Source organism: Nuphar pumila, chromosome 4 (genome assembly GCF_984573655.1).
Source record: "Nuphar pumila chromosome 4, dmNupPumi1.hap1.1, whole genome shotgun sequence".
Taxonomy (NCBI): Eukaryota; Viridiplantae; Streptophyta; class Magnoliopsida; order Nymphaeales; family Nymphaeaceae; genus Nuphar; species Nuphar pumila.
In genome coordinates this window covers 76,898,772-76,970,860 of record NC_143252.1, presented here as the reverse complement: position 1 = coordinate 76,970,860, position 72,089 = coordinate 76,898,772, and positions in this window count along the sequence as shown.

Genomic DNA, 72,089 nt, shown 5'->3' with positions numbered 1-72,089 from the left:
GAGCTATTCTTAGCTTCTTCAGAAATTTTAGCAGCACTTCCTCTCTTTTACGGAGAAAGAGTGTGTTTCTTTTATCCATTTCAGCGGCATCTCCCCTCTTTGGTAGGAAATCGCCACGCTTAATTCGGGAAATGGATGCGCACCGTTGTGTGTACTTTGCATCCATCAAGGTTGCAGGAACCCTGGGCCGTAGCCAGGGCATACGTAATTAATTTAGTCTTTGCGTAAAGAGCATTTTGCCCAAAAGCGAAGCCTTTCCAATAGGGGCTTCATTCGTCAAGCAGAATCTTGAACGAGGAGCGGTCAAGGAATCGCATGGGCGATTTGGAGTTGATCTCCATTTGAACGCTCATTTATGCGCTATATATGTAGTATAAGCAGAAGCCTGTGCTTTATACAGCGGCGGCGTAAAGAAATGCATATACTATTGTTCAGGGTGTGTAACTGAACGAAATATTCTACATATATAACAAAGCAAAAGCCTTGGCATCGTTCGACGCGACGGCGTAAGTAAAGACATTGCAGAAAGCAGGAGCCTTGGCATCGTTCGACGCGACGGCGTAAGTAAATGCATAATCGGAAGTGCAGAAATCGGAAGTGCAGAAAACAGGGAGCCTTGGCATCATACGACGCGACGGCAAAGGTAAATTACATAGCCTGTGCGATATAAGACGCGTCGGCAGAATCAGCAGATATACACCTAGATCCGCATCCAACGATAGTTACGAGGCGAGCGGGTGAACACCGAAGTGTCCTAAAGGGCTCAACCAAGAACTAAAGCGAGATACCATTTTGAAGAACGCAAATACTGCGTGTTTGAACTTAGATATATCCGACGATAGTTACGAGACGAGCGGGTGAACACCGAAGTGTCCAAAAAGGGCTCAATCAAGAACTAAAGCAAGATACTACTTCAGTAAGTATATTCTATATACAAACAGTCAAATACTTGAGAGAGATGGATCAACGAAGCGAACTTACTTCAAATCGTGGAAGAAACGGCTCTGGGTTGCTTCTTTGGCTTCGAGCCTTCCTTCGAGAGGTCAGACTAAGTCAGATGAAGCTGACTTAGTTGAGAAAGAGGTAGAGTAGGTCAAGCTACTCAACCTAAGTGGTTTGAACCAAACAGGGTTCGATCCAAGTCAACTGGGTTCAGCAGGTTCGAACTCAGCTCAAGTAGGCTAAGTCTGGGTTCAGAAATCCAAACCGGAATCTGGACCAAAACGGACTTTGACTTTGACTTTAAACCCAACTAGGTTCAAGTCAAGTCAACTAGGTTTGGACTAGGTCAAGTGGGTTCAAACCCAGGTCAGGTGAGCTAGGACCAGGTCAGGCAGGCTCAGACCAGGTCAGGTGGGTTCAAGCCAGGTCAGGTGGGCTCAGACTCACTTGGGCTCACTAGGGGAGGTTTAGGAGAGAGAGAGGAGGCAAGAGAGAGAGGGGTGTCGAAATTATGAGAAGAGAGAGAGTGGGGAGGGCTATTTATAGCCCAAGCCCACCTTCTCTTGGGAATTTTTATCCCCCTTTTGCCCCTGAGCTTTATTTTAATTCCAGGAGGTTCCTTTTGAGGTGGGGCCCACTAGATATTTTCATAGGATATTTTGTGGGTCCCACAAGATATTTTCTGAGGAATATTTCTGTGGGTCCCACCAATATTTCCGTGGGTCCCGCAAGAATTTCGGGTTTCCGGCGATTTTTTTTTTTTCGAAAAATTCTTAGTACGCCATTCCCTTCGTATTGACGTAACTAAGAAAGTTGGCTCGCAGGAATCCTTTGATTTCATTCAGGTAGGAAGTTATGGCTTCCAGAGTGTTTGAGCATATATTCGCGATTCGACGAATATCCTAAGTATATCTGGCTCGTACAAATCGATCTGATTCGTATTTCGGGTTCAGATGCTATTTTTACTTGAAAATGCCTCGTGAATTTCTTCAGAAAGATACTGAAAAATTATGGGTCTTACATCATTACCCCCTTAAAGGAATTTCGTCCGCGAAATTCAGTTAAGAGTACTAAGTGCGTAACTCAGGATATTTCTCCCATATGTTAGATTCATAATGTTGTTCACTTAGTTCAACATCGTATTTATTCCTATCATAACCTCATATCATGATTCCTGATCAATGAGGTATGTTTCTCATATCTGAGTTCAAATTATGCTACAACCAGGATAATTTGTTGAATCAATGTTCTTCCAACCGGCTATTATCATAGCCATCCTGTGTAACTATTTTGTACACACAGATCATTCTTCTAGAGATTAACCATATTGGAATAAGTCCCCTGTCAGACTACCTGGTATTGGAAACGTACCTCCTCACAGGTTCGCCTTCGTCAGACTTACCTGATATTGGATCAGTACACCCTCACAGAATCATACTAGCCAAGCTACTGGTTTTAGAACATATACACTCGCACGGAGCTGTATACCCTCACAGGCTCACTTTGGCTAGACGATCTGATCTTGAATATGTAAAACCTCACAGGACTCTCTTCTTGGGAACAATTCCTCGATGGTTTATTTTATTAAGTAACTTTTAACGTTCTAATTACGCAAACTTAATTTCTCAATCATGTGGTCTATAGCCATAAATTTTGGGCATAAGCACTTAAGATTTAATTTAACAAATCCAACATTACTTTATTGAGCAAGGATACATATCGATCCAGATGACCATACACAAGGTCATAAGCCTCTTGTCTCGAGCGATTATTGGATCTTGTCCTTTGATAGCTTTTTACCCATTAGAACTCTATCTATCAAGGTATTCAGATTCCTTGATACGATCATTATCCGTGAGTTGTTCGGCTGTCACCGCATAAACACGACCTGCCACAGGTTTCTGCTCTATCCTGGGTAGTGGCAGTCGTTGTTGTTGTATTTGTTGAGAGGGTCCTCCAGATCCCATATTTCTTCGTTGAAGATCTGAGGCCTTCTTGCGGCATTCGCTTACACGATGCCCTGGTTTGCCGCAATACAGGCAACCTCCCGTATCGCGAGGACAAACCCCTCCGGGATGATCTGAGCTACACCTTGGGCATCGAAAATTAGACTGTTGGTAGAGCTGATTGGCTTCTACCATCTGTAATGGCTGCTCGGTCGGTGGAGTAAAGTTGTTCTCTCGAAAATCCCTCTTATAAAAAGCGGGTCGTGATTCCTGGCCACCGGGAAACGTACTCTTATTGTTTCGACCATCAACTATGGGCCTCTTTGCTATAATCACCTTAGATCGCGCCCAATCCTCGCTAATCTTTGAAGATGCTGCCACAGCAGCTTGAAAAGTCGAGGGCATACTTGTTATCACACGAGATCGCAACCCTTCTTGCAATCCATTTATATATTTATCGGCCCTTTCTTGGTCAGTATCGAATAACCGAGAGCAGTACCGCTCAAGGTTCTGAAACTTGGTAGTATAGTCGATAAGACTCATACCACCCTGCTCTAGTTCCAGAAACTCCATCTTTTTCTTATTTCTGGAGTGTATCGGAAAGTAGTTATCCAAAAATTCCCTCCGAAAATCATTCCAAGGGATGACTTCGTGAAGTGAGAACTGGATAATCCTAGTGGTATCCCACCACTTTCGTGCATTATCCTTCAGCCTATATGTGCCGAAGTTAGTCTTTCTATCCTCTGGTACTCCCAATACCAGGAATGCACGCTCTGTTTCCTCGATCCAGCTTTCTGCGAGCTCTGGATCGGCACTGCCAACGAAAACAGGTGGGTCGAGTTTGAGGAACCTTTCATATGTTATTCCTCCAAGGTTCTCATTGCGAGGTGGGGTTGGTGCTTGCCTTGATTCACGAATGGCAGACGCAAGCCTGTTGAGTGTCTCTAGCAGGAAGCCCTGTGTATGGGACTCCTCGCTCGGCATGGTTCTCCTCGTCCTAGGTGCCATTTATCTATTCACGCAATATACCAAAATCAGAGAAAGTATAAGATTTATACTTACAGTGCGATACCGCAAACATGACGGATCTTGAACCAGGTTTCTCAGACTCAGGCTCTGATACCAATTCTGTAACGCCCCGGATTTCCAAAACAAAGCTAAGTTAAAATTTTCATGAATTTCTTTTTTTTTCTTTGCAGCGGAACTTAGAAAAGCTTTTAGCAGCGGAATAAGACGATAATGAGTCGTCGGTTTTAGAAAACTCCGAGCACGTTGCAGGTATGTGGCCAAGCAAATCATTGACCACCAAGGTGTTCCATTTTATCGAAAACTCATGTTTATTACAACACTACTGCTTAGAAAAGCAGTGTAGGTTCAATAAAAGGAAGCAGTACAAAATCTGTCTAGAGAAACCCTGGAACTCGATGCCGCCTTGCTCCGCATATCGCCACGCAGGTCCAACACCTGAAATCCCCATTAAACGGGGTCAGAACCACTGATGGTCTGGTAAGCATGCAGTCATACATCCATTCAACTCAAATACAATAATGACCACTCAGGGTCGCAATGCGCAATAACGACGCTCAAGCCTCCAAGACTTAACGTATATCGCAAGAGCCTCCGTAGGGCTATGAGTTGAACATCCGCTCGAGTCTTCATGACTTAGAGCAAGCCTTTTCAGGGCTGTGATTTGAATAGCCGCTTAAGTCTCCACGACTTAGCCATGACCTCTTCCGGGTCTCAAAGTGATGTCTAGCTCAAGTCTTCATACTTGGCACATCCGTATCCCACGCATCTAAGGACAACTCCTCGAGCTTCGCTTAGTCGTGCGGATAAAACACGGGTCTTTGCCCAGTCGGTCCAGTAGTATACCGAACATGACACCTTCACAAAGGTTATGCAGGACTGACTCAACACGTCATCCACTCATACATTCAAAGCATCGCTGTACCTAGAACTAATGCATTGTTTGATAATTAACCGCTCCCGCCTTTGGTACGCAGGTAGAGCTATTGTCCGGGCATCAACGCGACGTTCTGGGGGTTGATTATTCTATGTATTTTAGATACCCCAGAGGCCTGTTGACCCTATCCATAGTAGGGCAGTGTGTTTCAACTGGGAGAACCCTACTAGGCCCATATTCGGATGCATCCTCTACTTGCAGTAGTTGGGTTCAATACTTAGATCTTAAGGATAACCACGACCCCAAAACCCATGAGTGACTGAGGCCATCGTGGACTCTATCAGGTCCAAAGTAAAATACATGTCACTCAAGGCTGTACCATCACTGTCATTCCACAGTGAGCATAATTCCTGAAGGGGTCTGCCAGTCTTACAATTACTTGGACAGAATCTGCATGCCATTTAGGCAGCCCGTGCTTTCAGCACTACGGGAGTATGTACCCGACCCCATTCAGTCTGCCCCAACACAGTTATTACTGAGGGGGTACCCCTAACACGATTTTCAACCGCGGGGTATGTGCGACCTTAAGTCTTATTCATATGCATGCAGAACACCGCTCTTTGGCACTTCGGCCACCACGAGCATCACACCTCTTTGGGTGGAAACAACACACTCTGGCTCTTCGGCCCTTACGAGTCTGGTTGTGTAACCGTTCTCAATGAGCATGCATATGACTCGATCTAAATAGATCGGCTACTCGGCGTATTTTTACGCAACGAGTCCAAACCTAGCCAAGGCGCAACCTCTACTCCGGCTCAGCGGCCCTTACGAGCAAGGTGCCCTTGCAGGCACAAGGATACGAGCCGATCTGGCATCGTTCCATCAACGGATATCATTATGCCGTTCCATTGGTTCCGGCAGCTCTTCTGCCAACCATTTCGTCAGCACCTTCCCTGCTCTACCGCCAGTGGTGCGACGAACCCTTCTACGTTGTAGAGGGCAAACCATGAACTGTGTAGCACTCTGCTATATGTCAGAGTATCCTGCTACGTTCTTTCTGAGCTATTCTTAGCTTCTTCAGAAATTTTAGCAGCACTTCCTCTCTTTTACGGAGAAAGAGTGTGTTTCTTTTATCCATTTCAGCGGCATCTCCCCTCTTTGGTAGGAAATCGCCATGCTTAATTCGGGAAATGGATGCGCACCGTTGTGTGTACTTTGCATCCATCAAGGTTGCAGGAACCCTGGGCCGTAGCCAGGCCATACGTAATTAATTTAGTCTTTGCGTAAAGAGCATTTTGCCAAAAAGCGAAGCCTTTCCAATAGGGGCTTCATTCGTCAAGCAGAATCTTGAACGAGGAGCGGTCAAGGAATCGCATGGGCGATTTGGAGTTGATCTCCATTTGAACGCTCATTTATGCGCTATATATGTAGTATAAGCAGAAGCCTGTGCTTTATACAGCGGCGGCGTAAAGAAATGCATATACTATTGTTCAGGGTGTGTAACTGAACGAAATATTCTACATATATAACAAAGCAGAAGCCTTGGCATCATTCGACGCGACGGCGTAAGTAAAGACATTGCAGAAAGCAGGAGCCTTGGCATCGTTCGACGCGACGGCGTAAGTAAATGCATAATCGGAAGTGCAGAAAACAGGGAGCCTTGGCATCATACGACGCGACGGCAAAGGTAAATTACATAGCCTGTGCGATATAAGACGCATCAGCAGAATCAACAGATATACACCTAGATCCGCATCCAACGATAGTTACGAGGCGAGCGGGTGAACACCGAAGTGTCCTAAAGGGCTCAACCAAGAACTAAAGCGAGATACCATTTTGAAGAACGCAAATACTGCGTGTTTGAACTTAGATATATCCGACGATAGTTACGAGACGAGCGGGTGAACACCGAAGTGTCCAAAAAGGGCTCAATCAAGAACTAAAGCAAGATACTACTTCAGTAAGTATATTCTATATACAAACAGTCAAATACTTGAGAGAGATGGATCAACGAAGCGAACTTACTTCAAATCGTGGAAGAAACGGCTCTGGGTTGCTTCTTTGGCTTCGAGCCTTCCTTCGAGAGGTCAGACTAAGTCAGATGAAGCTGACTTAGTTGAGAAAGAGGTAGAGTAGGTCAAGCTACTCAACCTAAGTGGTTTGAACCAAACAGGGTTCGATCCAAGTCAACTAGGTTCAGCAGGTTCGAACTCAGCTCAAGTAGGCTAAGTCTGGGTTCAGAAATCCAAACCGGAATCTGGACCAAAACGGACTTTGACTTTGACTTTAAACCTAACTAGGTTCAAGTCAAGTCAACTAGGTTTGGACTAGGTCAAGTGGGTTCAGACCCAGGTCAGGTGAGCTAGGACCAGGTCAGGCAGGCTCAGACCAGGTCAGGTGGGTTCAGGCCAGGTCAGGTGGGCTCAGACTCACTTGGGCTCACTAGGGGAGGTTTAGGAGAGAGAGAGGAGGCAAGAGAGAGAGGGGGGTCGAAATTATGAGAAGAGAGAGAGTGGGGAGGGCTATTTATAGCACAAGCCCACCTCCTCTTGGGAATTTTTATCCCCGTTTTGCCCCTGAGCTTTATTTTAATTCCAGGAGGTTCCTTTTGAGGTGGGGCCCACTAGATATTTTCATAGGATATTTTGTGGGTCCCACAAGATATTTTCTGAGGAATATTTTTGTGGGTCCCACCAATATTTCCGTGGGTCCCGCAAGAATTTCGAGTTTCCGGCGATTTTTTTTTTCCGAAAAATTCTGAGTACGCCATTCCCTTCGTATTGACGTAACTAAGAAAGTTGGCTCGCAGGAATCCTTTGATTTCATTCAGGTAGGAAGTTATGGCTTCCAGAGTGTTTGAGCATATATTCGCGATTCGACGAATATCCTAAGTATATCTGGCTCGTACAAATCGATCTGATTCGTATTTCGGGTTCAGATGCTATTTTTACTTGAAAATGCCTCGTGAATTTCTTCAGAAAGATACTGAAAAATTATGGGTCTTACATCATTACCCCCTTAAAGGAATTTCGTCCGCGAAATTCAGTTAAGAGTACTAAGTGCGTAACTCAGGATATTTCTCCCATATGTTAGATTCATAATGTTGTTCACTTAGTTCAACATCGTATTTATTCCTATCATAACCTCATATCATGATTCCTGATCAATGAGGTATGTTTCTCATATCTGAGTTCAAATTATGCTACAACCACGATAATTTGTTGAATCAATGTTCTTCCAACCGGCTATTATCATAGCCATCCTGTGTAACTATTTTGTACACACAGATCATTCTTCTAGAGATTAACCATATTGGAATAAGTCCCCTGTCAGACTACCTGGTATTGGAAACGTACCTCCTCACAGGTTCGCCTTCGTCAGACTTACCTGATATTGGATCAGTACACCCTCATAGAATCATACTAGCCAAGCTACTGGTTTTAGAACATATACACTCGCACGGAGCTGTATACCCTCACAGGCTCACTTTGGCTAGACGATCTGATCTTGAATATGTAAAACCTCACAGGACTCTCTTCTTGGGAACAATTCCTCGATGGTTTATTTTATTAAGTAACTTTTAACGTTCTAATTACGCAAACTTAATTTCTCAATCATGTGGTCTATAGCCATAAATTTTGGGCATAAGCACTTAAGATTTAATTTAACAAATCCAACATTACTTTAGATAGCAAGGATACATATCGATCCAGATGACCATACACAAGGTCATAAGCCTCTTGTCTCGAGCGATTATTGGATCTTGTCCTTTGATAGCTTTTTACCCATTAGAACTCTATCTATCAAGGTATTCAGATTCCTTGATACGATCATTATCCGTGAGTTGTTCGGCTGTCACCGCATAAACACGACCTGCCACAGGTTTCTGCTCTATCCTGGGTAGTGGCAGTCGTTGTTGTTGTATTTGTTGAGAGGGTCCTCCAGATCCCATATTTCTTCGTTGAAGATCTGAGGCCTTCTTGCGGCATTCGCTTACACGATGCCCTGGTTTGCCGCAATACAGGCAACCTCCCGTATCGCGAGGACAAACCCCTCCGGGATGATCTGAGCTACACCTTGGGCATCGAAAATTAGACTGTTGGTAGAGCTGATTGGCTTCTACCATCTGTAATGGATGCTCGGTCGGTGGAGTAAAGTTGTTCTCTCGAAAATCCCTCTTATAAAAAGCGGGTCGTGATTCCTGGCCACCGGGAAACGTACTCTTATTGTTTCGACCATCAACTATGGGCCTCTTTGCTATAATCACCTTAGATCGCGCCCAATCCTCGCTAATCTTTGAAGATGCTGCCACAGCAGCTTGAAAAGTCGAGGGCATACTTGTTATCACACGAGATCGCAACCCTTCTTGCAATCCATTTATATATTTATCGGCCCTTTCTTGGTCAGTATCGAATAACCGAGAGCAGTACCGCTCAAGGTTCTGAAACTTGGTAGTATAGTCGATAAGACTCATACCACCCTGCTCTAGTTCCAGAAACTCCATCTTTTTCTTATTTCTGGAGTGTATCGGAAAGTAGTTATCCAAAAATTCCCTCCGAAAATCATTCCAAGGGATGACTTCGTGAAGTGAGAACTGGATAATCCTAGTGGTATCCCACCACTTTCGTGCATTATCCTTCAGCCTATATGTGCCGAAGTTAGTCTTTCTATCCTCTGGTACTCCCAATACCAGGAATGCACGCTCTGTTTCCTCGATCCAGCTTTCTGCGAGCTCTGGATCGGCACTGCCAACGAAAACAGGTGGGTCGAGTTTGAGGAACCTTTCATATGTTATTCCTCCAAGGTTCTCATTGCGAGGTGGGGTTGGTGCTTGCCTTGATTCACGAATGGCAGACGCAAGCCTGTTGAGTGTCTCTAGCAGGAAGCCCTGTGTATGGGACTCCTCGCTCGGCATGGTTCTCCTCGTCCTAGGTGCCATTTATCTATTCACGCAATATACCAAAATCAGAGAAAGTATAAGATTTATACTTACAGTGCGATACCGCAAACATGACGGATCTTGAACCAGGTTTCTCAGACTCAGGCTCTGATACCAATTCTGTAACGCCCCGGATTTCCAAAACAAAGCTAAGTTAAAATTTTCATGAATTTCTTTTTTTTTCTTTGCAGCGGAACTTAGAAAAGCTTTTAGCAGCGGAATAAGACGATAATGAGTCGTCGGTTTTAGAAAACTCCGAGCACGTTGCAGGTATGTGGCCAAGCAATTCATTGACCACCAAGGTGTTCCATTTTATCGAAAACTCATGTTTATTACAACACTACTGCTTAGAAAAGCAGTGTAGGTTCAATAAAAGGAAGCAGTACAAAATCTGTCTAGAGAAACCCTGGAACTCGATGCCGCCTTGCTCCGCATATCGCCACGCAGGTCCAACACCTGAAATCCCCATTAAACGGGGTCAGAACCACTGATGGTCTGGTAAGCATGCAGTCATACATCCATTCAACTCAAATTAAATAATGACCACTCAGGGTCGCAATGCGCAATAACGACGCTCAAGCCTCCAAGACTTAGCGTATATCGCAAGAGCCTCCGTAGGGCTATGAGTTGAACATCCGCTCGAGTCTTCATGACTTAGAGCAAGCCTTTTCAGGGCTGTGATTTGAATAGCCGCTTAAGTCTCCACGACTTAGCCATGACCTCTTCCGGGTCTCAAAGTGATGTCTAGCTCAAGTCTTCATACTTGGCACATCCGTATCCCACGCATCTAAGGACAACTCCTCGAGCTTCGCTTAGTCGTGCGGATACAACACGGGTCTTTGCCCAGTCGGTCCAGTAGTATACCGAACATGACACCTTCACAAAGGTTATGCAGGACTGACTCAACACGTCATCCACTCATACATTCAAAGCATCGCTGTACCTAGAACTAATGCATTGTTTGATAATTAACCGGTCCCGCCTTTGGTACGCAGGTAGAGCTATTGTCCGGGCATCAACGCGACGTTCTGGGGGTTGATTATTCTATGTATTTTAGATACCCCAGAGGCCTGTTGACCCTATCCATAGTAGGGCAGTGTGTTTCAACTGGGAGAACCCTACTAGGCCCATATTCGGATGCATCCTCTACTTGCAGTAGTTGGGTTCAATCCTTAGATCTTAAGGATAACAACGACCCCAAAACCCATGAGTGACTGAGGCCATCGTGGACTCTATCAGGTCCAAAGTAAAATACATGTCACTCAAGGCTGTACCATCACTGTCATTCCACAGTGAGCATAATTCCTGAAGGGGTCTGCCAGTCTTACAATTACTTGGACAGAATCTGCATGCCATTTAGGCAGCCCGTGCTTTCAGCACTACGGGAGTATGTACCCGACCCCATTCAGTCTGCCCCAACACAGTTATTACTGAGGGGGTACCCCTAACACGATTTTCAACCGCGGGGTATGTGCGACCTTAAGTCTTATTCATATGCATGCAGAACACCGCTCTTTGGCACTTCGGCCACCACGAGCATCACACCTCTTTGGGTGGAAACAACACACTCTGGCTCTTCGGCCCTTACGAGTCTGGTTGTGTAACCGTTCTCAATGAGCATGCATATGACTCGATCTAAATAGATCGGCTACTCGGCGTATTTTTACGCAACGAGTCCAAACCTAGCCAAGGCGCAACCTCTACTCCGGCTCAGCGGCCCTTACGAGCAAGGTGCCCTTGCAGGCACAAGGATACGAGCCGATCTGGCATCGTTCCATCAACGGACATCATTATGCCGTTCCATTGGTTCCGGCAGCTCTTCTGCCAACCATTTCGTCAGCACCTCCTCTACTCTACCGGCAGTGGTGCGACGAACCCTTCTACGTTGTAGAGGGCAAACCATGAACTGGGTAGCACTCTGCTATATGTCAGAGTATCCTGCTACGTTCTTTCTGAGCTATTCTTAGCTTCTTCAGAAATTTTAGCAGCACTTCCTCTCTTTTACGGAGAAAGAGTGTGTTTCTTTTATCCATTTCAGCGGCATCTCCCCTCTTTGGTAGGAAATCGCCACGCTTAATTCGGGAAATGGATGCGCACCGTTGTGTGTACTTTGCATCCATCAAGGTTGCAGGAACCCTGGGCCGTAGCCAGGCCATACATAATTAATTTAGTCTTTGCGTAAAGAGCATTTTGCCCAAAAGCGAAGCCTTTCCAATAGGGGCTTCATTCGTCAAGCAGAATCTTGAACGAGGAGCGGTCAAGGAATCGCATGGGCGATTTGGAGTTGATCTCCATTTGAACGCTCATTTATGCGCTATATATAGTATAAGCAGAAGCCTGTGCTTTATACAGCGGCGGCGTAAAGAAATGCATATACTATTGTTCAGGGTGTGTAACTGAACGAAATATTCTACATATATAACAAAGCAGAAGCCTTGGCATCGTTCGACGCGACGGCGTAAGTAAAGACATTGCAGAAAGCAGGAGCCTTGGCATCGTTCGACGCGACGGCGTAAGTAAATGCATAATCGGAAGTGCAGAAATCGGAAGTGCAGAAAACAGGGAGCCTTGGCATCATACGACGCGACGGCAAAGGTAAATTACATAGCCTGTGCGATATAAGACGCGTCGGCAGAATCAGCAGATATACACCTAGATCCGCATCCAACGATAGTTACGAGGCGAGCGGGTGAACACCGAAGTGTCCTAAAGGGCTCAACCAAGAACTAAAGCGAGATACCATTTTGAAGAACGCAAATACTGCGTGTTTGAACTTAGATATATCCGACGATAGTTACGAGACGAGCGGGTGAACACCGAAGTGTCCAAAAAGGGCTCAATCAAGAACTAAAGCAAGATACTACTTCAGTAAGTATATTCTATATACAAACAGTCAAATACTTGAGAGAGATGGATCAACGAAGCAAACTTACTTCAAATCGTGGAAGAAACGGCTCTGGGTTGCTTCTTTGGCTTCGAGCCTTCCTTCGAGAGGTCAGACTAAGTCAGATGAAGCTGACTTAGTTGAGAAAGAGGTAGAGTAGGTCAAGCTACTCAACCTAAGTGGTTTGATCCAAACAGGGTTCGATCCAAGTCAACTGGGTTAAGCAGGTTCGAACTCAGCTCAAGTAGGCTAAGTCTGGGTTCAGAAATCCAAACCGGAATCTGGACCAAAACGGACTTTGACTTTGACTTTAAACCCAACTAGGTTCAAGTCAAGTCAACTAGGTTTGGACTAGGTCAAGTGGGTTCAGACCCAGGTCAGGTGAGCTAGGACCAGGTCAGGCAGGCTCAGACCAGGTCAGGTGGGTTCAAGCCAGGTCAGGTGGGCTCAGACTCACTTGGGCTCACTAGGGGAGGTTTAGGAGAGAGAGAGGAGGCAAGAGAGAGAGGGGTGTCGAAATTATGAGAAGAGAGAGAGTGGGGAGGGCTATTTATAGCCCAAGCCCACCTTCTCTTGGGAATTTTTATCCCCCTTTTGCCCCTGAGCTTTATTTTAATTCCAGGAGGTTCCTTTTGAGGTGGGGCCCACTAGATATTTTCATAGGATATTTTGTGGGTCCCACAAGATATTTTCTGAGGAATATTTCTGTGGGTCCCACCAATATTTCCGTGGGTCCCGCAAGAATTTCGGGTTTCCGGCGATTTTTTTTTTTCCGAAAAATTCTTAGTACGCCATTCCCTTCGTATTGACGTAACTAAGAAAGTTGGCTCGCAGGAATCCTTTGATTTCATTCAGGTAGGAAGTTATGGCTTCCAGAGTGTTTGAGCATATATTCGCGATTCGACGAATATCCTAAGTATATCTGGCTCGTACAAATCGATCTGATTCGTATTTCGGGTTCAGATGCTATTTTTACTTGAAAATGCCTCGTGAATTTCTTCAGAAAGATACTGAAAAATTATGGGTCTTACATCATTACCCCCTTAAAGGAATTTCGTCCGCGAAATTCAGTTAAGAGTACTAAGTGCGTAACTCAGGATATTTCTCCCATATGTTAGATTCATAATGTTGTTCACTTAGTTCAACATCGTATTTATTCCTATCATAACCTCATATCATGATTCCTGATCAATGAGGTATGTTTCTCATATCTGAGTTCAAATTATGCTACAACCAGGATAATTTGTTGAATCAATGTTCTTCCAACCGGCTATTATCATAGCCATCCTGTGTAACTATTTTGTACACACAGATCATTCTTCTAGAGATTAACCATATTGGAATAAGTCCCCTGTCAGACTACCTGGTATTGGAAACGTACCTCCTCACAGGTTCGCCTTCGTCAGACTTACCTGATATTGGATCAGTACACCCTCACAGAATCATACTAGCCAAGCTACTGGTTTTAGAACATATACACTCGCACGGAGCTGTATACCCTCACAGGCTCACTTTGGCTAGACGATCTGATCTTGAATATGTAAAACCTCACAGGACTCTCTTCTTGGGAACAATTCCTCGATGGTTTATTTTATTAAGTAACTTTTAACGTTCTAATTACGCAAACTTAATTTCTCAATCATGTGGTCTATAGCCATAAATTTTGGGCATAAGCACTTAAGATTTAATTTAACAAATCCAACATTACTTTAGATAGCAAGGATACATATCGATCCAGATGACCATACACAAGGTCATAAGCCTCTTGTCTCGAGCGATTATTGGATCTTGTCCTTTGATAGCTTTTTACCCATTAGAACTCTATCTATCAAGGTATTCAGATTCCTTGATACGATCATTATCCGTGAGTTGTTCGGCTGTCACCGCATAAACACGACCTGCCACAGGTTTCTGCTCTATCCTGGGTAGTGGCAGTCGTTGTTGTATTTGTTGAGAGGGTCCTCCAGATCCCATATTTCTTCGTTGAAGATCTGAGGCCTTCTTGCGGCATTCGCTTACACGATGCCCTGGTTTGCCGCAATACAGGCAACCTCCCGTATCGCGAGGACAAACCCCTCCGGGATGATCTGAGCTACACCTTGGGCATCGAAAATTAGACTGTTGGTAGAGCTGATTGGCTTCTACCATCTGTAATGGCTGCTCGGTCGGTGGAGTAAAGTTGTTCTCTCGAAAATCCCTCTTATAAAAAGCGGGTCGTGATTCCTGGCCACCGGGAAACGTACTCTTATTGTTTCGACCATCAACTATGGGCCTCTTTGCTATAATCACCTTAGATCGCGCCCAATCCTCGCTAATCTTTGAAGATGCTGCCACAGCAGCTTGAAAAGTCGAGGGCATACTTGTTATCACACGAGATCGCAACCCTTCTTGCAATCCATTTATATATTTATCGGCCCTTTCTTGGTCAGTATCGAATAACCGAGAGCAGTACCGCTCAAGGTTCTGAAACTTGGTAGTATAGTCGATAAGACTCATACCACCCTGCTCTAGTTCCAGAAACTCCATCTTTTTCTTATTTCTGGAGTGTATCGGAAAGTAGTTATCCAAAAATTCCCTCCGAAAATCATTCCAAGGGATGACTTCGTGAAGTGAGAACTGGATAATCCTAGTGGTATCCCACCACTTTCGTGCATTATCCTTCAGCCTATATGTGCCGAAGTTAGTCTTTCTATCCTCTGGTACTCCCAATACCAGGAATGCACGCTCTGTTTCCTCGATCCAGCTTTCTGCGAACTCTGGATCGGCACTGCCAACGAAAACAGGTGGGTCGAGTTTGAGGAACCTTTCATATGTTATTCCTCCAAGGTTCTCATTGCGAGGTGGGGTTGGTGCTTGCCTTGATTCACGAATGGCAGACGCAAGCCTGTTGAGTGTCTCTAGCAGGAAGCCCTGTGTATGGGACTCCTCGCTCGGCATGGTTCTCCTCGTCCTAGGTGCCATTTATCTATTCACGCAATATACCAAAATCAGAGAAAGTATAAGATTTATACTTACAGTGCGATACCGCAAACATGACGGATCTTGAACCAGGTTTCTCAGACTCAGGCTCTGATACCAATTCTGTAACGCCCTGGATTTCCAAAACAAAGGTAAGTTAAAATTTTCATGAATTTCTTTTTTTTTCTTTGCAGCGGAACTTAGAAAAGCTTTTAGCAGCGGAATAAGACGATAATGAGTCGTCGGTTTTAGAAAACTCCGAGCACGTTGCAGGTATGTGGCCAAGCAATTCATTGACCACCAAGGTGTTCCATTTTATCGAAAACTCATGTTTATTACAACACTACTGCTTAGAAAAGCAGTGTAGGTTCAATAAAAGGAAGCAGTATAAATCTGTCTAGAGAAACCCTGGAACTCGATGCCGCCTTGCTCCGCATATCGCCACGCAGGTCCAACACCTGAAATCCCCATTAAACGGGGTCAGAACCACTGATGGTCTGGTAAGCATGCAGTCATACATCCATTCAACTCAAATACAATAATGACCACTCAGGGTCGCAATGCGCAATAACGACGCTCAAGCCTCCAAGACTTAACGTATATCGCAAGAGCCTCCGTAGGGCTATGAGTTGAACATCCGCTCGAGTCTTCATGACTTAGAGCAAGCCTTTTCAGGGCTGTGATTTGAATAGCCGCTTAAGTCTCCACGACTTAGCCATGACCTCTTCCGGGTCTCAAAGTGATGTCTAGCTCAAGTCTTCATACTTGGCACATCCGTATCCCACGCATCTAAGGACAACTCCTCGAGCTTCGCTTAGTCGTGCGGATACAACACGGGTCTTTGCCCAGTCGGTCCAGTAGTATACCGAACATGACACCTTCACAAAGGTTATGCAGGACTGACTCAACACGTCATCCACTCATACATTCAAAGCATCGCTGTACCTAGAACTAATGCATTGTTTGATAATTAACCGCTCCCGCCTTTGGTACGCAGGTAGAGCTATTGTCCGGGCATCAACGCGACGTTCTGGGGGTTGATTATTCTATGTATTTTAGATACCCCAGAGGCCTGTTGACCCTATCCATAGTAGGGCAGTGTGTTTCAACTGGGAGAACCCTCCTAGGCCCATATTCGGATGCATCCTCTACTTGCAGTAGTTGGGTTCAATCCTTAGATCTTAAGGATAACCACGACCCCAAAACCCATGAGTGACTGAGGCCATCGTGGACTCTATCAGGTCCAAAGTAAAATACATGTCACTCAAGGCTGTACCATCACTGTCATTCCACAGTGAGCATAATTCCTGAAGGGGTCTGCCAGTCTTACAATTACTTGGACAGAATCTGCATGCCATTTAGGCAGCCCGTGCTTTCAGCACTACGGGAGTATGTACCCGACCCCATTCAGTCTGCCCCAACACAGTTATTACTGAGGGGGTACCCCTAACACGATTTTCAACCGCGGGGTATGTGCGACCTTAAGTCTTATTCATATGCATGCAGAACACCGCTCTTTGGCACTTCGGCCACCACGAGCATCACACCTCTTTGGGTGGAAACAACACACTCTGGCTCTTCGGCCCTTACGAGTCTGGTTGTGTAACCGTTCTCAATGAGCATGCATATGACTCGATCTAAATAGATCGGCTACTCGGCGTATTTTTACGCAACGAGTCCAAACCTAGCCAAGGCGCAACCTCTACTCCGGCTCAGCGGCCCTTACGAGCAAGGTGCCCTTGTAGGCACAAGGATACGAGCCGATCTGGCATCGTTCCATCAATGGACATCATTATGCCGTTCCATTGGTTCCGGCAGCTCTTCTGCCAACCATTTCGTCAGCACCTCCCCTGCTCTACCGGCAGTGGTGCGACGAACCCTTCTACGTTGTAGAGGGCAAACCATGAACTGGGTAGCACTCTGCTATATGTCAGAGTATCCTGCTACGTTCTTTCTGAGCTATTCTTAGCTTCTTCAGAAATTTTAGCAGCACTTCCTCTCTTTTACGGAGAAAGAGTGTGTTTCTTTTATCCATTTCAGCGGCATCTCCCCTCTTTGGTAGGAAATCGCCACGCTTAATTCGGGAAATGGATGCGCACCGTTGTGCGTACTTTGCATCCATCAAGGTTGCAGGAACCCTGGGCCCTAGCCAGGCCATACGTAATTAACTTAGTCTTTGCGTAAAGAGCATTTTGCCAAAAAGCGAAGCCTTTCCAATAGGGGCTTCATTCGTCAAGCAGAATCTTGAACGAGGAGCGGTCAAGGAATCGCATGGGCGATTTGGAGTTGATCTCCATTTGAACGCTCATTTATGCGCTATATATGTAGTATAAGCAGAAGCTTGTGCTTTATACAGCGGCGGCGTAAAGAAATGCATATACTATTGTTCAGGGTGTGTAACTGAACGAAATATTCTACATATATAACAAAGCAGAAGCCTTGGCATCGTTCGACGCGACTGCGTAAGTAAAGACATTGCAGAAAGCAGGAGCCTTGGCATCGTTCGACGCGACGGCGTAAGTAAATGCATAATCGGAAGTGCAGAAATCGGAAGTGCAGAAAACAGGGAGCCTTGGCATCATACGACGCGACGGCAAAGGTAAATTACATAGCCTGTGCGATATAAGACGCGTCGGCAGAATCAGCAGATATACACCTAGATCCGCATCCAACGATAGTTACGAGGCGAGCGGGTGAACACCGAAGTGTCCTAAAGGGCTCAACCAAGAACTAAAGTGAGATACCATTTTGAAGAACGCAAATACTGCGTGTTTGAACTTATATATATCCGACGATAGTTACGAGACGAGCGGGTGAACACCGAAGTGTCCAAAAAGGGCTCAATCAAGAACTAAAGCAAGATACTACTTCAGTAAGTATATTCTATATACAAACAGTCAAATACTTGAGAGAGATGGATCAACGAAGCGAACTTACTTCAAATCGTGGAAGAAACGACTCTGGGTTGCTTCTTTGGCTTCGAGCCTTCCTTCGAGAGGTCAGACTAAGTCAGATGAAGCTGACTTAGTTGAGAAAGAGGTAGAGTAGGTCAAGCTACTCAACCTAAGTGGTTTGAACCAAACAGGGTTCGATCCAAGTCAACTGGGTTCAGCAGGTTCGAACTCAGCTCAAGTAGGCTAAGTCTGGGTTCAGAAATCCAAACCGGAATCTGGACCAAAACGGACTTTGACTTTGACTTTAAACCCAACTAGGTTCAAGTCAAGTGAACTAGGTTTGGACTAGGTCAAGTGGGTTCAGACCCAGGTCAGGTGAGCTAGGACCAGGTCAGGCAGGCTCAGACCAGGTCAGGTGGGTTCAGGCCAGGTCAGGTGGGCTTAGACTCACTTGGGCTCACTAGGGGAGGTTTAGGAGAGAGAGAGGAGGCAAGAGAGAGAGGGGGGTCGAAATTATGAGAAGAGAGAGAGTGGGGAGGGCTATTTATAGCCCAAGCCCACCTCCTCTTGGGAATTTTTATCCCCCTTTTGCCCCTGAGCTTTATTTTAATTCCAGGAGGTTCCTTTTGAGGTGGGGCCCACTAGATATTTTCATAGGATATTTTGTGGGTCCCACAAGATATTTTCTGAGGAATATTTCTGTGGGTCCCACCAATATTTCCGTGGGTCCCGCAAGAATTTCGGGTTTCCGGCGATTTTTTTTTTTTCTGAAAAATTCTGAGTACGCCATTCCCTTCGTATTGACGTAACTAAGAAAGTTGGCTCGCAGGAATCCTTTGATTTCATTCAGGTAGGAAGTTATGGTTTCCAGAGTGTTTGAGCATATATTCGCGATTCGACGAATATCCTAAGTATATCTGGCTCGTACAAATCGATCTGATTCGTATTTCGGGTTCAGATGCTATTTTTACTTGAAAATGCCTCGTGAATTTCTTCAGAAAGATACTGAAAAATTATGGGTCTTACAGCCCCACACCAAGGAACCTCTTGGAATTAAAAAGAAGCCAAGGGGGTAGAAGGGGCATGAGAAAATCCAAGAGGAGGTGGGCTTGGGCTGTAAATAGCCCTCCCCACTCTCTCTCTTCTCATAAAAATCGACCCCCTCTCTCTCTTGCCTTCTCTCTCTCTCCTAAACCTCCCCTACCTAGCCTAGCCCACCTGAGCCCACCTGACCTGGTCTGAGCCTGCCTGACTTAGCCTGAGCCTGCCTGACCTGGTCCTAACCCACCTGACCTGGGTCTGAACCCACTTGACCTGGTCCAAACCCAGTTGACTTGACTTGAACCTAGTTGGGTTTAAAGTCAAAGTCAAAGTCCTTTTTGGTCCAGCTTTTGGTTTGGATTTCTGAACCCAGACTTAGCCTACTTGAGCTGAGTTCGAACCTGCTGAACCCAGTTGACTTGGATCGAACCCTGTTTGGTTCAAACCACTTAGGTTGAGTAGCTTGACCTGCTCTACCTCTTTCTCAACTAAGTCAGCTTCATCTGACTTAGTATGACCTCTCGAAGGAAGGCTCGAAGCCAAAGAAGCAACCCGGAGCCGTTTCTTCCACGATTTGAAGTAAGTTCGCTTCGTTGATCCATCTCTCTCAAGTATTTGACTGTTTGTATATAGAATATACTTTCTGAAGTAGTATCTTGCTTTAGTTCTTGATTGAGCCCTTTTTGGACACTTCGGTGTTCACCCGCTCGTCTCGTAACTATCGTCGGATATATCTATGTTCAAACACGCAGTATTTGCGTTCTTCAAAATGGTATCTCGCTTTAGTTCTTGGTTGAGCCCTTTAGGACACTTCGGTGTTCACCCGCTCGCCTCGTAACTATCGTTGGATGCGGATCTAGGTGTATATCTGCTGATTCTGCCGACGCGTCTTATATCGCACAGGCTATGTAATTTACCTTTGCCGTCGCGTCGTATGATGCCAAGGCTCCTGCTTTCTGCAATGTATTTACTTACGCCGTCGCGTCGAACGATGCCAAGGCTTCTGCTTTGTTATATATGTAGAATATTTCGTTCAGTTACACACCCTGAACAATAGTATATGCATTTCTTTACGCCGCCGCTGTATAAAGCACAGGCTTCTGCTTATACTACATATATAGCGCATAAATGAGCGTTCAAATGGAGATCAAACTCCAAATCGCCCATGCGATTCCTTGACCGCTCCTCGTTCAAGATTCTGCTTGACGAATGAAGCCCCTATTGGAAAGGCTTCGGTTTTTGGCAAAATGCTCTTTACGTAATGACTAAGTCAATTTCGTATGGCCTGGCTATGGCCAAGGGTTCCTGCAACCTTGATGGATGCAAAGTACGCACAACGGTGCGCATCCATTTCCCGAATTAAGCGTGGCGATTTCCTACCAAAGAGGGGAGATGCCGCTGAAATGGATAAAAGAAACGCACTCTTTCTCCGTAAAAGAGAGGAAGTGCTGCTGAAATTTCTGAAAAAGCTATGAATAGCTCAGAAAGAACGTAGCAGGATACTCTGACATATAGCAGAGTGCTACCCAGTTCATGGTTTGCCCTCTACAACGTAGAAGGGTTCGTCGCACCACTGCCGGTAGAGCAGGGGAGGTGCTGACGAAATGGTTGGCAGAAGAGCTGCCGGAACCAATGGAACGGCATAATGATGTCCGTTGATGGAACGATGCCAGATCGGCTCGTATCCTTGTGCCTGCAAGGGCACCTTGCTCGTAAGGGCCGCTGAGCCGGAGTAGAGGTTGCGCCTTGGCTAGGTTTGGACTCGTTGCGTAAAAATACGCCGAGTAGCCGATCTATTTAGATCGAGTCATATGCATGCTCATTGAGAACGGTTACACAACCAGACTCGTAAGGGCCGAAGAGTCAGAGAGTGTTGTTTCCACCCAAAGAGGTGTGATGCTCGTGGTGGCCGAAGTGCCAAAGAGCGGTGTTCTGCATGCATATGAATAAGACTTAAGGTCGCACATACCCCGCGGTTGAAGATCGTGTTAGGGGTACCCCCTCAGTAATGACTGTGTTGGGGAAGACTGAATGGGGTCGGGTACATACTCCCGTAGTGCTGAAAGCACGGGCTGCCTAAATGACATGCAGATTCTGTCCAAGTAATTGTAAGACTGGCAGACCCCTTCAGGAATTATGCTCACTGTGGAATGACAGTGATGGTACAGCCTTGAGTGACATGTATTTTACTTTGGACCTGATAGAGTCCACGATGGCCTCAGTCACTCATGGGTTTTGGGGTCGTGGTTATCCTTAAGATCTAAGGATTGAACCCAACTACTGCAAGTAGAGGATGCATCCGAATATGGGCCTAGTAGGATTCTCCCAGTTGAAACACACTGCCCTACTATGGATAGGGTCAACAGGCCTCTGGGGTATCTAAAATACATAGAATAATCAACCCCTAGAACGTCGCGTTGATGCCCGGACAATAGCTCTACCTGCGTACCAAAGGCGGGAGCAGTTAATTATCAAACAATGCATTAGTTCTAGGTACAGCGATATTTTGAATGTATGAGTGGATGACGTGTTGAGTCAGTCCTGCATAACCTTTGTGAAGGTGTCATGTTCGGTATACTACTGGACCGACTGGGCAAAGACCCATGTTGTATCCGCACGACTAAGCGAAGCTCGAGGAGTTGTCCTTAGATGCGTGGGATACGGATGTGCCAAGTATGAAGACTTGAGCTAGACATCACTTTGAGACCCGAAAGAGGTCATGGCTAAGTCGTGGAGACTTAAGCGGCTATTCAAATCACAACCCTGAAAAGGCTTGCTCTAAGTCATGAGGACTCGAGCGGATGTTCAACTCATAGCCCTGAGGAGGCTCTTGCGATATACGCTAAGTCTTGGAGGCTTGAGCGTCGTTATTGCGCATTGCGACCCTGAGTGGTCATTATCGTACTTAAGTTGAATGGATGTATGACTGCATGCTTACCAGACCATCAGTGGTTCTGACCCCGTTTTATGGGGATTTCAGGTGTTGAACCTGCGTGGCGATATGCGGAGCAAGGCGGCATCGAGTTCCAGGGTTTCTCTAGACAGAGTTGTACTGCTTCCTTTTATTGAACCTACACTGCTTTTCTAAGCAGTAGTGTTGTAATAAACATGAGTTTTCGATAAAATAGAACACCTTGGTGGTCAATGAATTGCTTGGCCACATACCCGCAACGTGCTCGGAGTTTTCTAAAACCGACGACTCATTATCGTCTTATTCCGCTGCTAAAAGCTTTTCTAAGTTCCGCTGCAAAGAAAAAAAAAAGAAATTCATGAAAATTTTAACTTAGCTTTGTTTTGGAAATCCGGGGCGTTACAGAATTGGTATCAAAGCATGAGTCTGAGAAACCTGGTTCAAGATCCGTCATGGTCCCGATATCGCACTGTAAGTATATGTTTTTATACTTTTGTTCTGATCTGGGTGCATATTTGTATAGATGGCAACTCATGACTCGCGTGGATATTGCTATCGCTGCAAGGTCATGCACGATGAGTGGATATGCCCGTATGAAGTCCAAGACTGCCAATATTGTGGCGAAGATGGGCATTCCGCCAACGAATGCCAAAGGAAATATACCGCCGATATGGGTCGGCGGGCTTCAAAGGGTCTCAGGGATGAGACTTCGCGTGTCAGTGGACCGCATCACTCTAGTGTTGGGAGCAACCATACCCCAACATCTTTTGATGAATTACCAAGGCTGAGGGATTTTGATTTGAACTTCCCTGCAGAAGTCTATCACTCGCCAAGCTACCATCCGGCATCACATATGCCGAGCGTAAATGGCAGGAACAAAAGAGGGGATTCTTTCTGTTCGCCAATCATTATTCCAGACTCCCAGAGTCTTGATCTTGCTGACTGGGAAAGTGGACTGGAGTCTCTCATATATCCCCAGTATTCGCTTGCTAGTGCGGAAGTGCCGCCCAAGCCAAAGCTAGTAGTACCTGCACCAAGGCCATGTGGCAATAGATGGACCTTTTGGAGTTCGTCTTCATCAAAGAAATCCAAGTCTTAAAGAGACTGGTGATGTTTTGGAGTCAGTAGACTCATGTATATAGTTTCTCAACGCCTAAAGTCTGCTAGTGCGGCATGACGTTTTGTTTAAGGCGATGCTTGTGTAAATGTGATGTATATTAAGTAAATAAAGCTTTTTACTTCCTCATATACATCGAGAAACTAAAAACAAGTGCTTGTGTGTGCATAGATAAATGGCTCCTACGACGAGGATAACCATACCAAGCGAGGAGTCTCATACGCAAGGATTCCTGTTGGAGACACTCAACAACCTGGTTACCGCCATCCGTGAAACGAGGCCAGAACCAGTCGCACCACTAAACGAGCACCTGGGAGGAGTGACTTATGAGAAGTTCCTCAAGCTTGACCCGCCAGTTTTCATTGGCAGAGCCGATCCTGAGCTCGCGGAGAGTTTGATCGAAGAGACAGAACGTGCCTTCTTAGTACTGGGAGTACCAGAGGAAAAGAAGACTAACTTTGGCACGTATCGGTTGAAAGACAATGCACGGAAGTGGTGGGATACCACTAAACTTATCCAGTTCTCACAAGTCGAAGTCATTCCTTGGACTGACTTTCGGAGGACTTTTATGGATAACTACTTCCCGTTGCATTCCAAAAACAAGAAAAAGATGGAGTTTCTGGAGTTGGAACAGGGCGGTATGAGTCTAATGGACTATACCACCAAATTTCAGAATCTAGAGCGCTACTGCTCTCGATTGTTCGAAACAGACCAAGAAAGGGCCGAAAAATATGTGAATGGTCTACGCGAAGGGCTGCGATCTCGAGTGATAACAAGCATGCCTTCGACTTTTCAGGCTGCGGTAGCAGCAGCTTCAAAAATCCAAGAGGACTGGGCACGATCTAAAGTGATCGTAGCAAAGAAGCCCATAGTAAATGGTGGGAATCGTAAAAGGACGTTCCCAAGTGGCCAGGGTTCACGACAACCCTTTCAAAAGAAGAAGTTCCAAGGAGGGAGCAACACTCAGCAAGTCGTGAGGCCAAGACAGAACCCAACTCTGAATGGTCAGCAGTCCAACTTCAGCTGCCCAAGGTGTCGTATGAACCACCCCGGAAAGCCATGTCCTCGTGACATTGGTGGGTGCTTGTATTGTGGCAAGATGGGCCACTTTATAAGGGATTGCGCCAAGAAGGCTGCAGATGAACAGAGGAGTAGTGCCGGATCTGCCGGACCCTCTCGACCAGCACCACAACGTTCTCAGTTTCAACGACCTCCACCTAGAGTAGAACAAAGGCCTGCTGCAGGTCGTGTATATGCTGTAACGACTGAACAAGTCGAAAATGGTGACCTGATTGAAGGCACCGTACCTGTTAATGGACATGCAGCTTACGTCTTGTTTGATTGTGGTGCTACTCATACGTTTATCTCTGACGATTTCACCGAACAACTCCACGCTTTGGTGCAACCGATTGATAAAATGATCGAAGTATATAACCCGTTGGGTTCACGCACCAAATGTATCCGGTGTGTGAAAAATTTGGATATTGAGATAGCAGGGCAACACTTGCCTACTGACGCCATCCTGATCGATATGGTACAGTACGATGTCATTCTGGGAATGAATTGGTTGGCTCAGAATAATGCCAAGATTCTGTGCCGCGAGGGCAGAGTGATTCTATCGCGACCCGGATTGCCTAAGATGGAGTACCGGTTATCCAAACCAGTTCCACAGAAAAGGCTCATATCAGCACTTAAGGTACAAAAATACCTTAGGAAGGGTTGTGTGGCCTTCCTGTTGAGTCTCTCGGTGGAAAAATCCAATGACCAACCCCTTGAGAGTTTGGAAGTGGTGCGGGAGTTTCTCGATGTGTTTCCTGAGGAATTGCCAGGACTTCCGTCACTTCGTGAGGTTGAATTTGGAATTCAATCCTTACCTGGAACAGCGCCGATATCCAAAGCCCCGTATCGAATGGCGCCAGCTGAACTCAGTGAGTTGAAGTGTCAGTTGGAAGAACTGATGGAACAAGGGTTCATCCGACCGAGTGTGTCACTGTGGGGAGCCCCGGTACTATTTGTAAAGAAGAAGGATGGATCCCTTCGGTTATGCATCGATTATCGGATGCTTAACCAGGCAACTGTTAAAAATAAGTACCCGTTGCCTCGGATTGAGGACTTATTCGATCAACTCAGAACAGCGAGGGTGTTCTCCAAGATCGACCTCAGGTCTGGGTACCATCAGCTCAGAGTAAAGGAAGAGGATATACCCAAGACAGCCTTCAGAACGAGATACGGCCATTATGAGTTCATAGTAATGCCCTTCGGACTCACTAATGCGCCTGCTGCCTTTATGGATCTAATGAACCGGATATTCAGACCATATTTGGATAGCTTTGTTATCGTCTTTATTGATGACATTCTCGTATATTCTGAGAACAAGGAACAACACGTGGAGCACTTGAAAATCGTCTTGAAAACCCTTCAAGATAACCAACTCTATGCTAAGTTTTCAAAATGTGAATTCTGGCTAGATAAAGTGATGTTCCTTGGTCATGTGATCTTGAAAGATGGAATCGCAGTAGATCCTGCGAAGGTGGAAATTGTGATGGACTGGAAGCAGCCAGAAAATATCACTGAGGTTCGTAGCTTCCTTGGACTTGCCGGATATTATCGGAAGTTCATACAAGACTTCTCCCGAATCGCCATACCGATGACGAAATTGCTGAAAAAGGGAGTCAAGTTTGAATGGACTGACCAGTGTAAGGAGTGCTTTGAGGTTCTCAAACAGAGGCTTACCACTGCCCCTGTCCTTACCTTACCTTCTGATCAGGGAGGCTTCGTGGCATATACCGATGCCTCAGGAACGGGTCTGGGTTGTGTGTTGATGCAGCATGGCAAAGTAATCGCCTATGCGTCACGACAGTTGAGAGTCCATGAGAAAAACTATCCAACCCACGACTTGGAGCTTGCTGCGGTAGTGTTCGCACTTAAAATCTGGCGACACTACTTATATGGAGAGAAATTTGAGGTCATGTCGGACCATAAAAGCCTAAAATACCTCTTTTCTCAAAAAGAACTCAATATGCGGCAACGACGATGGCTGGAATTCCTCAAAGACTATGAATTCACGCTTTCCTATCACCCTGGAAAGGCGAATGTTGTAGCAGATGCCCTTAGTCGCAAGACTGTTGGCACTCTGGCCAGCCTGACCGGACAATGGAAGTTAATGGAGGATTTCGTCAAGTGGAAGCCATTTTTGGCTGATTCAGGTAGAATCCAAATGTCATGTTTGACGATCCACATTGAGTTCCTCGATCGCATCGTAGCCGAACAGTTCAAGGATCCCCAGTACTTGGAATTGAAAGCTCGTGTTGAAAAAGATGACACTTTCTTCCATTTGAAAGGAGATGGAGGAATATGGATGGAAGAAAGGATTTGGGTTCCAAATAACCCTGAGCTAAGACAGGAAGTACTCCAGGAGGCTCATAATAGCAAGTACACCATTCACCCTGGAGGTACGAAGATGTTTCGAGATTTACAGAGGAAGTACTGGTGGAAGGGTATGAAGCGTGATGTGGCTACGTTTGTCTCGAAGTGTTTGATCTGCCAGCAAGTTAAGATCGAACATCAGCGCCCTGGTGGAAAGATGCAACGGATCGAGATTCCAGAATGGAAATGGGAAGGCATTACGATGGATTTCATCGTTGGATTGCCTCGATCCAAGAGACAACACGATTCGATATGGGTGATCGTGGACAGACTCACCAAGTCTGCTCACTTCCTGCCAATCAACACTCGATACTCAACTGAACGATTGGCGGAGATCTACATTCGGGAAATCGTTAGGCTCCATGGAGTGCCGATTTCGATCATATCTGATCGTGACCCGAAGTTCACCTCTCACTTTTGGGAGCAGCTTCAGAAAGCCCTGGGGACGAAACTCAAGTTCAGTACAGCATTCCATCCCCAAACAGATGGGCAATCAGAACGAACCATACAGACTCTTGAAGATATGCTAAGAGCCTGTATGCTGGAATGGAAAGGTGATTGGGATTCCCACCTAGCGTTGGCTGAATTTGCTTATAATAATAGCCACCACGCTAGCATTGGGATGGCGCCGTATGAAGCCTTGTATGGACGACCCTGTAGATCACCGATCCATTGGGGTGAAGTGGGTGAGCGAACCTTGGACTCGCCCATTGTGTTGCAGCATTATACTGAGCAAGTCCACATGATCAGAAAGAAGCTACTGACTGCTCAGAGTCGACAGAAGAGCTACGCCGATCAGCGGCGTAGGGAACTCACTTTTGCGGTTGGAGATAAGGTTTTTATCAAGGTCTCTCCAACCAAGAGTGTGTTTCGTTTTGGAAAGAAGGGGAAGCTCAGCCCAAGATTCGTTGGTCCCTTCGAAGTTTTGAGCCGGATCGGAGAGACTGCCTACCGAGTAGCATTGCCACCACAATACGCGCAAATACATGATGTATTTCACGTATCAATGCTTAGAAAGTACGTTCATGATCCTTCTCACGTCATTCAACATGAAGACATTGACATTCGAGAAGATATGACGGTAGAAGAAAGGCCAGTGGAGATCATGGACGGACGGGAGCAAGTGCTAAGAACGAAGGTCATTCCACTTGTTAAAGTGAGGTGGCAGCATCATGGAATCGATGATTGCACTTGGGAGCCCGAATCGGATATGCGGGATAAATATCCTGAACTCTTCACCTTGTACTCTTAGCTGAATTTCGCGGACGAAATTCCTTTAAGGGGGTAATGATGTAAGACCCGCAATTTTTCAGAAAATATCTGAATAAAATTCATGAGGCATTTACCGGTAAAAATAGCATTTCTTCTCAGAATGCAAAACGAATCAATTCTTGCGAGCCAGTTATACTTAGGATATTCGTCGAATCGCGAATATATGCTCAAACACTCTGAAAGCCATAACTTCCTACCTGAATGAAATCAAAGGATTCCTACGAGCCAACTTTCTTAGTTACGTCAATACGAAGAAAATGGCGTACTCAGAATTTTTCGGAAAAAATCGCCGGAAACCCGAAATTCTTGCGGGACCCACGGAAATATTGGTGGGACCCACAGAAATATTCCTCAGAAAATATCTGGTGGGACCCACAAAAATATCCCATGGAATATCCAAGTGGGCCCCACACCAAGGAACCTCTTGGAATTAAAAAGAAGCCAAGGGGGTAGAAGGGGCATGAGAAAATCCAAGAGGAGGTGGGATTGGGCTATAAATAGCCCTCCCCACTCTCTCTCTTCTCATAATTTCGACCCCCCCTCTCTCTCTTGCCTTCTCTCTCTCTCCTAAACCTCCCCTACCTAGCCTAGCCCACCTGAGCCCACCTGACCTGGTCTGAGCCTGCCTGACTTAGCCTGAGCCTGCCTGACCTGGTCCTAACCCACCTGACCTGGGTCTGAACCCACTTGACCTGGTCCAAACCCAGTTGACTTGACTTGAACCTAGTTGGGTTTAAAGTCAAAGTCAAAGTCCTTTTTGGTCCAGCTTTTGGTTTGGATTTCTGAACCCAGACTTAGCCTACTTGAGCTGAGTTCGAACCTGCTGAACCCAGTTGACTTGGATCGAACCCTGTTTGGTTCAAACCACTTAGGTTGAGTAGCTTGACCTGCTCTACCTCTTTCTCAACTAAGTCAGCTTCATCTGACTTAGTCTGACCTCTCGAAGGAAGGCTCGAAGCCAAAGAAGCAACCCAGAGCCGTTTCTTCCACGATTTGAAGTAAGTTCGCTTCGTTGATCCATCTCTCTCAAGTATTTGACTGTTTGTATATAGAATATACTTTCTGAAGTAGTATCTTGCTTTAGTTCTTGATTGAGCCCTTTTTGGACACTTCGGTGTTCACCCGCTCGTCTCGTAACTATCGTCGGATATATCTATGTTCAAACACGCAGTATTTGCGTTCTTCAAAATGGTATCTCGCTTTAGTTCTTGGTTGAGCCCTTTAGGACACTTCGGTGTTCACCCGCTCGCCTCGTAACTATCGTTGGATGCGGATCTAGGTGTATATCTGCTGATTCTGCCGACGCGTCTTATATCGCACAGGCTATGTAATTTACCTTTGCCGTCGCGTCGTATGATGCCAAGGCTCCTGCTTTCTGCAATGTATTTACTTACGCCGTCGCGTCGAACGATGCCAAGGCTTCTGCTTTGTTATATATGTAGAATATTTCGTTCAGTTACACACCCTGAACAATAGTATATGCATTTCTTTACGCCGCCGCTGTATAAAGCACAGGCTTCTGCTTATACTACATATATAGCGCATAAATGAGCGTTCAAATGGAGATCAAACTCCAAATCGCCCATGCGATTCCTTGACCGCTCCTCGTTCAAGATTCTGCTTGACGAATGAAGCCCCTATTGGAAAGGCTTCGGTTTTTGGCAAAATGCTCTTTACGTAATGACTAAGTCAATTTCGTATGGCCTGGCTATGGCCATGGGTTCCTGCAACCTTGATGGATGCAAAGTACGCACAACGGTGCGCATCCATTTCCCGAATTAAGCGTGGCGATTTCCTACCAAAGAGGGGAGATGCCGCTGAAATGGATAAAAGAAACGCACGCTTTCTCCGTAAAAGAGAGGAAGTGCTGCTGAATTTTTTGAAGAAGCTATGAATAGCTCAGAAAGAACATAGCAGGATACTCTGACATATAGCAGAGTGCTACCCAGTTCATGGTTTGCCCTCTACAACGTAGAAGGGTTCGTCGCACCACTGCCGGTAGAGCAGGGGAGGTGCTGACGAAATGGTTGGCAGAAGAGCTGCCGGAACCAATGGAACGGCATAATGATGTCCGTTGATGGAACGATGCCAGATCGGCTCGTATCCTTGTGCCTGCAAGGGCACCTTGCTCGTAAGGGCCGCTGAGCCGGAGTAGAGGTTGCGCCTTGGCTAGGTTTGGACTCGTTGCGTAAAAATACGCCGAGTAGCCGATCTATTTAGATCGAGTCATATGCATGCTCATTGAGAACGGTTACACAACCAGACTCGTAAGGGCCGAAGAGCCAGAGTGTGTTGTTTCCACCCAAAGAGGTGTGATGCTCGTGGTGGCCGAAGTGCCAAAGAGCGGTGTTCTGCATGCATATGAATAAGACTTAAGGTCGCACATACCCCGCGGTTGAAGATCGTGTTAGGGGTACCCCCTCAGTAATGACTGTGTTGGGGAAGACTGAATGGGGTCGGGTACATACTCCCGTAGTGCTGAAAGCACGGGCTGCCTAAATGGCATGCAGATTCTGTCCAAGTAATTGTAAGACTGGCAGACCCCTTCAGGAATTATGCTCACTGTGGAATGACAGTGATGGTACAGCCTTGAGTGACATGTATTTTACTTTGGACCTGATAGAGTCCACGATGGCCTCAGTCACTCATGGGTTTTGGGGTCGTGGTTATCCTTAAGATCTAAGGATTGAACCCAACTACTGCAAGTAGAGGATGCATCCGAATATGGGCCTAGTAGGATTCTCCCAGTTGAAACACACTGCCCTACTATGGATAGGCTCAACAGGCCTCTGGGGTATCTAAAATACATAGAATAATCAACCCCCAGAACGTCGCGTTGATGCCTGGACAATAGCTCTACCTGCGTACCAAAGGCGGGAGCGGTTAATTATCAAACAATGCATTAGTTCTAGGTACAGCGATGTTTTGAATGTATGAGTGGATGACGTGTTGAGTCAGTCCTGCATAACCTTTGTGAAGGTGTCATGTTCGGTATACTACTGGACCGACTGGGCAAAGACCCGTGTTGTATCCGCACGACTAAGCGAAGCTCGAGGAGTTGTCCTTAGATGCGTGGGATACGGATGTGCCAAGTATGAAGACTTGAGCTAGACATCACTTTGAGACCCGAAAGAGGTCATGGCTAAGTCGTGGAGACTTAAGCGGCTATTCAAATCACAGCCCTGAAAAGGCTTGCTCTAAGTCATGAGGACTCGAGCGGATGTTCAACTCATAGCCCTGAGGAGGCTCTTGCGATATACGCTAAGTCTTGGAGGCTTGAGCGTCGTTATTGCGCATTGCGACCCTGAGTGGTCATTATCGTACTTAAGTTGAATGGATGTATGACTGCATGCTTACCAGACCATCAGTGGTTCTGACCCCGTTTTATGGGGATTTCAGGTGTTGAACCTGCGTGGCGATATGCGGAGCAAGGCGGCATCGAGTTCCAGGGTTTCTCTAGACAGAGTTGTACTGCTTCCTTTTATTGAACCTACACTGCTTTTCTAAGTAGTAGTGTTGTAATAAACATGAGTTTTCGATAAAATGGAACACCTTGGTGGTCAATGAATTGGCCACATACCTGCAACGTGCTCGGAGTTTTCTAAAACCGACGACTCATTATCGTCTTATTCCGCTGCTAAAAGCTTTTCTAAGTTCCGCTGCAAAGAAAAAAAAAAGAAATTCATGAAAATTTTAACTTAGCTTTGTTTTGGAAATTCGGGGCGTTACAGAATTGGTATCAAAGCATGAGTCTGAGAAACCTGGTTCAAGATCCGTCATGGTCCCGATATCGCACTGTAAGTATATGTTTTTATACTTTTGTTCTGATCTGGGTGCATCTTTGTATAGATGGCAACTCATGACTCGCGTGGATATTGCTATCGCTGCAAGGTCATGCACGATGAGTGGATATGCCCGTATGAAGTCCAAGACTGCCAATATTGTGGCGAAGATGGGCATTCCGCCAACGAATGCCAAAGGAAATATACCGCCGATATGGGTCGGCGGGCTTCAAAGGGTCTCAGGGATGAGACTTCGCGTGTCAGTGGACCGCATCACTCTAGTGTTGGGAGCAACCATACCCCAACATCTTTTGATGAATTACCAAGGCTGAGGGATTTTGATTTGAACTTCCCTGCAGAAGTCTATCACTCGCCAAGCTACCATCCAGCATCACATATGCCGAGCGTAAATGGCAGGAACAAAAGAGGAGATTCTTTCTGTTCGCCAATCATTATTCCAGACTCCCAGAGTCTTGATCTTGCTGACTGGGAAAGTGGACTGGAGTCTCTCATATATCCCCAGTATTCGCTTGCTAGTGCGGAAGTGCCGCCCAAGCCAAAGCTAGTAGTACCTGCACCAAGGCCATGTGGCAATAGATGGACCTTTTGGAGTTCGTCTTCATCAAAGAAATCCAAGTCTTAAAGAGACTGGTGATGTTTTGGAGTCAGTAGACTCATCTATATAGTTTCTCAACGCCTAAAGTCTGCCAGTGCGGCATGACGTTTTGTTTAAGGCGATGCTTGTGTAAATGTGATGTATATTAAGTAAATAAAGCTTTTTACTTCCTCATATACATCGAGAAACTAAAAACAAGTGCTTGTGTGTGCATAGATAAATGGCTCCTACGACGAGGAGAACCATACCAAGCGAGGAGTCTCATACGCAAGGATTCCTGTTGGAGACACTCAACAACCTGGTTACCGCCATCCGTGAAACGAGGCCAGAACCAGTCGCACCACGAAACGAGCACCTGGGAGGAGTGACTTATGAGAAGTTCCTCAAGCTTGACCCGCCAGTTTTCATTGGCAGAGCCGATCCTGAGCTCGCGGAGAGTTTGATCGAAGAGACAGAACGTGCCTTCTTAGTACTGGGAGTACCAGAGGAAAAGAAGACTAACTTTGGCACGTATCGGTTGAAAGACAATGCACGGAAGTGGTGGGATACCACTAAACTTATCCAGTTCTCACAAGTCGAAGTCATTCCTTGGACTGACTTTCGGAGGACTTTTATGGATAACTACTTCCCGTTGCATTCCAGAAACAAGAAAAAGATGGAGTTTCTGGAGTTGGAACAGGGCGGTATGAGTCTAATGGACTATACCACCAAATTTCAGAATCTAGAGCGCTACTGCTCTCGATTGTTCGAAACAGACCAAGAAAGGGCCGACAAATATGTGAATGGTCTACGCGAAGGGCTGCGATCTCGAGTGATAACAAGCATGCCTTCGACTTTTCAGGCTGCGGTAGCAGCAGCTTCAAAAATCCAAGAGGACTGGGCACGATCTAAAGTGATCGTAGCAAAGAAGCCCATAGTAAATGGTGGGAATCGTAAAAGGACGTTCCCAAGTGGCCAGGGTTCACGACAACCCTTTCAAAAGAAGAAGTTCCAAGGAGGGAGCAACACTCAGCAAGTCGTGAGGCCAAGACAGAACCCAACTCCGAATGGTCAGCAGTCCAACTTCAGCTGCCCAAGGTGTCGTATGAACCACCCCGGAAAGCCATGTCCTCGTGACATTGGTGGGTGCTTGTATTGTGGCAAGATGGGCCACTTTATAAGGGATTGCGCCAAGAAGGCTGCAGATGAACAGAGGAGTAGTGCCGGATCTGCCGGACCCTCTCGACCAGCACCACAACGTTCTCAGTTTCAACGACCTCCACCTAGAGTAGAACAAAGGCCTGCTGCAGGTCGTGTATATGCTGTAACGACTGAACAAGTCGAAAATGGTGACCTGATTGAAGGCACTGTACCTGTTAATGGACATGCAGCTTACGTCTTGTTTGATTGTGGTGCTACTCATACGTTTATCTCTGACGATTTCACCGAACAACTCCACGCTTCGGTGCAACCGATTGATAAAATGATCGAAGTATATAACCCGTTGGGTTCACGCACCAAATGTATCCGGTGTGTGAAAAATTTGGATATTGAGATAGCAGGGCAACACTTGCCTACTGACGCCATCCTGATCGATATGGTACAGTACGATGTCATTCTGGGAATGAATTGGTTGGCTCAGAATAATGCCAAGATTCTGTGCCGCGAGGGCAGAGTGATTCTATCTCGACCCGGATTGCCTAAGATGGAGTACCGGTTATCCAAACCAGTTCCACAGAAAAGGCTCATATCAGCACTTAAGGTACAAAAATACCTTAGGAAGGGTTGTGTGGCCTTCCTGTTGAGTCTCTCGGTGGAAAAATCCAATGACCAACCCCTTGAGAGTTTGGAAGTAGTGCGGGAGTTTCTCGATGTGTTTCTTGAGGAATTGCCAGGACTTCCGCCACTTCGTGAGGTTGAATTTGGAATTCAATCCTTACCTGGAACAGCGCCGATATCCAAAGCCCTGTATCGAATGGCGCCAGCTGAACTCAGTGAGTTGAAGTGTCAGTTGGAAGAACTGATGGAACAAGGGTTCATCCGACCGAGTGTGTCACTGTGGGGAGCCCCGGTACTATTTGTAAAGAAGAAGGATGGATCCCTTCGGTTATGCATCGATTATCGGATGCTTAACCAGGCAACTGTTAAAAATAAGTACCTGTTGCCTCGGATTGAGGACTTATTCGATCAACTCAGAACAGCGAGGGTGTTCTCCAAGATCGACCTCAGGTCTGGGTACCATCAGCTCAGAGTAAAGGAAGTGGATATACCCAAGACAGCCTTCAGAACGAGATACGGCCATTATGAGTTCGTAGTAATGCCCTTCGGACTCACTAATGCGCCTGTTGCCTTTATGGATCTAATGAACCGGATATTCAGACCATATTTGGATAGCTTTGTCATCGTCTTTATTGATGACATTCTCGTATATTCTGAGAACAAGGAACAACACGTGGAGCACTTGAAAATCGTCTTGAAAACCCTTCAAGATAACCAACTCTATGCTAAGTTTTCAAAATGTGAATTCTGGCTAGATAAAGTGATGTTCCTTGGTCATGTGATCTTGAAAGATGGAATCGCAGTAGATCCTGCGAAGGTGGAAATTGTGATGGACTGGAAGCAGCCAGAAAATATCACTGAGGTTCGTAGCTTCCTTGGACTTGCCGGATATTATCGGAAGTTCATACAAGACTTCTCCCGAATTGCCGTACCGATGACGAAATTGCTGAAAAAGGGAGTCAAGTTTGAATGGACTGACCAGTGTAAGGAGTGCTTTGAGGTTCTCAAACAGAGGCTTACCACTGCCCCTGTCCTTACCTTACCTTCTGGTCAGGGAGGCTTCGTGGCATATACCGATGCCTCAGGAACGGGTCTGGGTTGTGTGTTGATGCAGCATGGCAAAGTAATCGCCTATACGTCACGACAGTTGAGAGTCCATGAGAAAAACTATCCAACCCACGACTTGGAGCTTGCTGCGGTAGTGTTCGCACTTAAAATCTGGCGACACTACTTATATGGAGAGAAATTTGAGGTCATGTCGGACCATAAAAGCCTAAAATACCTCTTTTCTCAAAAAGAACTCAATATGCGGCAACGACGATGGCTGGAATTCCTCAAAGACTATGAATTCACGCTTTCCTATCACCCTGGAAAGGCAAATGTTGTAGCAGATGCCCTTAGTCGCAAGACTGTTGGCACTCTGGCCAGTCTGACCGGACAATGGAAGTTGATGGAGGATTTCGTCAAGTGGAAGCCATTTTTGGCTGATTCAGGTAGAATCCAAATGTCATGTTTGACGATCCACATTGAGTTCCTCGATCGCATCGTAGCCGAACAGTTCAAGGATCCCCAGTACTTGGAATTGAAAGCTCGTGTTGAAAAAGATGACACTTTCTTCCATTTGAAAGGAGATGGAGGAATATGGATGGAAGAAAGGATTTGGGTTCCAAATAACCCTGAGCTAAGACAGGAAGTACTCCAGGAGGCTCATAATAGCAAGTACACCATTCACCCTGGAGGTACGAAGATGTTTCGAGATTTGCAGAGGAAGTACTGGTGGAAGGGTATGAAGCGTGATGTGGCTACGTTTGTCTCGAAGTGTTTGATCTGCCAGCAAGTTAAGATCGAACATCAGCGCCCTGGTGGAAAGATGCAACGGATCGAGATTCCAGAATGGAAATGGGAAGGCATTACGATGGATTTCATCATTGGATTGCCTCGATCCAAGAGACAACACGATTCGATATGGGTGATCGTGGACAGACTCACCAAGTCTGCTCACTTCCTGCCAATCAACACTCGATACTCAACTGAACGATTGGCGGAGATCTACATTCGGGAAATCGTTAGGCTCCATGGAGTGCCGATTTCGATCATATCTGATCGTGACCCGAAGTTCACCTCTCACTTTTGGGAGCAGCTTCAGAAAGCCCTGGGGACGAAACTCAAGTTCAGTACAGCATTCCATCCCCAAACAGATGGGCAATCAGAACGAACCATACAGACTCTTGAAGATATGCTAAGAGCCTGTATGCTGGAATGGAAAGGTGATTGGGATTCCCACCTAGCGTTGGCTGAATTTGCTTATAATAATAGCCACCACGCTAGCATTGGGATGGCGCCGTATGAAGCCTTGTATGGACGACCCTGTAGATCACCGATCCATTGGGGTGAAGTGGGTGAGCGAACCTTGGACTCGCCCATTGTGTTGCAGCATTATACTGAGCAAGTCCACATGATCAGAAAGAAGCTACTGACTGCTCAGAGTCGACAGAAGAGCTACGCCGATCAGCGGCGTAGGGAACTCACTTTTGCGGTTGGAGATAAGGTTTTTATCAAGGTCTCTCCAACCAAGAGTGTGTTTCGTTTTGGAAAGAAGGGGAAGCTCAGCCCAAGATTCGTTGGTCCCTTCGAAGTTTTGAGCCGGATCGGAGAGACTGCCTACCGAGTAGCATTGCCACCACAATACGCGCAAATACATGATGTATTTCACGTATCAATGCTTAGAAAGTACGTTCATGATCCTTCTCACGTCATTCAACATGAAGACATTGACATTCGAGAAGATATGACGGTAGAAGAAAGGCCAGTGGAGATCATGGACGGACGGGAGCAAGTGCTAAGAACGAAGGTCATTCCACTTGTTAAAGTGAGGTGGCAGCATCATGGAATCGATGATTGCACTTGGGAGCCCGAATCGGATATGCGGGATAAATATCCTGAACTCTTCACCTTATACTCTTAGCTGAATTTCGCGGACAAAATTCCTTTAAGGGGGTAATGTTGTAAGACCCGCAATTTTTCAGAAAATATCTGAATAAAATTCATGAGGCATTTACCGGTAAAAATAGCATTTCTTCTCAGAATGCAAAACGAATCAATTCTTGCGAGCCAGTTATACTTAGGATATTCGTTGAATCGCGAATATATGCTCAAACACTCTGGAAGCCATAACTTCCTACCTGAATGAAATCAAAGGATTCCTACGAGCCAACTTTATTAGTTACGTCAATACGAAGAAAATGGCGTACTCAGAATTTTTCAGAAAAAATCGCCAGAAACCCGAAATTCTTGCGGGACCCACGGAAATATTGGTGGGACCCACAGAAATATTCCTCAGAAAATATCTGGTGGGACCCACAAAAATATCCCATGGAATATCCAAGTGGGCCCCACACCAAGGAACCTCTTGGAATTAAAAAGAAGCCAAGGGGGTAGAAGGGGCATGAGAAAATCCAAGAGGAGGTGGGATTGGGCTATAAATAGCCCTCCCCACTCTCTCTCTTCTCATAATTTCGACCCCCCCTCTCTCTCTTGCCTTCTCTCTCTCTCCTAAACCTCCCCTACCTAGCCTAGCCCACCTGAGCCCACCTGACCTGGTCTGAGCCTGCCTGACTTAGCCTGAGCCTGCCTGACCTGGTCCTAACCCACCTGACCTGGGTCTGAACCCACTTGACCTGGTCCAAACCCAGTTGACTTGACTTGAACCTAGTTGGGTTTAAAGTCAAAGTCAAAGTCCTTTTTGGTCCAGCTTTTGGTTTAGATTTCTGAACCCAGACTTAGCCTACTTGAGCTGAGTTCGAACCTGCTGAACCCAGTTGACTTGGATCGAACCCTGTTTGGTTCAAACCACTTAGGTTGAGTAGCTTGACCTGCTCTACCTCTTTCTCAACTAAGTCAGCTTCATCTGACTTAGTATGACCTCTCGAAGGAAGGCTCGAAGCCAAAGAAGCAACCCGGAGCCGTTTCTTCCACGATTTGAAGTAAGTTCGCTTCGTTGATCCATCTCTCTCAAGTATTTGACTGTTTGTATATAGAATATACTTTCTGAAGTAGTATCTTGCTTTAGTTCTTGATTGAGCCCTTTTTGGACACTTCGGTGTTCACCCGCTCGTCTCGTAACTATCGTCGGATATATCTATGTTCAAACACGCAGTATTTGCGTTCTTCAAAATGGTATCTCGCTTTAGTTCTTGGTTGAGCCCTTTAGGACACTTCGGTGTTCACCCGCTCGCCTCGTAACTATCGTTGGATGCGGATCTAGGTGTATATCTGCTGATTCTGCCGACGCGTCTTATATCGCACAGGCTATATAATTTACCTTTGCCGTCGCGTCGTATGATGCCAAGGCTCCTGCTTTCTGCAATGTATTTACTTACGCCGTCGCGTCGAACGATGCCAAGGCTTCTGCTTTGTTATATATGTAGAATATTTCGTTCAGTTACACACCCTGAACAATAGTATATGCATTTCTTTACGCCGCCGCTGTATAAAGCACAGGCTTCTGCTTATACTACATATATAGCGCATAAATGAGCGTTCAAATGGAGATCAAACTCCAAATCGCCCATGCGATTCCTTGACCGCTCCTCGTTCAAGATTCTGCTTGACGAATGAAGCCCCTATTGGAAAGGCTTCGGTTTTTGGCAAAATGCTCTTTACGTAATGACTAAGTCAATTTCGTATGGCCTGGCTATGGCCAAGGGTTCCTGCAACCTTGATGGATGCAAAGTACGCACAACGGTGCGCATCCATTTCCCGAATTAAGCGTGGCGATTTCCTACCAAAGAGGGGAGATGCCGCTGAAATGGATAAAAGAAACGCACGCTTTCTCCGTAAAAGAGAGGAAGTGCTGCTGAATTTTTTGAAGAAGCTATGAATAGCTCAGAAAGAACGTAGCAGGATACTCTGACATATAGCAGAGTGCTACCCAGTTCATGGTTTGCCCTCTACAACGTAGAAGGGTTCGTCGCACCACTGCCGGTAGAGCAGGGGAGGTGCTGACGAAATGGTTGGCAGAAGAGCTGCCGGAACCAATGGAACGGCATAATGATGTCCGTTGATGGAATGATGCCAGATCGGCTCGTATCCTTGTGCGTGCAAGGGCACCTTGCTCGTAAGGGCCGCTGAGCCGGAGTAGAGGTTGCGCCTTGGCTAGGTTTGGACTCGTTGCGTAAAAATACGCCTAGTAGCCGATCTATTTAGATCGAGTCATATGCATGCTCATTGAGAACGGTTACACAACCAGACTCGTAAGGGCCGAAGAGCCAGAGTGTGTTGTTTTCACCTAAAGAGGTGTGATGCTCGTGGTGGCCGAAGTGCCAAAGAGCGGTGTTCTGCATGCATATGAATAAGACTTAAGGTCGCACATACCCCGCGGTTGAAGATCGTGTTAGGGGTACCCCCTCAGTAATGACTGTGTTGGGGAAGACTGAATGGGGTCGGGTACATACTTCCGTAGTGCTGAAAGCACGGGCTGCCTAAATGGCATGCAGATTCTGTCCAAGTAATTGTAAGACTGGCAGACCCCTTCAGGAATTATGCTCACTGTGGAATGACAGTGATGGTACAGCCTTGAGTGACATGTATTTTACTTTGGACCTGATAGAGTCCACGATGGCCTCAGTCACTCATGGGTTTTGGGGTCGTGGTTATCCTTAAGATCTAAGGATTGAACCCAACTACTGCAAGTAGAGGATGCATCCGAATATGGGCCTAGTAGGATTCTCCCAGTTGAAACACACTGCCCTACTATGGATAGGGTCAACAGGCCTCTGGGGTATCTAAAATACATAGAATAATCAACCCCCAGAACGTCGCGTTGATGCCCGGACAATAGCTCTACCTGCGTACCAAAGGCGGGAGCGGTTAATTATCAAACAATGCATTAGTTCTAGATACAGCGATGTTTTGAATGTATGAGTAGATGACGTGTTGAGTCAGTCCTGCATAACCTTTGTGAAGGTGTCATGTTCGGTATACTACTGGACCGACTGGGCAAAGACCCGTGTTGTATCCGCACGACTAAGCGAAGCTCGAGGAGTTGTCCTTAGATGCGTGGGATACGGATGTGCCAAGTATGAAGACTTGAGCTAGACATCACTTTGAGACCCGAAAGAGGTCATGGCTAAGTCGTGGAGACTTAAGCGGCTATTCAAATCACAGCCCTGAAAAGGCTTGCTCTAAGTCATGAGGACTCGAGCGGATGTTCAACTCATAGCCCTGAGGAGGCTCTTGCGATATACGCTAAGTCTTGGAGGCTTGAGCGTCGTTATTGCGCATTGCGACCCTGAGTGGTCATTATCGTACTTAAGTTGAATGGATGTATGACTGCATGCTTACCAGACCATCAGTGGTTCTGACCCCGTTTTATGGGGATTTCAGGTGTTGAACCTGCGTGGCGATATGCGGAGCAAGGCGGCATCGAGTTCCAGGGTTTCTCTAGACAGAGTTGTACTGCTTCCTTTTATTGAACCTACACTGCTTTTCTAAGCAGTAGTGTTGTAATAAACATGAGTTTTCGATAAAATGGAACACCTTGGTGGTCAATGAATTGCTTGGCCACATACCTGCAATGTGCTCGGAGTTTTCTAAAACCGATGACTCATTATCGTCTTATTCCGCTGCTAAAAGCTTTTCTAAGTTCCGCTGCAAAGAAAAAAAAAAGAAATTCATGAAAATTTTAACTTAGCTTTGTTTTGGAAATCCAGGGCGTTACAATCATTATGTCGTTCCATTGGTTCCGGCAGCTCTTCTGCCGACCATTTCGTCAGCACCTCCCCTGCTCTACTGGCAGTGGTGCGACGAACCCTTCTACGTTATAGAGGGCAAACCATGAACTGGGTAGCACTCTACTATATGTCAGAGTATCCTGCTACGTTCTTTCTGAGCTATTCTTAGCTTCTTCAGAAATTTCAGCAGCACTTCCTCTCTTTTACGGAGAAAGTGTGCGTTTCTTTTATCCATTTCAGTGGCATCTCCCCTCTTTGGTAGGAAATCGCCACGCTTAATTCGGAGAAATGGATGCGCACCGTTGTGCGTACTTTGCATCCATCAAGGTTGCAGTAACCCTGGGCCATAGCCAGGCCATACGTAATTGACTTAGTCTTTACGTAAAAAGCATTTTTCCAAAAAGTGAAGCCTTTCCAATAGGGGCATCATTCGTCAAGCAGAATCTTGAACGAGGAGCGGTGAGGGAATCGCATTGGCGATTTAGAGTTTGGTCTCCATTTTGAACGCTCATTTATGCGCCATATATGTAGTATAAGCAGAAGCCTGTGCTTTATACAGCGGCGACGTAAAGAAATGCATATACTATTGTTCAGGGTGTGTAACTGAACGAAATATTCTACATATATAACAAAACAGAAGCCTTGGCATCGTTCGACGCGATGGCATAAGTAAATACATTGCAGAAAGCAGGAGCCTTGGCATCGTTCGACGCGACGGCATAAGTAAATGCATAATCGGAAGTGCAGTAATCAGAAGTGCAGTAAACAGGGAGCCTTGGCATCATACGACGCGACGGCAAAGGTAAATTACATAGCCTGTGCGATATAGGACGCGTCGGCAGAATCAGCAGATATACACCTAGATCCGTATCCAACGATAGTTACGAGGCGAGCGGGTGAACACCGAAGTGTTCTGAAGGGCTCAACCAAGAACTAGGGCGAGATACCATTTTAAAAACGCATATACTGCGTATTTGAACATAGATATATCCGACGATAGTTCTGAGACGAGCAGGTGAACACCGAAGTGTCCAAAAAGGGCTCAATCAAGAACTAAAGCAAGGTACTACTTCAGAAAGTATATTCTATATACAAACAATCAAATACTTGAGAGAGATGGATCAACGAAGCGAACTTACTTCAAATCGTGGAAGAAACGGCTCCGGGTTGCTTCTTTGGCTTCGAGCCTTCCTTCGAGAGGTCAGACTAAGTCAGATGAAGCTGACTTAGTTGAGAAAGAGGTAGAGCAGGTCAAGCTACTCAACCTAAGTGGTTTGAACCAAACAGGGTTCGATCCAAGTCAACTGGGTTCAGCAGGTTCGAACTCAGCTCAAGTAGGCTAAGTTTGGGTTCAGAAACCCAAACCGGAATCAGGACCAAAAAGGACTTTGACTTTGACTTTAAACCCAACTAGGTTCAAGTCAAGTCAACTAGGTTTGGACCAGGTCAAGTGGGTTCAGACCCAGGTCAGGTGGGTTAGGACCAGGTCAGGCAGGCTCAGGCTAGGTCAGGCAGGCTCAGACCAGGTCAGGTGAGCTCAGGTGGGCTAGGCTAGGTAGGGGAGGTTTAGGAGAGAGAGAGAAGGCAAGAGAGAGAGGGGGTCGATTTTTATGAGAAGAGAGAGAGTGGGGAGGGCTATTTATAGCCCAAGCCCACCTCCTCTTGGGTTTTTCCATGCCCCTTCTACCCCCTTGGCTTCTTTTTAATTCCAAGAGGTTCCTTGGTGTGGGGCCCACTTGGATATTCCATGGGATATTTTTGTGGGTCCCACCAGATATTTTCTGAGAAATATTTCTGTGGGTCCCACCAATATTAATGTGGGTCCCGCAAGAATTTCGGGTTTTCGGCGATTTTTTTCCGAAAAATTCTGAGTACGCCATTCCTTTCGTATTGACGTAACTAAGAAAGTTGGCTCGCAGGAATCCTTTGATTTCGTTCAGGTAGGAAGTTATGGCTTTCAGAGTGTTTGAGCATATATTCGCGATTCGACGAATATCCTAAGTATAACTGGTTCGCAGGAATTGATTTGTTTCGTATTCTGAGAAAAAATGCTATTTTTACCGGTAAATGCCTTATGAATTTTATTCAGATATTTTCTGAAAAATTGCGGGTCTTACATCATTACCCCCTTAAAGGAATTTCGTCCGCGAAATTCAGCTAAGAGTACAAGGTGAAGAGTTCAGGATATTTATCCCGCATATCCGATTCAGGCTCCCAAGTGCAATCATCGATTCCATGATGCTGCCACCTCACTTTAACAAGTGGAATGACCTTTGTCCTTAGCACTTGCTCTCGTCGGTCCATGATCTCTACTGGCCTTTCTTCTATCGTCATATCTTCTCGAATGTCAATATCTTCATGTTGAATGACGTGAGAAGGATCATGAACGTATTTTCGAAGCATTGATACGTGAAATACATCATGTATTTACGCGTATTGTGGTGGCAATGCTACTCGGTAGGCAGTCTCTCCGATTCGGCTCAAAACTTTGAAGGGACCAACAACTCTGGGGCTGAGCTTCCCCTTCTTTCCAAAACGAAACACACTCTTGGTTGGAGAGACCTTGATAAAAACCTTATCTCCAACCGCAAAAGTGAGTTCCCTACGCCGCTGATCGGCGTAGCTCTTCTGTCGACTCTGAGCAGTCAGTAGCTTCTTTCTGATCATGTGAACTTGCTCAGTATAATGCTTCAACACAATGGGCGAGTCCAAGGTTCGCTCACCCACTTCACCCCAATGGATTGGTGATCGACAGGGTCGCCCGTACAAGGCTTCATACGGTGCCATCTCAATGCTAGCGTGGTGGCTATTATTATAAGCAAATTCAGCCAACGCTAGGTGGGAATCTCAATCACTTTTCCATTCCAGCATACAGGCTCTTAGTATATCTTCAAGAGTCTGTATGGTTCGTTCTGATTGCCCATCTGTTTGGGGATGGAATGCTCTACTGAACTTGAGTTTCATCCCCAGGGCTCTCTGAAGCTGCTCCCAAAAGTGAGAGGTGAACTTCGGGTCACGATCAGATATAATCGAAATCGGCACTCCATGGAGTCTAACGATTTCCCGAATGTAGATTTCCGCCAATCGTTCAGTTGAGTATCGAGTGTTGATTGGCAGGAAGTGAGCAGACTTGGTGAGTCTGTCCACGATCACCCATATCGAATCGTGTTGTCTCTTGGATCGAGGCAATCCAACGATGAAATCCATCGTAATGCCTTCCCATTTCTATTCTGGAATCTCGATCTGTTGCATCTTTCCACCAGGTCGCTGATGTTCGATCTTAACTTGCTGGCAGATTAAACACTTCGAGACAAACGTAGCTACATCACGCTTCATACCCTTCCACCAGTACTTCCTTTGCAAATCTCGGAACATCTTTGTACCTCCAGGGTGAATGGTGTACTTGCTATTATGAGCCTCCTGGAGTACTTCCTGTCTTAGCTCAGGGTTATTTGGAACCCAAATCCTTTCTTCCATCCATATTCCTCCATCTTCTTTGAAATGGAAGAAAGTGTCATCTCTTTCAGCACGAGTTTTCAATTCCAAGTACTGGGGATCCTTGAACTGTTCGGCTACGATGCGATCGAGGAACTCAATGTGGATCGTCAAACATGACATTTGGATTCTACCTGAATCAGCCAAAAATGGCTTCCACTTGACGAAATCCTCCATCAACTTCCATTGTCCGGTTAGGCTGGCCAGAGTGCCAATAGTCTTGCGACTAAGGGCATCTGCTACAACATTCGCCTTTCCAGGGTGATAGGAAAGCGTGAATTCATAGTCTTTAAGGAATTCCAGCCATCGTCGTTGCCGCATATTGAGTTCTTTTTCAGAAAAGAGGTATTTTAGGCTTTTATGGTCCGACATGACCTCAAATTTCTCTCCATACAGGTAGTGTCGCCAGATTTTAAGCGCGAACACTACCGCGGCAAGTTCCAAGTTTTGGGTTGGATAGTTTTTCTCATGGACTCTCAACTGTCGTGACGCATAAGCGATTACTTTGCCATGCTGCATCAACACACAACCTAGACCTGTTCTCGAGGCATCGGTATAAGCTACGAAGCCTCCCTGACCAGAAGGTAAGGTAAGGACAGGGGCAGTGGTAAGCCTCTGTTTGAGAACCTCAAATGTAAGACCCACAATTTTTCAGAAAATATCTAAATAAAATTCATGAGGCATTTACCGGTAAAAATAGCATTTCTTCTCAGAATGCAAAACGAATCAATTCCTGCGAGCCAGTTATACTTAGGATATTCGTCGAATCGCGAATATATGCTCAAACACTCTGGAAGCCATAACTTCCTACCTGAATGAAATCAAAGGATTCCTGCGAGCCAACTTTCTTAGTTACGTCAATACGAAGGGAATGGCGTACTCAGAATTTTTCAGAAAAAAAATCGCCGGAAACCCGAAATTCTTGCGGGACCCACAGAAATATTCCTCAGAAAATATCTGGCGGGACCCACAAAAATATCCCATGGAATATCCAAGTGGGCCCCACACCAAGGAACCTCTTGGAATTAAAAAGAAGCCAAGGGGGTAGAAGGGGGATAAAAATTCCCAAGAGGAGGTGGGCTTGGGCTATAAATAGCCCTCCCCACTCTCTCTCTTCTCATAAAAATCGACCCCCTCTCTCTCTTGCCTTCTCTCTCTCTCCTAAACCTCCCCTACCTAGCCTAGCCCACCTGAGCCCACCTGACCTGGTCTGAGCCTGCCTGACTTAGCCTAAGCCTGCCTGACCTGGTCCTAACCCACCTGACCTGGGTCTGAACCCACTTGACCTGGTCCAAACCCAGTTGACTTGACTTGAACCTAGTTGGGTTTAAAGTCAAAGTCAAAGTCCTTTTTGGTCCAGATTCCGATTTGGATTTCTGAACCCAGACTTAGCCTACTTGAGCTGAGTTCGAACCTGCTGAACCCAGTTGACTTGGATTGAACCCTGTTTGGTTCAAACCACTTAGGTTGAGTAGCTTGACCTACTCTACCTCTTTCTCAACTAAGTCAGCTTCATCTGACTTAGTCTGACCTCTCGAAGGAAGGCTCGAAGCCAAAGAAGCAACCCGGAGCCGTTTCTTCCACGATTTGAAGTAAGTTCGCTTCGTTGATCCATCTCTCTCAAGTATTTGACTGTTTGTATATAGAATATACTTTCTGAAGTAGTATCTTGCTTTAGTTCTTGATTGAGCCCTTTTTGGACACTTCGGTGTTCACCCGCTCGTCTCGTAACTATCGTCGGATATATCTATGTTCAAACACGCAGTATTTGCGTTCTTCAAAATGGTATCTCGCTTTAGTTCTTGGTTGAGCCCTTTAGGACACTTCGGTGTTTACCCGCTCGCCTCGTAACTATCGTTGGATGCGGATCTAGGTGTATATCTGCTGATTCTGCCGACGCGTCTTATATCGCACAGGCTATGTAATTTACCTTTGCCGTCCGTCGTATGATGCCAAGGCTCCTGCTTTCTGCAATGTATTTACTTACGCCGTCGCGTCGAACGATGCCAAGGCTTCTGCTTTGTTATATATGTAGAATATTTCATTCAGTTACACACCCTGAACAATAGTATATGCATTTCTTTACGCCGCCGCTGTATAAAGCACAGGCTTCTGCTTATACTACATATATAGCGCATAAATGAGCGTTCAAATGGAGATCAAACTCCAAATCGCCCATGCGATTCCTTGACCGCTCCTCGTTCAAGATTCTGCTTGACGAATGAAGCCCCTATTGGAAAGGCTTCGGTTTTTGGCAAAATGCTCTTTACGTAATGACTAAGTCAATTTCGTATGGCCTGGCTATGGCCAAGGGTTCCTGCAACCTTGATGGATGCAAAGTACGCACAACGGTGCGCATCCATTTCCCGAATTAAGCGTGGCGATTTCCTACCAAAGAGGGGAGATGCCGCTGAAATGGATAAAAGAAACGCACGCTTTTTCCGTAAAAGAGAGGAAGTGCTGCTGAAATTTCTGAAGAAGCTATGAATAGCTCAGAAAGAACGTAGCAGGATACTCTGACATATAGCAGAGTGCTACCCAGTTCATGGTTTGCCCTCTACAACGTAGAAGGGTTCGTCGCACCACTGCCGGTAGAGCAGGGGAGGTGCTGACGAAATGGTTGGCAGAAGAGCTGCCGGAACCAATGGAACGGCATAATGATGTCCGTTGATGGAACGATGCCAGATCGGCTCGTATCCTTGTGCCTGCAAGGGCACCTTGCTCGTAAGGGCCGCTGAGTCGGAGTAGAGGTTGCGCCTTGGCTAGGTTTGGACTCGTTGCGTAAAAATACGCCGAGTAGCCGATCTATTTAGATCGAGTCATATGCATGCTCATTGAGAACGGTTACACAACCAGACTCGTAAGGGCCGAAGAGCCAGAGTGTGTTGTTTCCACCCAAAGAGGTGTGATGCTCGTGGTGGCCGAAGTGCCAAAGAGCGGTGTTCTGCATGCATATGAATAAGACTTAAGGTCGCACATACCCCGCGGTTGAAGATCGTGTTAGGGGTACCCCCTCAGTAATGACTGTGTTGGGGAAGACTGAATGGGGTCGGGTACATACTCCCGTAGTGCTGAAAGCACGGGCTGCCTAAATGGCATGCAGATTCTGTCCAGGTAATTGTAAGACTGGCAGACCCCTTCAGGAATTATGCTCACTGTGGAATGACAGTGATGGTACAGCCTTTAGTGACATGTATTTTACTTTGGACCTGATAGAGTCCACGATGGCCTCAGTCACTCATGGGTTTTGGGGTCGTGGTTATCCTTAAGATCTAAGGATTGAACCCAACTACTGCAAGTAGAGGATGCATCCGAATATGGGCCTAGTAGGATTCTCCCAGTTGAAACACACTGCCCTACTATGGATAGGGTCAACAGGCCTCTGGGGTATCTAAAATACATAGAATAATCAACCCCCAGAACGTCGCGTTGATGCCCGGACAATAGCTCTACCTGCGTACCAAAGGCGGGAGCGGTTAATTATCAAACAATGCATTAGTTCTAGGTACAGCGATGCTTTGAATGTATGAGTGGATGACGTGTTGAGTCAGTCCTGCATAACCTTTGTGAAGGTGTCATGTTCGGTATACTACTGGACCGACTGGGCAAAGACCCGTGTTGTATCCGCACGACTAAGCGAAGCTCGAGGAGTTGTCCTTAGATGCGTGGGATACGGATGTGCCAAGTATGAAGACTTGAGCTAGACATCACTTTGAGACCCGAAAGAGGTCATGGCTAAGTCGTGGAGACTTAAGCGGCTATTCAAATCACAGCCCTGAAAAGGCTTGATCTAAGTCATGAGAACTCGAGCGGATGTTCAACTTATAGCCCTGAGGAGGCTCTTGCGATATACGCTAAGTCTTGGAGGCTTGAGCGTCGTTATTGCGCATTGCGACCCTGAGTGGTCATTATCGTACTTGAGTTGAATGGATGTATGACTGCATGCTTACCAGACCATCAGTGGTTCTGACCCCGTTTTATGGGGATTTCAGGTGTTGAACCTGCGTGGCGATATGCGGAGCAAGGCGGCATCGAGTTCCAGGGTTTCTCTAGACAGAGTTGTACTGCTTCCTTTTATTGAACCTACACTGCTTTTCTAAGCAGTAGTGTTGTAATAAACATGAGTTTTCGATAAAATGAAACACCTTGGTGGTCAATGAATTGCTTGGTCACATACCTGCAACGTGCTCGGAGTTTTCTAAAACCGACGACTCATTATCGTCTTATTCCGCTGCTAAAAGCTTTTCTAAGTTCCGCTGCAAAGAAAAAAAAAAAGAAATTCATGAAAATTTTAACTTAGCTTTGTTTTGGAAATCCGGGGCGTTACATCAAAGCACTCCTTACACTGGTCAGTCCATTCAAACTTGACTCCCTTTTTCAGTAATTTCGTCATGGGTACGGCGATTCGGAAGAAGTCTTGTATGAACTTCCGATAATATCCGGCAAGTCCAAGGAAGCTACGGACCTCAGTAATATTTTCTGGCTGCTTCCAGTCCATCATAGCTTCCACCTTCGCAGGATCTACTGCGATTCCATCTTTCGAGATCACATAACCAAGGAACATCACTTTGTCTAGCTAGAATTCACATTTTGAAAACTTAGCATAGAGTTGGTTATCTTGAAGGGTTTTCAAGACGATTTTCAAGTGCTCCATGTGTTGTTCCTTGTTCTGAGAATATACGAGAATGTCATCAATAAAGACGATGACAAAGCTATCCAAATATGGTCTGAATATCCGGTTCATTAGATCCATAAAGGCAGCAGGCGCATTAGTGAGTCCGAAGGGCATTACTACGAACTCATAATGACCATATCTCGTTCTGAAGGCCGTCTTGGGTATATCCTCTTCCTTTACTCTGAGCTGATGGTACCCAGACCTGAGGTTGATCTTGGAGAACACCCTCGCTGTTCTGAGTTGATCGAATAAGTCCTCAATCCGAGGCAATGGGTACTTATTTTTAACAGTTGCCTGGTTAAGCATTCGATAATCGATGCATAACCGAAGGGATCCATCCTTCTTCTTTACAAACAGCACTGGGGCTCCCCACGGTGACACACTAGGACGGATGAACCCTTGTTCCATCAGTTCTTCCAACTGACACTTCAACTCACTGAGTTCAGCTGGCGCCATTCGATACGGGGCTTTGGATATCGGCGCTGTTCCAGGTAAGGATTGAATTCCAAATTCAACCTCACGAAGTGGCGGAAGTCCTGGCAATTCCTCAGGAAATACATTGGGAAACTCCTGTACCACTTCCAAACTCTCAAGGGGTTGGTCGTTGGATTTTTCCACCGAGAGACTCAACAGGAAGGCCACACAACCCTTCCTAAGGTATTTTTGTACCTTAAGTGCTGATATGAGCCTTTTCTGTGGAACTGGTTTGGATAACCGGTACTCCATCTTAGGCAATCCGGGTCGAGATAGAATCACTCTGCCCTCGCGGCACAGAATCTTGGCATTATTCTGAGCCAACCAATTCATTCCCAGAATGACATTGTACTGTATCATATCGATCAGGATGGCGTCAGTAGGCAAGTGTTGCCCTGCTATCTCAATATCCAAATTTTTCACACACCGGATACATTTGGTGCGTGAACCCAACGGGTTATATACTTCGATCATTTTATCAATCGGTTGCACCGAGGCGTGGAGTTGTTCGGTGAAATCGTCAGAGATAAACGTATGAGTAGCACCACAATCAAACAAGACGTAAGCTGGATGTCCATTAACAGGTACGGTGCCTTCAATCAGGTCACCATTTTCGACTTGTTCAGTCGTTACAGCGTATACACGACCTGCAGCAGGCCTTTGTTCTACTCTAGGTGGAGGTCGTTGAAACTGAGAACGTTGTGGCGCTGGTCGAGAGGGTCCGGCAGATCCGGCATTACTCCTCTGTTCATTTGCAGCCTTCTTGGCGCAATCCCTTATAAAGTGGCCCATCTTGCCACAATACAAGCACCCACCAATGTCACGAGGACATGGCATTCCGGGGTGGTTCATACGACACCTTGGGCAGCTGAAGTTGGACTGCTGACCATTCAGAGTTGGGTTTTGTCTTGGCCTCACGACTTGCTGAGTGTTGTTCCCTCCTTGGAACTTCTTCTTTTGAAAGGGTTGTCGTGAACCCTGGCCACTTGGGAACGTCCTTTTACGATTCCCACCATTCACTATGGGCTTCTTTGCTATGATCACTTTAGATCGCGCCCAATCCTCTTGGATTTTTGAAGTTGCTGCTACCGCAGCCTGAAAAGTCGAAGGCATGCTTGTTATCACTCGAGATTGCAGCCCTTCGCGCAGACCATTCACATATTTGTCGGCCCTTTCTTGGTCTGTTTCGAACAATCGAGAGCAGTAGCGCTCTAGATTCTGAAATTTGGTGGTATAGTCCATTAGACTCATACCGCCCTGTTCCAACTCCAGAAACTCCATCTTTTTCTTGTTTCTGGAATGCAACGGGAAGTAGTTATCCATAAAAGTCCTCCGAAAGTCAGTCCAAGGAATGACTTCGACTTGTGAGAACTGGATAAGTTTAGTGGTATCCCACCACTTCCGTGCATTGTCTTTCAACCGATACGTGCCAAAGTTGGTCTTCTTTTCCTCTGGTACTCCCAGTACTGAGAAGGCACGTTCTGTCTCTTCGATCCAACTCTCCGCGAGCTCAGGATCGGCTCTGCCAATGAAAACTGGCGGGTCAAGCTTGAGGAACTTCTCATAAGTCACTCCTCCCAGGTGCTCGTTTCGTGGTGCGACTGGTTCTGGCCTCGTTTCACGGATGGCTGTAACCAGGTTGTTGAGTGTTTCCAACAAGAATCCTTGCGTATGGGACTCCTCGCTCGGCATGGTTCTCCTCGTCGTAGGAGCCATTTATCTATGCACACACAAGCACTTGTTTTTAGTTTCTGGATGTATATGAGGAAGTAAAAGCTTTATTTACTTAATATACATCACATTTACACAAGCATCGCCTTAAACAAAACGTCATGCCACACTGGCAGACTTTAGGCGTTGAGAAACTATATACATGAGTCTATTGACTCCAAAACATCACCAGTCTCTTTAAGACTTGGATTTTTTTGATGAAGACGAACTCCAAAAGGTCCATCTATTGCCACATGGCCTTGGTGCAGGCACTACTAGCTTTGGCTTGGGCGGCACTTCCGCACTTGCAAGCGAATATTGGGGATACATGAGGGAATCCAGTCCACTCTCCCAGTCGGCAAGATTAAGACTCTAGGAGTCTGAAATAACGATCGGCGAACAGAAGGAATCCCCTCTTCCGTTCCTGCCATTTAAGCTCGGCGTATGTGATGCCGGATGGTAGCTTGGCGAGTGATAGACCTCCGCAGGGAAGTTCAAGTCAAAATCCCTCAGCCTTGGTAATTCATCAAGAGATGTTGGGGTATGGTTGCTCCCAACACTAGAGTGATGCGGTCCACTGACACGCGAAGTCTCATCCCTGAGACCCTTTGAAGCCCGCCGACCCATATCGGCGGTATATTTCCTTTGGCACTCGTTGGCGGAATGCCCATCTTCGCCACAGTATTGGCAGTCTTGGACTTCATACGAGCATATCCACTCATCGTGCATGACCTTGCAACGATAGCAATATCCACGGGAGTCATGAGTTGCCATCTATACAAAGATGCACCCAGATCAGAACAAAAGTATAAAAACATATACTTACAGTGCGATATCGGGACCATGACGGATCTTGAACCAGGTTTCTCAGACTCATGCTCTGATACCAATTTTGTAACGCCCCGGATTTTCAAAACAAAGCTAAGTTAAAATTTTCATGAATTTCTTTTTTTTTCTTTGCAGCGGAACTTACAAAAGCTTTTAGCAGCGGAATAAGACAATAATGAGTCGTCAGTTTTAGAAAACTCCGAGCACGTTGCAGGTATGTGGCCAAGCAACTCATTGACCACCAAAGTATTCCATTTTATCGAAAACATATGTTTATTACAACACTACTGCTTAGGAAAGCAGTGTAGGTTCAATAAAATGAAGCAGTATAACTCTGTCTAGAGAAACCCTGGAACTCGATGCCGCCTTGCTCCACATATCGCCACGCAGGTCCAACACCTGAAATCTCCATTAAACGGGGTCAGAACCACTGATGGTCTGGTAAGCATGCAGTCATTCATCCATTCAACTCAAGTACAATAATGACCACTCAGGGTCGCAATGCGCAATAACGACGCTCAAGCCTCCAAGACTTAGCGTATATCGCAAGAGCCTCCTCAGGGCTATGAGTTGAACATCCGCTCGAGTCCTCATGACTTAGAGCAAGCCTTTTCAGGGCTGTGATTTGAATAGCCGCTTAAGTCTCCATGACTTAGCCATGACCTCTTCCGGGTCTCAAAGTGATGTCTAGCTCAAGTCTTCATACTTGGCACATCCGTATCCCACGCATCTAAGGACAACTCCTCGAGCTTCGCTTAGTCGTGCGGATACAACACGGGTCTTTGCCCAGTCGGTCTAGTAGTATACCGAACATGACACATTCACAAAGGTTATGCAGGACTGACTCAACACGTCATCCACTCATACATTCAAAGCATCGCTATACCTAGAACTAATGCATTGTTTGATAATTAACCGCTCCCGCCTTTGGTACGCAGGTAGAGCTATTGTCTGGGCATCAACGCGACGTTCTGGGGGTTGATTATTCTATGTATTTTAGATACCCCAGAGGCCTGTTGACCCTATCTATAGTAGGGCAGTGTGTTTCAACTGGGAGAACCCTACTAGGCCCATATTCGGATGCATCCTCTACTTGCAGTAGTTGGGTTCAATCCTTAGATCTTAAGGATAACCACGACCCCAAAACCCATGAGTGACTGAGGCCATCGTGGACTCTATCAGGTCCAAAGTAAAATACGTGTCACTCAAGGCTGTACCATCACTGTCATTCCACAGTGAGCATAATTCCTGAAGGGGTCTGCCAGTCTTACAATTACTTGGACAGAATCTGCATGCCATTTAGGCAGCCCGTGCTTTTAGCACTACGGGAGTATGTACCCGACCCCATTCAGTCTGCCCCAACACAATCATTACTGAGGGGGTACCCCTAACACGATTTTCAACCGCGGGGTATGTGCGACCTTAAGTCTTATTCATATGCATGCAGAACACCGCTCTTGGCACTTCGGCCACCGCGAGCATCACACCTCTTTGGGTGGAAACAACACACTCTGGCTCTTCGGCCCTTACGAGTCTGGTTGCGTAACCGTTCTCAATGAGCATGCATATGACTCGATCTAAATAGATCGGCTACTCGGCGTATTTTTACGCAACGAGTCCAAACCTAGCCAAGGCGCAACCTCTACTCCCGCTCAGCGGCCCTTACGAGCAAGGTGCTCTTGCAGGCACAAGGATACGAGCCGATCTGGCATCGTTCCATCAACGGACATCATTATGCCGTTCCATTGGTTCCAGCAGCTCTTCTGCCGACCATTTCGTCAGCACCTCTCCTGCTCTACCGGCAGTGGTGCGACGAACCCTTCTACGTTGTAGAGGGCAAACCATGAACTGGGTAGCACTCTACTATATGTCAGAGTATCCTGCTACGTTCTTTCTGAGCTATTCTTAGCTTCTTCAGAAATTTCAGCAGCACTTCCTCTCTTTTACTGAGAAAGCGTGCGTTTCTTTTATCCATTTCAGCGGCATCTCCCCTCTTTGGTAGGAAATCGCCACGCTTAATTCGGGGAAATGGATGCGCACCATTGTGCGTACTTTGCATCCATCAAGGTTGCAGGAACCCTGGGCCATAGCCAGACCATACGTAATTGACTTAGTCTTTACGTAAAGAGCATTTTGCCAAAAAGTGAAGCCTTTCCAATAGGGGCTTCATTCGTCAAGCAGAATCTTGAACAAGGAGCGATCAGGGAATCGCATTGGCGATTTGGAGTTTGGTCTCCATTTTGAACGCTCATTTATGCGCCATATATATAGTATAAGCAAAAGCCTGTGCTTTATACAGCGACGGCGTAAAGAAATGCATATACTATTGTTCAGGGTGTGTAACTGAACGAAATATTCTACATATATAACAAAACAGAAGCCTTGGCATCGTTCGACGCGACGGCGTAAGTAAATACATTGCAGAAAGCAGGAGCCTTGGCATCGTTCGACGCGACGGCATAAGTAAATGCATAATCGGAAGTGCAGTAATCGGAAGTGCAGTAAACAGGGAGCCTTGGCATCATACGACGCGACGACAAAGGTAAATTACATAGCCTGTGCGATATAGGACGCGTCGGCAGAATCAGCAGATATACACCTAGATTCGTATCCAATGATAGTTATGAGGCGAGCGGGTGAAGACCGAAGTGTTCTGAAGGGCTCAACCAAGAACTAGGGCGAGATACCATTTTAAAAACTCATATACTGCGTATTTGAACATAGATATATCCGACGATAGTTCCGAGACGAGCGGGTGAACACCAAAGTGTCCAAAAAGGGCTCAATCAAGAACTAAAGCAAGATACTACTTCAGAAAGTATATTCTATATACAAACAATCAAATACTTGAGAGAGATGGATCAACGAAGCGAACTTACTTCAAATCGTGGAAGAAACGGCTCTGGGTTGCTTCTTTGGCTTCGAGCCTTCCTTCGAGAGGTCAGACTAAGTCAGATGAAGCTGACTTAGTTGAGAAAGAGGTAGAGCAGGTCAAGCTACTCAACCTAAGTGGTTTGAACCAAACAGGGTTCGATCCAAGTCAACTGGGTTCAGCAGGTTCAAACTCAGCTCAAGTAGGCTAAGTCTGGGTTCAGAAACCCAAACCGGAATCAGGACCAAAAAGGACTTTGACTTTGACTTTAAACCCAACTAGGTTCAAGTCAAGTCAACTGGGTTTGGACCAGGTCAGGTGGGTTAGGACCAGGTCAGGCAGGCTCAGGCTAAGTCAGGCAGGCTCAGACCAGGTCATGTGAGCTCAGGTGGGCTAGGCTAGGGAGGTTTAGGAGAGAGAGAGAAGGCAAGAGAGAGAGGGGGTCGATTTTTATGAGAAGAGACAGAGTGGGGAGGGCTATTTATAGCCCAAGCCCACCTCCTCTTGGGTTTTTCCATGCCCCTTCTACCCCTTGGCTTCTTTTTAATTCCAAGAGGTTCCTTGGTGTGGGGCCCACTTGGATATTCCATGGGATATTTTTGTGGGTCCCACCAGATATTTTCTGAGGAATATTTTTGTGGGTCCCACCAATATTTCTGTGGGTCCCGCAAGAATTTCGGGTTTTCGGCGATTTTTTTCTGAAAAATTCTGAGTACGCCATTCCCTTCGTATTGACGTAACTAAGAAAGTTGGCTCGCAGGAATCCTTTGATTTCGTTCAGGTAGGAAGTTATGGCTTCCAGAGTGTTTGAGCATATATTCGCGATTCGACGAATATCCTAAGTATAACTGGCTCGCAGGAATTGATTCGTTTCGCATTCTGAGAAAAAATGCTATTTTTACCGGTAAATGCCTCATGAATTTTATTCAGATATTTTCTGAAAAATTGCGGGTCTTACAGTTGGGGTTCACCGGCCAAGCTTCCAGCAAGGAAACAATATTTGTCAGAGGAACCAAATGAGGAGGATGATGCCTTAGTTTTCATGTTTTTATGTTCTTGTTTCTCGGTTAAATCTTGTAGGGATGACATAGTCCCAATCTTTTGTCAGTCTTGTAAATATCTTATTTTCAATCAATGAAAAGTTAATCTTTTCTTCACATTTGGGCATCTATCATTCTTGCTTATATTTTGTTTGTGTCATTTTTCCTTTGTTTTTATATAAAAGGCTTGTTTTTGGCTTGTACCTTCTCTTAAAAACCTTTTTTTGGCATTTTCAGAAGATCATTGAAACATAACTCCTGAATCGATGAAGAAGTTTATTATCAATCCCAAATATTCCCAAAAGAAATAAAAACTGACAAGGATTCATAAGATAAAGATCAGAGCAAAGGTCAGTCAAGCAACAGAACAGACCGAAGAGCTAGCAGAGTTTGATTCAACTATTCAAGAAATTCCAGAATTTGCTCACATTCAGAAGCAGGATAAACCATCATCTTTGGTTCAAGATCCAACTGAGGATATCAACATTGGTTCAGAAGATGATTCGAGAATCCTCAAAATCGGTTCGGGTCTAAATGCAGATGAAAAAGCAAAACTCATCCAATTCCTTAAGCAGCATCAAGAAGTATTTGCTTGGACTTATGAAGATATGCCAGGATTAGACCCTAAGCTGGTTGAGCATCGACTCAAGTTGAAACCAGATTCTAGACCAACCAAACAGAAACTGAGGAAATTGGACCCTCGAGTTGAGCAGCAAGTTAAGGAAGGACTTGAAGATTTGTTAAAAGTAGGATTCATCCGAGCCATAGATTACCCAGATTGGTTGGCAAATATCGTAGCAGTCCCTAAAAAGAACGAAAAAGTTTGGATTTGCATTGATTTCAGGGATCTCAATAAGGCTACCCCAAAGGATGATTATCCACTTCCCAATATTGATCTTTTGATCGACAGTATGGTGGGCCACGCCATGTTTTTTTTTATGGATGGGTATTCAGGCTATAACCAAATCAAGTTGGTTGTTCTTGATCAGTCAAAAACTTTCTTTACTACACCATGGGGAACCTTCTGCTATACAGTCATGCCATTTGGGCTCAAAAATGTCGGGGCAACCTATCAGAGGGCAATGGCCGTTATTTTTCATGATCAGATACATAAAAATATGGATGCATATGTGGATGACATTCTGGTCAAATCTAAAAAAGAAGAGGATCACCTCAATGCCCTTGGTCAAGTCTTTAAAAGACTCATTCTTTACAAATTGAGACTTAATCCTCATAAATGTGTTTTCGGAGTAGAATCCGGCAAATTGCTCGGTTTCATTATCAGCAAAAGAGGAATAGAGGTGGGTCCGGTTAAAGTAAAAGCAATTATTTATATGCCACTTCCAACTAATCTAAGAGAACTACGAAGTCTTCAAGGGCGTATCCAATCTATTCACAAATCCACCTTCAATTTGGCTATGAGATGTGAACCTTTCAACCATTTGCTAAGAAAGGGAGTAAAATTTGAATGGGGATCGGAATGCCAACTCTCGTTTGAGCGTATCAAGCAGTATCTCTTTAATCCACCAGTTTTGAAGCCACTAAAATTGGGGAAGCCTCTCTTATTGTATATTTCTGTCAATCAGAATGCCTGTGGTGGATTCCTCGCACAGTATGAAGAGGGCAGCCTGATAGAACACGCCATCTACTATGTGAGCAAAACTTTCATTGATTATGAAAAAAAGTATTCTCAGATGGAAAGATTTGTCCTGCTCTAGTTTGGATGTGCCAGAAATTAAGATATTACTTGTTAGCATCTGAAATCAAATTCCTATCAAAACTTAATCTTCTCAGATACATTCTTGAACAACCATTTCTCACTGGACGGATTGCGAAATGGCAGGTCCTTCTAATGTAATATGACTTAGAGTATGTTTCTCAAAAGTCGATTAAAGGCCAAGCTATCACAGATCAGTTGGCAGACTTTCCCCTGACAGAAGAAATAAAAGCAGAGGATGATTTTCTTGATGAGCACATCTGCAATGTCCAACAGTCTCCAATTTGGAACCTATTCTTCGATGGATCTAAAAATATGTCTGGCATAGGGATTGGAGTTTTGTTAATCACTCCAGAAAAAGAAATGATCCCTTATTCTCTCAAGCTTGGTTTCCAATGCACTCATAACATGGCCGAATACGAAGCTCTAATACAAGGCCTCAAAATTCTGCAAAATTTTAATGTCAAGAGAGTGCATGCCTTTGGCGATTCATTACTTGTTGTCAGTCAAGTTAACATTGAATGGCAGGTGAAAGATTCAAAATTGATCCCGTATCAGAAGATCGTCCTAGCTCTTGTGGACAACTTCGAAGCATTTTAGCTCAATCACATCAGGAGAGAGTACAATCAAATAGCCGATGGTTTAGCCAGCCTAAGTTTCATCTTATCCTTTAAAGGCAGTGAATCATGTCGTTCTTTCGAAGTTGGAAGGCTTGAGCAACCTGCTTTCATTTCAACCATGCAAGTAAACCAGGTCAATCAGAAGGAGAAGCCTTGGTACCAAGATATCAAAAATTTCATTAAGACTGGTGAATTTCTACAAGAAATGCCAAGAAGGGAGCATCGTGCAATTCAGCGTATGTCCACCCGTTATTTCATCCTTGCCAATGTCCTCTACCGCCATGGGTTCAGTTCTGAATATGCCAGATGTTTAGACAAAGATGAAGCTATGGAAATTATCCAAGAGGCACATGAAGGGATTTGTGGTGGCCATGCTGGCTATCAAACTCTCGTCAAACAGATCATCCGAGCAGAGTAGTACTAGAAAACCATGCAACAGAACTGTCATCGATTTGTGAAGAAGTGTGTCAAGTGCCAAATGCACACACCTTCCATCCATGCACCGACCACATATCTACAATCAGTTATTTCTCCTTGGCCATTTTTCATGCAAGCTTTCGATGTTGTAGGCCCAATTAATCCTGCTGCTTCCAATGGACACAAATATTTTCTAGCTGCCACAGAATATTTCACCAAATGGGTCGAAGTTGTAACTCTATGCACAGTAGAAGGCTGCCATGTGGTTTCTTTCATTCACAAGAACATTCTTTGCCGCTTCGGCATACCACATGACATTGTTTCAGACAATGGAAGCCATTTCAAAAATAAGAGGATGAAAACCTTTTGTTTCAAATTCAAAATTTGCCATCATTTCTCAGCTCCCTACTATCCTCAAGGAAATGGCCAAGCAGAGGCTACCAATAAGATTCTGATACGCATTTTGGAAAGGACTGTAAAAACAGGTCGAGATTGGCATGAGAAAAATCATGATGCACTTTGGGCATACCGAACCACCATTCGGACTCCGACTAATGCCACTCATTCAGAACTTGTTTACGGAACTGAAGTAGTGTTATCTCTCCATGTCCAGAAGCCCGCTCTCAAATTTGCCTCACTTATAGAATTGTCACTTGATCAATATTAGCAGCAGAGATTGGTGCAGCTGGATCTACTGGATGAAAGAGGCTCAAGGCAGCAGAGCATGCTCAAGCTTATCATCAGAGGGTAGCTCGACACTATGCCAAGTCCGTCATTGAGAGAAAATTTTGAGTTAACGATTTAGTACTCAGATCAACGGCTCATCTCAAGCACCGACCATGGGGCAAGTGGTCACCCAATTGGGAAGGACCTTACGTGGTTAAGGAAGCACTGCCTTGCAATTCATATCGTTTGATCAACGCAGATGGGGTGGAAATGCCAGATCCTATCAATGCTCTGCATCTGAAGAAGTTTTATACTTAAAATATTCATTCTAGCCTTCGTACTATTCAAAGAGCCATTTTAAATAAAACAATGATCCTCTATCAATTCTCACATTCTTCTCTCCATAATACTGGGGCATTTTTATTTTAGATATATTTGTCTTCCCTTCATCATATGCAGGCAGGATTAGACAAAAATCTTTTTCTCAAATCCTACCAATTTTCAATTAATCTTGTGATCTTTATTAACTCCATTTTGTTCATTTCTCAATTTGATCAAATTTTCATCAAACTCTTGACAGTTTTTGTTAATTTTTCATCAATTTTATTATTAAATTTTATCCATCTTTTTAAAATACCCTTTCAGGTTAAGGGATAAACCTGATGCCTCCTTTCAATGAGGTATTCCTTTATTCTTTTCCCCATTCAGGATAAGGGGATAAATCCTGAAAGCGAACCACATATAGTTAAAACTGTGATGGTCCATTAAATTCAAAATTTTCACCAAGAATCTCTGCTTTCTAATTTCATTTTGAAAATCTAGCTCATCTTTAAAACCCAGTCCTCGCACCGGTAACTTTCTAAATTCAACCTTCTGATCAAAGTCTTTCCTTCTAAAAATTCAAGTCCTGACTTGAATATCCCAAAATTTGATATATCTCAAAGGACCCAGCTCTCGTTGGTCATGTATTCCAAAAGATTCAACGCTCGTTGGTCATGTATTCCAAAAGATCCAGCTTTCGTTGGTTGTGTATTCCAAAGACTCCAGCTCAAGCTAAACGAGCCCCCAAATCAATTTACTTCATAATCAAAACCTTTGAGCTTCAATTCTTTAATTCTATCATTTCCAAACCTTCATATTTTAATCTCTCAATTCTATCAGTTCCTAACCTTCGGGTTGCAATATTCTAAAAAATTCCATCATTTTCTCAACCCTCTGGTTGTAATCGCTCAATTTCAATCATTCTCGAACCTTCAGATAAAACCTTTTCAAATCAAATCCAGTATTTTTCACTGGTCGGGATTATCAAAATCCAGTATTTTTCACTGGTCGGGATTATCAAAATCCAGTATTTTTCACTGGTAGGGATTATCAAATCCAGTGTTTTCACTGGTCGGGATTATCAAATCCAGTATTTTTCACTGGTCGAGATTATCAAATCCAGTATTTTTCACTGGTCGGGATTATCAAAATCCAGTATTTTTCACTGGTCGGGATTATCAAATCCAGTTTCTCATAACTGGTCGGGATTTCAAAATTCTGTATTTTTCACTGGTCGGGATTTCAAATCCAGTATTTTTCACTGGTCGGGATTTCAAATCCAGTGTTCTCACTGGTCAGGATTTCCAAAATGTAACTTTCATATTATTTCTTCCAAAGCTAAATCAAAATCCAATTTCTCATAACTGGTCGGGATTTAAAAATCCAGTTTCTCATAACTAGTCGGGATTATCAAAATTCAGTTTTTCATAACTGGTCGGAATTTCAAAATCCAGTTTCTCATAACTAGTCGGGATTATCAAAATTTAGTTTTTCATAACTGGTCGGAATTTTAAAATCCAGTTTCTCATAACTGGTCGGGATTTCAAATTTCAGTTTCTCATAACTGGTCGGGATTATCGAAATTCAGTTTCTCATAACTGGTCGGGATTTCAAAATCCAATTTCTCATAACTGGTCGGGATTATCAAAATCCAATTTCTTATAACTGGTCGGGATTATCAAAATCCAATTTATTATAACTGGTCGGGATTTCCAAAATCTAATGTGTGGCGCCCCAAACTTCGACCTTAGAAAAACTTGGGATTTCTATGGAAAAATTTTTTTTTTTGAAAGGTTTAAGTAGGAAACTAGCGGAAGCAAACGTGAGAAAACAACAAGCCCGCAAGTCTGGGCGGCCGCCACAAAAGTGTAACTATGAAGTAAAAAGGGGAAACACCCCAACAGTTTTAAAGAGTTTACAACTTATAAGTACAAAAGGTACAAAATAGGGAATACATCCCAACAACAACCAAAACCCCAAAACCACCAGGTACAAGATCTGCAAGTCAAGTGTGTGGTTCCTCAGAGCCTCCATCGTGTATCATTGCATCCGCACTAAGCCTGTTCGTCACCTACATCCCCATAAAACGGGGTCAATCCTTTTTCAAGGTGGTGAAGAAACAACCACAAGCAATGTGTATATATATATCAAGTACACATGAAAGCAGGAAACAAGCTGACAAGTGTAAGTGCCTGTGTCTGGTAAGTGTGAAGTGACAAGTACTAGTCAACAGGAAAACAAGTAGTTGAAGCAACGAACTGAAGTATAAGCGAACTGAGCAGCAAGTAACTAAGGTAACCAACTGAAATGACTGTAACAACTAAAGTAAATCTACAACACAAGTAAAGCAACAACTACTTTAAGTCAGCTGTTTGGTTAGTTCTTAAGTTCTTCTGATTACTCCTTCGGGTACGCAAAGGAACCTCGCATTCTGTGAGACATGCACCCGGCGTCTGTTATTTAAATTCTAGTGTGGTAACCGAGAAAGCTACAGACCGAGTCGACCTTATGCGAGCAGCACACAGCTAGGAGAAAACACTCGCATAGGCAAGGATTTCAATCCATACTACTGCAGTAGTGAGGTCCTAAAAAGGCAACCTCGACCTCCCTGACTTTGAGTGACTGGAGGCCAAAGGACGCTACAGCTCCTGTCAAACACGTGTCGTAGTAACGACAAGTCACTTAGGGTTTTACCATCCACCCTCTCCCGAGGTGAACCATTTTGTGAATGGGGCGAAGCCGGTTTATCTTTCTTAAGGCTCATGTTCAACACACCTCTCACGAGGAATTTGCCTCGTGGTCCCCGCAGGGTACGCAAAACGAGGACTTGGCCTGCCCATTCACGTGCTCAGCCTCACGCGGCCAACGAAGCACACTGCTCGTGAAAGCAGTCGAAACACCTTATTGATTTATTTCTGTTTAGGGTATATCACACAAGAGTCCATCTCTTTAAGCAAGGGTCATTGCCCAAGGACTCCAACTGAGCCCATAATAAGTCATTTCATTATTCATACCCTATCTTTATTCTTCTCTTTCTTGTAGTAAGTGCACGTGATGCACTTACTAATGCCTCAAGCAATGTACCTTTTCAAGGTATGCACTACTCAGTAACAGTGTCAGGATGTGCCAAGTGCGAAGTGTATGTTTCTATCTTTTGCACAAGCATAAGCAACAGAGGCAGTTGCATAATATGAAATGATTAACTTGCATACTTCAGTGTGAATCTTTCATTCAACTATGCTTTCATACGTGGTTGACACACTTACATGTTTATGGTGAAATCTGGGATATACCCGACCTATGGGAACAACATTAGCCATTCCCACGGTGTGGGGTGTCGCACCTGCGGACCCGAAACAAAGACAATGAAACAATGCTTGTGATTCAACGTAGTTTCCAAGTATGCGGGTTTGCAATAGTGTTTGTCTGTATACTTAACTAAGTAGTTGCACATAAATCAAGGTATAAAGATTTTCCTTACGCAGTACGACACACTTACGTGTCGAAGATGATTTCTGAACTTAACCCATCTAATGGGAATAACATTGGCATTACCACGGTTCGGGGTGCCGCGCCCGCGGACCCTAAACAAACCGTTTGTCCAAAACGAACGTAGGACAATGCTATGGAATTCATACTGAGCTCGGAGTATGGAATCATCTGAGAAAATGCTTGAACGGGACACGAGAGTCATAAGTTTTAATACCCTTACATATATTCATGTGTACATATATATATCAACCCTTTCAAACATACTCGGCGAGGCACATACCTATATGTATACTTACATACATATATATATATACAATCCCATTTACATATATATATATATATGAAAAGCTTACTCGAACCCGGTGCATCCCAAGGCATGCACTCATGCCAAACCTAACCGAAGTGCGAGGAGGGTGTAGGGCAATACGAAGGCTGGTTTGAACCTAATCGGGTTCGACTCAAAGTAGGTGCGAGCTAGTGTTGATAGGGTAACCTACTATCAGCCATAAATGATGGTGTAGCGGGGCCGCGAGTGTGGCGAAACGAAAGTCCACCCGCACTCGTGCCAACAAGCTCTAGCTAAGGGAGGTCTGGTCCAACGGACCAAACTGTCGGACCTACCATCGAGGTCTGAACCGACTCAGGAACCGGACCCTACCTGTCAAGGGTTTTGGTTGGGCTGTTACTAGCCCCGGCAAAGACAACTGTGGCTAAGCCTGCGGGTTGAGCCCAAAAACTGGGCCCAGTCGGTCTGGTCTATGAGACCGGGCTGTGGTTGGCCAGCAGTGGGTCTGAACCCCGCTCTCTCTGGTTCAGACCCGGACCCGAAGGGGATCAGCTCGAGGGACCCAGGTGCCCAGCACCATGCGGCTGGCACTCGACCTGTCCAAAAACAGAACCATGGCTGGCACCCGGTGCCGGCCTGGTTCCCCATACATGCACAGGTCTGAACCATTCGGTTCGGACCTACATGCAACCCAAAATGGCCGAATGAAAAGGGCCTGGGTGCTCGGCACCACTAGGCTCCATCCGGCTCCCACGAAAGGGGTTGGACAGCTGGCACCTTGTGCCACGCCCAGGCTGACAAACCATCAGGTCTAAACCTTGGTTCTGACCTGAACCGAAGGGTTTAGGCAGAACGATAACGCGGAGGGAAGAAGAAGCTAGAGGCCAAATCCCTACTTGCATGCGCGGGCCACCCAAGTGGCGCCAGATCCATTCCTGGAGCAAAAGGATAGACCATGGGGGTCTGGTCCGCTGGACCAGACCGAGCCACCCTTGTCAGCGTGAACCAGAGCTCAAGGGCTCGGTTCACAGCAACAAGGAGGGTGTGCTGGGCACACCAAAACCGGCCCAGCTGCTCCAGTCCTGGTTCCAAAGAAGACCGAACAAAGAAAAAGGAAAAGACATGCAAGAGGCTAACGCAACCGCCTGACCTTCCTACGCCCAAAATGAGCTGGTCACACTGTGACCAACGCTCGACAACATGGCTGCAGCCCCCAGTCCTGGCATTTTGGGACTGGTCTAAGCCCAGCACCGCAAGAGAAAAACACAGAACAAGAATAACAATAACCACACAAAAAAAAACATATAAATGCTGATGTCTGGAACACGCCGCCTAGTGTTCCCAAATACAAGGGACAGCTAACCGGCATGGGTGTGTGTTGGACGAGCCCAGCTCGGCCCACCATACCAAAAAGAAAAAAAATAGAAAATAGAAAGAAGAAAGAAGAAGGTGGAGAAAGCTATGAACTTCAGCATAGAAGAATCACATAACAACTAAGACAGTGTTAAACTAATATGGTAAACAACAAGCAAGGAAATGATTTCAAATAAAACGGTGAATGAACGAAAACAAAAAGGGAAAAGCTTTCAAATACGTGCGGCAAGAAATCCTGCTAATCCATGGTGATTTAAGATCGGAACAATAGCTATATCACCTAATCCACCGTTTGGATTTTTGCATGCCAAGGTGCAAAGTTTCCAACGGTTTCCTCTTCGTAATGAAACCATAACAAGTGAGGTGAGTCTTCACCTTAGCTAATGAGGAAGGTGCTGCAGCTCTTCACGCCAAGAGGAAGCACACGGCTGGAGTGAGGAAGCTTGAGAGGAGAGAGAGAAAAAGGAAAATCGCCCCAAATAAGAGGGACCCGTTTTTTTTTTTTAAGGTTTTATAGAGGTAGGCTTAGAGGTGAACGGCTGGGATTAAATCCCTCCAAGATAGAGGGTTGGGGAGCTTCACGCCCCCCAACAACCAATGCATGTCAAGCCTTCCAAAAGGCTTTGCAAAAATCTCAAAAATGCCATCATTAAATGCCCTTAAAAGTTTGAAATTTTACAAAAGGGCGCCCCTGGCTGCCACCCATCGTGCCCAATGGATTGAAAGGATTCAAATGTCTTTGAAAATAATCACAAATTTGCCATGGGGTGCCACCCCATGGCTCTCTTTTGAAAATGGCGCCCCTCATGATGAAGCCTAGTCTTCATCATGAGGGTGTTGGAAAGACACATGGCCAATGAAGGCCTATTCTTTAAAGCCATGCAAGATTATTTCAAAAATACCATCCAGCTGGTCAGCCTTTGACCAGCTGGTCAACCAAGGACATGGACATCCACTGTAGGGTCGTCCCAGGGTTTTGGATCTCCTAGTAGCCCCGGATCCAAATCCAAAATCACATATGGTGTACTTCTTTAAGGAATGCTTATTCAACACATTAAAATGCTAGTTTAATTCCAACAACTCATTTTGTTCTCTTCATAACCGTAATTAACGTAGAATGGTCAATGGCCCCCCCTAAGGAAATCACCTCTTGTTTGCTAAAATTGAGCGTTCTAAGTTTTGGGTCTAAAATTAGGTCAAGACTCGTGATTCGCATGCACTGACAAGGTTTTTTCGTCACTCGGGTCTCATTTTCGGGGTGTGTCACCACAACCCTATTCCAAACTCACCCTAAAAGTTTCGGAGGTAGATTCATTCTAGATTCCCCGAAATCGCTCTTTGTAATAAAATTACGCGACTTACCCGATTCTCAACTAAGCAAATCATTAGAAAATTGTCAAAACATAAAAATTCATCGATTCCATATAATTACACAATATACATCAAAATTAAAATCGTAGATCTTACATCCTTCCCTCCTAAAAAGGATTTCGTCCGCGAAATCACCATTAGGAGGTTATAAAAAGTTCTGGATAAGACTCTCTCATGTTCGCTTCTGGTTCCCATGTGCATTCTTCAATGCCATGGTGCTGCCACCGTACCTTAACTAACGGAATAGTCTTGGTACGCAAAACTTGATCTCGTCGATCAACAATCTCGATAGGCCTTTCTGGTAAAGTCAGATCTTCTTGCACGTCTACATCTTCGTAACAAATGACATGTGATGGGTCAGGAATGTATTTCCTGAGCATCAACACGTGAAAAACATTGTGAATGTGGGCATACTGTGGAGGCAACTCGACACGATATGCCACCTCACCAATCCGTGCCACGATCTTGAATGGTCCGACATACCTCGGACTCAACTTCCCTTTCTTTCCGAAACGAAATACGCTCTTAATCGGCAAAACTCTGACAAAAACCATGTCTCCGACATTAAAAGACAATTCGCGACGTCTCTTATCGGCGTAACTCTTCTGTCTACCTTGCGCTGCCTTCAAACGTCCACGAATCTTCTGCACTTGCTGCGTGTAGTGCTGAAGAACAATCGGCAATTCGCTCGCTCTATCGCTGATGCCATCCCAATAAGATGGCGACCGACAAGGTCTACCATACAGCGCTTCATACGGGGCCATCCCGATACTAGCGTGGTAACTATTATTATACACAAACTCTACTAAACATAGGTGTGAATCCCATTCACCCTTCCAATCAAGCATACAAGCTCGCAACATATCTTCCAACGTTTGAATCGTTCGCTCGGACTGTCCATCCGTCTGAGGATGAAAGGCTGTGCTAAACTTCAATTTCATCCCCAAAGCAGATTGCAACTGACCCCACAGTCGCGACGTGAATCGGGGATTACGATCGGAAATAATAGACCTCGGCACACCATGAAGCCGAACGATCTCTCTAATATACAAGTCAGTTAGGCTCTCAAGAGACTGACTGATCCTGATTGGCAGGAAATGGGCAGACTTGGTGAGTCTGTCCACGACTACCCATATCGCATTGTGTTTACGCCTAGACAGTGGCAATCCTACCACAAAATCCATTGTAACATTCTCCCATTTCCACTGAGGAATCTCAATCCTCTGCAAGGTACCACCGGGACGTTGATGTTCCGCTTTAACTTGCTACGTCAAGCATCTCGCAACGTAAGCCGCTATCTCGCGCTTCATACCACTCCACCAATATTTCTGTTGTAAGTCCTTGAACATCTTTGTTCCTCCGGGATGAATCGTATATCTTGACATATGAGCTTCGTCAAGAATTTCTCTCTTCACCTCAGGGTTGCTCGGAACCCAAGGCGATCTCTCATATGCACGCTGCCATCACTAGACACTCTGAAAGGAGAATCTGCTTGCTCAGCCAAGGCTAGAAACTTACCATACTGGTCGTCAAGCTTCTGAGCCTCTACGATCTTTGGCAAAAACTCAGATCAAATGGTCAGACCAGACAACCTGATCGAACCACTACCAACAGAAAAAGGTTTCCATGCAACAAAATCTTCGATAAGCTTCTGGCTCCACACAAGACTAGCCAGAACGCCATCCGCTTTGCGGCTAAGCGCATCTGCCACAACGTTCGCCTTACCAGGATGATACAACAACGTGAAATCATAGTCCTTGATGAACTCAAGCCATCGTTGCTGCCTCATATTCAACTCCTTCTGAGAGAACAGATATTTGAGGCTCTTGTGGTCGGAAAAGACCTCAAACGATTCCCCATATAGGTAGTGTCGCTGATGATGCATGAAATGCACATCATGTAAACACATTTTTCATGCATTTTGTATCAAGTTTAAGGTTTTAAACCCATGTTTAGATGTGTTTTGATAGTAAGGGGCTATGGTTCGAATTTCAGAAAAATCGGAGTTAAAATGAGAGAGTTATGGCTATTTCAGTGTTTGGGCACGGATTTCGAGGTGGATCAGATCCATATCCGACACAATTAGGTCAATTGGACCTTGCATCAATTCTTAAAAAGCCCAAAATACAACCCACACACATATCCATACCCATTTCAAAAAGTTTTGCAGAAAACCCCTCAGAAAGTGGCGCCTAGTAAAATATTTTTTATAACCTTGTTTCTGAAAACTATCAAAAGTATAAATTATAGTTTCCAGCAAACCCTAGGCGTCTTTGGCATTGGGATTGGCGCCTCCTACAGTGATTCTAGCTCCAGCACCTTCCAACCTTTCATCCCACTTCATTTCCATCGAAAATTGGGTTTTTGCTTGGAAATCAAGCATTACTCTATCTCTCTTTCCATTCTTTTTCGTTTCTTTAGTATCCTTGCTGCGTTTTCTCACCATTTGCTGTGTTTTTGCAGGTGTAGCAGAGGTGGAGACCATTAATCTTGCTTGGAAGTGCGAAACACCCCAACAAGATGAGCCAGCCCTACCTCCATCCGGTTTTCTAAGCCCTCCGATCGCGAATCGGCACCCGTTCCATCTTCGGTGGATCTCCAACGTGTTGCAGCTGTAGATATCCTGTTCGTGGTGACATTCCAGCATTCTCGAACCGTTCGGGACGTCAATCCAAGGCCATTGTCCGCTCTCTTCTTCCCCACGATCGTCGGATCGCCCTAGAGGTTGAAAAGCATATTTAGTGTCCAGGGTTATTGACCAAGTGAGAAGATTCTCTATGTGGCGAAAAGACGGAAATACCCTTGGCGTGGAGCAGAAGACTAATTGCTTGATTATTTTTCTTTTATTGATTATTTGTAGTTGTATTAACTTTATAATTGTAGATTGATATTTGTCAGTAATAAATTAAATTTTCTAGAAATACTGTGTTTAATTCCTGTTCCCTGTGGATTCGACCCGTACTTACCACTTTGTGGAAAGTCGGTTTTTAAATTTTTGGTTGACGATTTTCCAAAGTCTTATTGAAAATACTTGTTTTAAAAAAGAGCATTCCAAAATATCATCCAAATTTTGGCGCCGTTGCCGGGGAACGGCGAATTAATTACTTTATTTCTTAGAATTTAATTTATTAATTTGTTTTAGTTAGTGAATTAGTTGTTTTCTTTTTAGTTAGTAGGATTAGTAAGTGAATATAGGATTAACATAGTTAGTAAATATAAGATTCACATATTGTTCTTTTTAGGATTCACTTAATTATCATTCTGCAAGGAGCGATTAGACAGGTGGGTTTTAGAAAAACATAGTTTGTGATTTCCTGTATTTATTTGTTTTAGCATTTTAGAATAGTTTACTTTGTTACTTAATCATTTAGTATAGAATTCTGACATAGCTATATAGCATATCTGTTTGTTTTTAGTTACTGTTATTTGTTTATTTACATTTTAGTATCTGTGTTAGTTTATTTTTTAGTTAGGTCGTTTGCTTACATCTGGTCTTAGTACCAGTGTATGCAGGGTCGACGAGGTCTAGGAACCCCATTACACCCATTTGTTGACAACCCAGAGAGAATTTTACATTCTCATCGAAGTTCGGCAACAATGGCTGACATGGATCCTCCACCTCCACCCCCAGTTCTTTCACGCCCTCTGCGGGAATACTTCATTCCCACAGACTATGTTCAGGCATCCTGCATTTGGAGACCCGATGTAGGAGCGCCACATTATGAGATTAAGGCCAGCATTATTCAAATGCTTCCATCCTTTTATGGCCTTAGTCATGAGGATCCCTACTGACACTTAGATGAATTCCTCGAAATCTGTTCTACTGTTAAGATACAGAATTTCGATGATGATGCGTTGAGGTTGACTCTATTCCCCTTTTCATTGAAGGACAAAGCCAAGTATTGGCTAAAGTCCTTAGATTCTGTAGAAATAGAGTCCTGGGATCAGTTGCAACAGGAGTTTCTTCTGAAATATTTTCCCATTGGTCGCACGAACCAATATCGCAGAGCCATCACTAGCTTTTCAGAGCTAGATGGTGAGCGCTTTCATGAGACCTGTGAGAGAATGAAGGATCTCCTCAGGAAATGTCCCCATCATTAGGTGTCGAAATGGCAACTGGTGCAGAGCTTCTATGATGGATTGTCTGACAAGAATCGTCAGATGATCGACTCTTCATGTGGAGGGACATTCATGCTGAAGAGCGAGGACGAAGTGTGGAGGCTATTTGATACATTGGCCGAGAATTCACTCCACCATGCTTCGAGCTCTCATTCTGATAGAGCCACACCCAGCATTCAGAAGAAAGCTGGTGTTCTTGAAGTTGGTCCATCTACTGCACTACAGTGCAAGGTAGACATGATTGCTCAAAAGCTGGACCAGTTTCTTTCAGGACCATCCACTACACAGCAGGTGTGTACTCTTTGTGCCAGTCCGGCACACGAGATCACTGAGTGCCCTTCGGCAGCTCAGTACCCTGAATTTGTTCAAGAACAAGTTCAGGCAGCTCAGGGTTACGTCAGACCGCCGAATAACCCATTTTCATCGACATATAATCCGGGTTGGCGTAACCATCCCAATTTTTCATGGAAGAATCCACAGTCTTCCATGCAGATGCCTACATCCTCTCAGCCAGTTCGACAACCATCTTTTACTCAGTCATTTCAAAGACCGAACTATTCGCAGTCTTCTTCCTCTTCTGTTACTCCCCCGATTCAGCAGGAGTCTGCCCCGCAGACATCTTTTGAGGAGAGACTTCTCCAGGCATTCCAAGAGGTGAAAACCTCTAATTAGAACGCCTTCGAGAAGTGTAGCCAGATTTTGAGCTCACATACGCAGTCCATTGCGAAGTTAGAGTCGCAAATGGGACAGTTAGCTGAGGCTATTAGTAGGAGACCCAAGGGTACATTGCCGAGTCAGGCTGTCATGAACCCGAAGGTTAAGGACCAGATGACTGGAGGCCTATTTCATACCGAGACACAGCAGCATGCTAAATCAGTTATGGCCTTGAGGAGTGGACGTGAGTATCACGTCGAGAGCAGAGAGCGAGAGAGTAGAGAGAGGATAGAGGAGCCAGAGACCATTGTTTCACCTACGTCGGCTCAATCATCATCATCCCCATCCCCATCATCACCTTCACCAGCTTCATCATCTCCATCCTCAGAGAAGAAGAAGAAGGATAGGAGTGAGCCTTCTCACAAAAAGGAGGAGCCAGCAGAGTATATTCCCCCACCACCCTATCCCAAAGCATTAGAGTCTCCTGGTTATAGAGGGAAGCAAGGTGCGAAGATCCAGGACATGCTTGACATCTTCAAGCATGTGCAGATCAACCTACCTTTGCTCGATGCTATTCAGCAGGTGCCGGCATATGCCAAATTCCTGAAGGAATTATGTACGTAGAAGCATAAATCTAGAGAGCGTGTTCCTAACAGGGTCCATTTGACTGAGCAGGTGAGTTCAGTACTTCAGCATCAGACACCACCAAAGCTCAAGGACCCTGGAGCCCCTATCATTGCTTGTATTATAGGGAACATCCGGATAGAACGCGCATTGCTCGATCTTGGAGCAAGCGTGAACATTCTGCCCGGATATTTCTTTGATTCTTTCGGGCTAG